This window comes from Abrus precatorius, unplaced genomic scaffold (genome assembly GCF_003935025.1).
Source record: "Abrus precatorius isolate BTA unplaced genomic scaffold, Abrus_2018 Scaffold4, whole genome shotgun sequence".
NCBI lineage: Eukaryota > Viridiplantae > Streptophyta > Magnoliopsida > Fabales > Fabaceae > Abrus > Abrus precatorius.
The window spans coordinates 17,307,290-17,379,378 of NW_020874384.1; the positions used below are offsets into that span (position 1 = coordinate 17,307,290).

Genomic DNA, 72,089 nt, shown 5'->3' on the forward strand with positions numbered 1-72,089 from the left:
TTATTTTCAAAAGATATGATGAAAAATTATAAAGATAAAAAATAGAAATAATGTTTTATTATTTTTAGTAGTAAAAAAATAATAATATATGGACAACATTCTAGAACAATTTAAATTATATATAATCACTGTATTTAAGTTTAAAAGATAGACTTCTGAATTAGCTAATTAAGTTTTTAAAAAAGAAAATGCATGTAGGCCTTGTACGTACTGAAAAGAAAAGATAGAGAAAAAAGAGAGAGAGAGAGAGAGAGAGAGAAACTGCGTTAAAGGAGATTAAACATGTATACTCAGTTGCTCGCAATTTATATCTCAGTTTTATTCTCGACAAGTTATATTTTTATTATAAGTTTTTGCTGAAATGAATTGTCGTGATTTTAAAATAGTGAAAACCTCCATTCACTTTAAAAATCTTTTTAACGAAAGAAAATTTAATTGTTTGGTTGCTAACCTTTCATCTTAGCTATTGTTTGTAGCTATACGTTTGCTTGTAAAAGGGTCTAAGAGATCAAAAAGATAGATCTTCATGTCTTAACATCAACAAATAAATCGAAAAAAAATATGCTCTTGGAGATTCGGCGGGGTCCATGATAAAAATTAATGGGAAACGTGCTAGGATTGAACCGTGTGAAAATAAACATGTTGTACTAGGTATTTATCTTAAAGCGTTATGCAAATGAGTTGCAGTGTTATTATGTGAACATAATATTATACAATTAAATATGAACACAAGAATCTCTCCAAGATTTCAGATCACTTGATGATTGCGATCGAGTAGATGCACCAACAAATAGGACAAACAATGCCTTCCTATACTAAAACCTAGGTAATAGATCCCCGTGTGTGGACAAAACTCCCAGTCATTGTTTATAATCAGATAATAGGTTCGTAGGTACTTATCATAATAATTTTTAAACGTATTACTTTGCCTTTTTCCGCGCCCTTCTGAATTCTGATATACATCATATCAAAATTCTCAAGAATTAACTCATATTGCGGTGTTTCTCTATATTTTACGATATTTTATTTTATTTTTGTTTCTGTCTCCGTTTTTTTAATTCTGCATTTTTTTATTTCTAACAATGTGACTAATTAAGAGATTGCAATGTGTTTGATATTCTATGGAACTACATAATCATTAAAAAATATTAAAACTAGAATGATCTCACCAAAGGATTAAAAATATATTTATACTTGCATGAGTTTGCATATTTGATTTCACTTCGTGGATGATTTTAGTAGGGCTAATTTGATTTATAAATTGGAAATTTTGTGGTAGATTCTAGCCCAGATTTGAAACTAACGAGTCAAAGGATGCTAAACGGTTAAATCCCTCTTTGGTTTCACTAATACATAATAGAGAACAAAAATGTAGCGGAAAGAAAAGCACTTAACGAACATAAAAGCTGCAACATATTCCACACCTGACCTTAGGGAGTTGAATAACTGAGACATTAACAGATAAAGAACTTTGATCTTCCCATAAATAAATTTACACATTAACATTATTACAAGCTTTGAAATAATAAATTTGGCAAAATGTTAACCCTACTAATCAAGAAGTAACACAACCCCTTCATGCTTTAGAGCTTTAGGGACAAGTCAAGGTGCTTCCTTTCTTCTTGATTAGTCTTCAAACGAGTAATTCCACTAACCAGATATCCATTGATTTCTTCATTGGCTGCTGAATTGAGCATGTTCTTTACCACATCGAATTTACCTACACCGCCTCGTGATGAAGATCTTGTTTTATGATAAGTTTCCATTGTTAGCTTCCCTATTCCAGGTTGTTGATCAATAAGGGGTCTTGACCAACCATGGTTTCCATAAGTGCTTCGAAACCCATTGAAAGAAGAATGAGGAGCAGGTTTCTGAATCATCGAGTGAGCCTGAATTCCAAGTGGTCTATCACTACAAGCACCGTGGAGAGGCAAAGAGGCCATAGTAGCATAGTGGTGAATCTGATTATGAAGAAAGGGAATCCCAGAAGGTGTTGCTGAAGCTATCATATGGGATCCTGATCTCTGACTTCTCTTCGCAATTGACCTCTCCCTCTTGTGGGCATTTTGGTGTCCCCCAAGAGCTTGTGAACTGTAGAATTTTCTCTGGCAGTAGTTGCAAGAGAACACTCGTGGCTCTACATCAGAACCAGTGGGATTTTCTGATGAAGTGTTGGGCAAATCCATGTCCAAGGAGGTGATGAGATTGAGAAGTGGATTGCACCCAAGAGCAGAATCATCGCCAGGAGCATTTAGATCCAATGAAGTATCTAGCTTTGCCTCCTTCTCTTCTACTTCTTCTTCTAAAGATTGCTGTTTCTTTTCATGTGGAACCTGCAATGGTGTGTTTGGTCTTGGAGGGGCTTCTTCAGCAGAGAGAGGAGACTCGTGGCTCAGTGTTTCCATTGCAAAGTGTTTTCCTTTTTCCCTTGTAATTGGGAGGTTAAGAAATTCTAATACGTTGATTCTTGACACCCACCTTTAAATGGAAAAAAAAGGAGTATGTTGGAGGAGACACATGCTTTATTCCTATTATTAATTTATTATCACATATAGACGGAATAAGGTTAGGCTTAAATTTTCTGAAAGGTCAAAATTAACAGTTACACCAACGGGACTGGTCTTGTGAAAGGAATTAGTTCCCATGAAATTAATGAATCACGGTTCAAATTCCTCTTATTTATTTTCTAAATTGGAGTTTCTTCTCTTCAAATATGTTGTTAGTGGGAAACCGAAAGAAGTCTAAAGCATGTTACAAGTAGTATAGTTCTAGGAGGACACTGGATTTTTAATTTATATTTTATACAGTACTTTTGACTTTAATTAAAAATTCAGTACTCACCCATGTGGGTGGCTGTAGAGAATGAGACTCGTGCAATTGTATGTTTGTATTGTACTTTTTCCATAGTGGCCTACCTAAGCTTTTAGTTTGCCTTAGCATACTATTGGGTAATTAAGATTTTATATCTGCATGAGGTGGATGGTTTCGAATCTTTCCTTTATCAACATCATGCTAAGTGAGCTCTCTAGTCTCTGTCATTTGTTAACGCAGAGACATATATTGTGGAATAAGTGCTAGTGTTGGAGAGAAGCACTAAGAGTTGGCCTTTGGGAGCAGCAAGGAGCAGAAGAAGAAGATTATTAAGTGATGCTATCACGCGTGGCTTCAAAGTGAAATGAATAATGTGATATACGACACAAAGCCAAACATTGTTATGGAGACCAAAGTCATCACCAAACAAACTTCCCTTTGTACTTGAAAGTCCATCAGTCAGGGCACGGTGTCCCCATTTGTTGTTAGACTGTCCCTTAATTGCGTCTCTGATTTGAAGATTTTTCCATTTTTTTTTTCTTCACTTTGTTCTTTTGTGCTTCGTCTGCATTTCAAGTTTTTATATAGCTTAACACCCCGGCCCACTTTGGGTTTAAACGGAAATTTGGCCAAAGAACACAACCAAGTGACATTTAAATACATAAATTTAATGCAAATATTATAATTAAAAAGACATTTAAATACAAATTTAAATGTATAATAATAAATGTAAAATAGGAAACGAGTGGGCATATTTCCCTCTCATTCTACTCAGCCACTCGTTTATACTCCTCATAATATGATTTATATGGTCTTTCCAAGTTCCTAGGTCTTTCAGTGAAGTTGATTCTGTAATAAATTCCATTCTTTTTATCTAACACGAACGTTAACAATGATAGTGTGAAAATTACTGCAAAAGCATGTCTTATAGGAATTTTAAAAATAGGATAAATTATACTTAATTTACTTCTTTACAGTTTCTCAACTTTATAACCTGTATTTTTAATCGCCAAACTTTCGCAAATTTTGGATTAAATTGAAAAATGGTATAATTCTAGTTAATTAAAATCATATTAATGACCCTAAAATTATAATTAAATCAAATATAAATAAAGAATAATGAGAATTAATGATAAAATTGTATAAGGAGGAATAATAAAAAAAATAGATATATGTTAAGAAAGTGTTACAAGTAGTAAAACATAAGTATAATTTGTCCTAAAAGTATTATACATTAGAATTATCTATCTCTATTAATTATAAAGTACTATTTATCTAACGAAATTAAATTACGAATAGAAAATATTGTAAGTGTATATTAACTATTATCACTTATATTGCACTAATAGTGCAATGTCCTGATGGTGTGTGTAAACACACGCACATCAATTTTAAAATTTTGTTCTTAACAAGATTATTTATTTCTGTGATGTATTACATTGTAAATATATTATATTTATACTAATAATTTGATTTTTTATTGAAATAAGATTATATTAATACAAACAAATCAAACGTCTAATTAATAATTAATATATCACAGTTTTAGCAAAATAAACTCACAAAGTAAACTCTTCTAAGATTTATAAAATAAGGATTAATTTCACACATTCCCTGTTCTCGTTTACTTTCCAACTTGCTACCTTTTGACTCTTATTGGAAAAAAATAATTTGAAACTGGGGTTAAGGGAAGAAAAATCCTATGGGCAACGGCAGAAGGGACAAATGGCCGACAATTATAAGGGGAAGCTGACGTGGAGCCTTTTTATAACTAGTAAATATATTTGTGTTTTATAGGTTTATTTTATTTTTATTAAATTAATTTATTTTAAAATATAAAATATATAATTTTAATATTAAATTGAAATATATAATAAAATTTAGTAAAATAAAATAAAAAATATCAACTTTAAAAATAAATATATTTATATGGACAAGTAAATCTTAACAGATAATATGATTGTAAAATATAAAAAAAAAAAGTGAATTAACATTTAGTAATTATTTATTAATATAATAATAGATTTAATAATATGTTGTATTTTAAAAAAGCTTAATAAATAAATAAATAAATTTTAAATATATATATATATATATTATCATACATATTATTATTTATTTTAAAATATAATAAAATAAATAAATTTTAAAAGATAAATAAATAAATATTAACCTACTTACAAATTTTCTAAATTTCTTTAAATTAATAAAATAATAATAATAATATTAACAAATATTTTATTTTATAAATTTTTTTATTACTGTTATAATTTTATTAAAAATTATGATAATAAAAATTTCAGTATAAATACATAAAAAAATATTTTAATGTATGTAAATTAAAATATATTATTTTTTATAATGTTACATAAACAAATTTATTTACAAAAATTATCATACATATTAGAATAGTATTGTGAAATTAAAATATATATATAATTTAGTATTTTCTAAAATTAATTATATCAAATTAGAATGTTTGATAGACTAAAAAATAATTTATAATATAATTAAGAAATTAATTTTAAATAGCATACAATATCTTATTTTTAAAATGTAAGATTAAAATTTATATTATTTTATAATATCATAAATCATTCATCATTATAAAATTTTAAAAATAAATAGTTATAACAATAAATTATTAAATATAACAATTTTTTAATCTAAATTATAAAATATAAATAAAAGACTTTATAGTTTTTTTACATATGTATTTGTTTATATTTGTTGAACTAAATATATATTATAAATTATTTATTTATAATTATAATTTAAAATTACTAATAAAATTTTATTATATAATTTTTAAAAGATAATATCATATTTTTTTAAAAATAACTCATCAGACTAATATGTACAAACAAAATTGTATTTATTAAACTAATATATGAAGTTTTAAAAATTTTATTTCAATATTAATATATATATATATATGTTAATATCTAAAAATAAAAGTATATTAAAATATTTATATATAAAAAAATTATTATACAAAATTATTATAAATAAAACTTAATAATAATGCAATATATATTCTGAATTTAGAAGTTTACTTGTTGATAAAAATAAAAAAAACATATAGAATTGAGTTTTTTTAAAATATTAAATTATTTTATATTGTTTGATAACACAACAGAATTAATATTGATTAACATTATAAATAAATTAATTTTATTTAGTAACTAATTAAGTATAATAAAAATATGTTGTTTGAGTCATAAAATAAAATAATAATTTATCAATTTTTTATATATTTATTTTTAATTTTAAAAATAACTAATATGGTTTATTTATTATTTATCATTGTAAATAAGAATTAATAAAAATAAATGAAATTATGTAATTTAATGATATAATAATATTTTAAAAAATTTATTAAAAAACAAATATTAATTTAAATAAAATTTAAAATAAAAATAAAAATGCTAGATGAAAAGAAATATGTAGATTAAATTAAATATAAGTAAAAAAAGTATATTATTATTAGATCTGTAATTATTTTAAAATATATAAATATAACTTTAATATAAACACGTTAAAATATTATATTGTCATTAAAAAATTAGATGTGTTCTAACAATTCTGATGCTGATTTAATGCATTTGAGATTTGATAATTGCTTTTAGATATAATTTTGGTGTGATATCCTTATATCTATCTCTGTAGTCTGATATTTGATAGGTCACCTAGTTTTACCAAAAAAAAAAGTCAATATTTAGTGAACTTGATTTAAATATTTTTTTAAAATTAAAAATATATAATTTTAAAAATATAATATAATAAATAATTATATTAATAAAAAAATTATATTGAATTAATATTTTTACGAATAATATTTGTATTTTAATTTATATCCTAATAACTAATTATAAATACATAAAATGACTAAATTTTTCTATTAAAAAACATGATTCTTTGCGTTTGTAACTGAATACTCTTAGAAAAATTTTCAAAAACATTTGAACCTGTGTTTCAATAGAAAAATTTTGAATAATTATATAGTGAGAATATGGAATTTCGATAAATAAATATAATTTGAAACGTTAATATAAAGAATATTTTTTTAAAAATTTTTATAATATAAAGATTGTAAACCTTTCGGTAGTTATCAAGATTTAAACTTCGTACTCATAAAATTTTAAAAGTACTTAAAGAAAAATATTTGTTAACTTTTGAAACAAATGATATATAAAAATTGAATCTAAAATCTGAACTTAATTTAGAGTTAAAACGTTATATTTTCTTTAATATTCATTCATTATAATATAAAATTATTAAATATACAAATTGAACGATTACCTAAAGATAAATAACAAATTATATTCATTTTCATATTTATGATATTTAATAATGTTTAATTTATTTTTATTATTATAATTAATTAGTTTTAATTACAATATAAAATTGCAACAAAATCATTTAGTATAAATATTGTTAATTTTTTAATTTAAAAAATTAAATTTGTCATCGTAATTATTATAATATAAAATATAAATAAAATATTGTCTATATTAATAGGTTATACATAATTATGATAAGTCAATTCCTATTAAATTAGTTTTCTAAAAAATTAAAATGATAAAAATAGAGAAAAAAGAGTAGTTAAAAAATTTTCAATTAAGATTTAAATAGAAACTAAAAGAGAAAAATAATTTTATTTAATATAAAAATTAATCTTTATATTAATTAGAATTACAGATGTTAATATAATATAAAATTTATGAGTCACATATAGAATTTAGACAAATTTTATGTTAAGAACAAAGTCAATACATAATATATATATATATATATATATATATATATATATATATAATAAAATAAAAGAGATAGATATATAATAAGATAACAAAATTATTTTATAAAAAACATAAATATTTGGTGATATTTTACTTTTTAAATTTTACACAATATTAAAAGTATTTATACAATATTGTAATAAAAATAGTTTAATCTTTTAAATTCTCCATTGCTGCCTTTTGTTCATCATTTTTTATTTCATCTTCCTCAAGTTGTGACCTAATAAAAAATATCAAATATGAATTATTGTATGATCAAAGAAATTTGAGCAATACATTACAAATTTATAATTTATACATTAATTTCCTCCTTCTTTTACCTTACCTTGAACATTTATTTTTTATTCAATAAAACTTGTGTGCATAACTACTCCAATCACATTTATTCATAAAATAAATAAATTTAAGAAATTAATAAATTAAATACAAATTATATAACAATTTTAGTAACGTTTTACAACAAAATACTTATTAAGACGTTATTTTTAGAGTGACTTTTCAAATCTTCAAAGTTCACAAACTCAAATATATGGTAAGAAATTATGTTATCATCATTTAATTCTTTAATAATAGTTAGTGGCATATCTATCTTTGTTTTTTGTCACTCAAAAATTTGTTATGAAGTATATTTTTCCTTCCTTTAAACCTGGAAGAAATATATGTACTATGGAAGTATGTATATAATTGCTCCGTAGAAAATATCAAATAAATTAGTTAAAAATAAATAAATTAAGTTAGTTAATTATTATACAATAACATATAAAAGACAACATAATTATAATTTATTAAAAATAATAAATTTTTAATAAAAAATATAAATACTAATAACTTTTCATCAATTAGTACCTTATTAGTACTAATTAACTCCTTTTTGTGATATTTATTTAGTGTATCTCATAATTGTAATTCATTTATGTTTATTGAAATTTATTATTCTTCTACAAAAGCAAAGAAAACAAAAGAGTAAATAATTACTTGTGATATATTAAAGAAAATAATAATAGATTTTATACAAATTAATCAGTTAAAAATAAAATTCAATACATGATATTATTTAAAAATAATACAGCTATATGCTTACTCAAAAAATTAAATTGAAATATATTATACAATTTAATAAAACAAAATAAAAAATATCAACCTCAAAAATACATATACTTACATGGACAGGTAATTCTTCACAGCTGACATGATTGCAAAAAAAAAAAAGACAATAAAAATAACAGTGAATCACTAAAATAAACTCCAACTCAAAGATCTGGGAGAGAGACACCTTATACCTCATATATTATACCTCCTATAAAAAATGAGTTTTCGCTTGTATCAAAAGTGCTTAAGAGAAACTTTCTATTCAATTTTAACTGAAACTTTGACTGGTTCACAGAAAGGTAACCATAAAAGGACGTTGTTGACTTATTCGTTTTTTTATCAATTGTATGCATTTGATAGGATTTTTTTTATGCTTGATACACAGATTAATCATTCAATAGATAAAGATAAACTTTCTCTTCTATACTTGTTGACTCTTTAAAGTCTGATTTGCAAGCTGTTCGAAAAGAGATGCTAAAAAGAAAGGATGAGCAAGTTTTTAAAAATTATATAAACATGACTTATATAAGTAGAGATGAAGCTTAGAGATATATTAAAAGTTAAAAATAAAAAATTAATTTAATAAAAATTATCTTTTCACCTGTATTACAGCTTACTTGTCTTTTCATTGAAAATTTAATTTAATAATATATATAATATAAAACAATAATTAATATTTAAATATTAAATAGAACTAAAAACAAAGATATATTTTTATTTTTAATTAAAAAATAACTCGAGAACTTCACCAAATTTTTTTAAAAATATTTTTGTACAATTTAATTAATATTTTTTATATTTTTATTAAATATTATTTATAGCAGTTTTATTAAACATCATTCATAACGTTTCAAATTTTAATGTATAGAATAATAAGTAGGTAGAGTCACATATATAAAAATGACTTTATACGTTTCAAAATTTACTCTATAGAATAATAAGCAAGTATAATCAATTTTACGCAACATTCCAAATTTTAATGTATAGAATAATAAGTAGGTGGAGTCACATATATAGAAATGACTTTATATATTTTAAAATTTAATATAATAAATAAGTGCAGTCAATTTTACACACACACAGATATATATATATATATATATGGGGCATAATCTTTTTACACCAATGTAAGTCTAAAAGCTCTTACATCCAATCTGAGCCTTTCATTTAACTTAAATTTAACGGATTATAATTTATTATTTTAATGACCGTTAGATTTAAGTTAAATGAAAGGTTCAGATTGAGTGTAAGAACTTTTAGATTTATTCTAGTATAAGAAATTCCTCCGGTATATATATATCCTTTGGCTTTTGCATATATAATTAATACTAATCATTTTTACCACAATCACAAGTCATTTTTGACAACTGATTATCAATGTGCTAACCCCACCTGAAAGGATCATGAGTGAGTTTGGGAATATAAAGTAATTATTCTTATTGGATAAACAATTTCTATGATTCCATTTTAGTAAATCGTTAGGTGTCTAATAAATGCATAGAACCAAATCTCTTTTAGAGATTTCGCTGTCTGTTGTCCAAACTATTATTCCACATCCAAAAGGCTCCCAAAAAAGAGTGCCACAATGTTCCAATCCATCTCCCTCGTCCTAAGGAAAAATATCTTTAGGATCATATCAAAGTACTCGAAAGATGATAACTTTAATGCTGCTTTCTTTCCTCTTCCCTTCTTAGTCTCCCTCACACTCAAATCAAATAATCGATGGCGTTTAAAGTGTTTTCTCTCTCGACACAAACACACGCAGATGATGACAAAATGTCACGACAAATCAAACATGGCGTGGCCTTGATGGTCACGTACTCGAGTTATAGTAAACCCTAATATCGTGTTCACAATTTTCCTCTCTTTCTCTTGATATGGGAAAATTTTCCAATTCATCTCGATTACTTCTTTTATATAAAAATCATATATGCATGATTTTTTTCTTAATTTCTTTATTTTAATTTAAAGAATGCTATTAAATTAAAAAAATGTAACTGAAAGAGAGTATATATTACAAAAGTATATATAAAAAATTTACTCTTCAATATAGGACTTTTTTTCTTACCTAATTTGTTCTCTCACTGTTTTTTTGTTACATCGTCTCATTCCAGTACCCGTTCACACGTACGTAGATGTATTTTAAAGCTCATTGATAAACACAACACAACTAATCTAACATGCGGACAAAATGCAACCAGAAATACAAGGACTGGACCAAAAGTGCACTCAACCGGTTCCAAATTTGTTATCCCTTATTTTTCTTCTTTTGATTAATAACAACAATAATAATTTAGGGAAAGACAAATCATTTTTTCTTTAATCTATATATTATTATTCAATCGAAAAAAAAATAATGGATAATAGAAACATAATAAAATTATCGAGGAAATGATAATCTAGATAATGTTTAGCGCATGAATGGAACAAATTTTTCAGAAGTTAACAAAAAAAAAAGGATTTTTCAATCTCATTTTATATTTGGTTTTTTTAAAACATACCAAATATATAATAGAACGCATAATGTTTGTCGGCATATGACAAATCATATATTATGTTTCATTCCGTTCTAGCTTGCCTATTGAAAATGTCATCTTAAAATTTATTAGTGAGATATGTCAAATCTTCATCATGGACCTTTTTTTTAATGTTTATTTAGTTATTAAATTTTCAATCAATAATTATAAATGTTTACTTTTTCTTTTATAGCAAGAGAATTGATTGCTTTAGATAAAAACAAATTTTTATATATATAGACAAAAAATTTTCACATTAGTATGTTAAAAATTTATTATACTAAATTTGAATCTTTTATTTAAGTTACATTTAATAGATTATATTTTATTATTTTATTAATCGTTAAATATAAATTAAATGAAAAAATCAGATTAAATATAAAAAATTTTATATTTACTTTAATGTGAAAAAAATCTTCATATATATAAATATACTTTTCAAATGAGTGTAGTCATAATTTGTTTCTATTATTGTCCTTAATCAGATCAACGTATAAATTATGGTGACATAATGCGCTATTCAAAAATAACCTTTGCTTTTTCATTCTAGCATTTTATTTTATAATATTTAAGTATTTATTTGCAAATATATATTTATGTGAAATATTTACTAATTTTTTCATTAAAGAATAACACTAGTTCATATTATCTAAATATTAATTGAGGTTTCAGTTTTATGGTCTAATTTTTTTTTATTTCATATCATATTTATTCCATTAACATGACAATGTTACATCTCACTTTTAATTTGGCAGAATCTTGTTGAAATTTATGTTACCTTACCAAAAATTGGGTTATCCATCAAAAGGCAGGTATTTATGTACTTCTTTCTTCTATTCTGTATCTCCCTTCTTCATCGTCCTCTACTTGTGATTCTAAAACGCGGGGCAACCTTTCTTTCGGGTGCAAAGCAAATTCTTTCTAAAAGTTTGTGGCACTGCTACAATGAACTCAACTGCTAATTGCTAAAGCGATTTAGTTTAATAGTATATTTAAATTGACATTAAATTTATTTTTACATTCTAAACTATAATTTTTACATTAAAATATTATTTAATATTTATTAAAAAACACAGTAAAGTACTTGTGAGCTTTTTTCCTTTCAATTTTTTTTCATGTTTTATTTTAATTTTGTTGAAATGAAATTTACGCACGTATAAGGAATATAAAACTAAGCGCATAGATGCGCTCGACCGCTCGTATGATTCTCTACTTTCTTGTTGGGCCCAGATTCTACAAAAACTGGTTTACCTCTTTTCACTACTAAGATTGGGCTTCTGGATATAAAGCATGGGCTTAAACAGTTTTTGCTTCAAGAATTTAGCTGCTTCCAAATGCCAAACAGGTTTAAATAGATAGGGACCTTTTAACGTTATTTGAGGTTCGAATTGTTTTTACGTTGTTTTGATGCAACATACCACAATTAATACATGGAAATGATTAATTTTTTTAGTTTTTATAAATTATTTTATCTAAGAAATTGGAATGAAATTAATATAAACTTGTAATATTTAATATTTTTTTATGAATATTCCTCCAAGTTTTATCTTATTTTTGTGTGTTTATATATAATTTTAGATAATTTAATGCTATCTTTATGTTTCACATTTTTTTATTATGTAACTTTTCTGTTAATATAAAGATTAAGTTTTGATTAAAAATGCTGTAGAAGTGATAATAAGATAACTTATGTATCACCTTCTAAGTAAATTAAAAATAAAAATTTAAAAAATGAATCATACAATCTAATTTAAAATATTTTAATTGAATTAAATTGAATTTGAAGTTTTATTTAAATTAATCCAAATTGAACTATATTATGTTTTTATGATTGAATCAAATGATGTTTAACTAAAAAAATTATATAAATCAAATTACAAATACCTCTATTAATTAAAGTTTAAAATTTTTATAATAAGCGATTAAATGCTTTAAATTTTTTTTATAAGTTATAGCAATGCTGTTCGTAGGACAGTAATTAGGAAATTAATAAAATGAAAAATTAGTATAAATTAAAAATAATGATATATTAATAATATTTCAATTTTTTAATATTGCAATCAATATTTAAGAGTATTCTTTATTTAAGTAATTTATATTTATGATTCTTTTTAGCTTCTAAATCTGAACCGTTTATTATTAAGAATGCTGTATTAATCATCTAATATGATTTGACGGAGCACTCGTGGTCGTGGGGAAAAGATTCCCCAATTTAACATAACCTCCGCTTTTGAACAAAGCATTGCTAACTGAGATCTACAATGCATCTTCGTTTATAATTTTCTTTCACACACTAGCAATAATTAATTTTGATTTTTTAATTAAGTAATTTATATTTAAGGAAGTGAAAATGAAATACTATAAATTATAGTATCATTTATCTAAAGTCAAAAATAAAACATTAAAATAAACTTTCAACAAAGTTATAAAGTTTTATGTTAACACTTTTTAAAGTTTATAAAAAAATAATATATTAACTTTAACCAAATTAATATAAATAATTAAAAAAATTTCCTCATCTTTAAATTAGAGTCTCAAAAATTTTACAATTATTTATATTTTATGTTCAAGTGTTTTATTAAGTAAAAAATATAATGATAAAAAATAATATAAATTTAATATCATGTATTCATTTTTATTTATATTATAAATATAAAGTGTGAATAAATAGCTATAAATACTATAATATTTATACTTGTATGCGTTCTAATACAATTTTATAAATATTAATTTATTGCATATTTAAACTCATTGAACGAGTAATTATTTTATTTATAGTAATTTTTCAGGTATTCATCAAGTAAAATATAACTTTGTCATGCTTGTATTTCGAGAATGCATTTTTATTTCAAAGTGGTCAAAATTGCTTATAATTTCAACTCACTGTTGCGGATAATATTATTGACTTTATAAATAATTAAACTATATAATCGTGATGTTTATTTAAAGGAAGAACGAAAGACAAGACAATTTAACCCTAAAGCCGTAGAAAGGAAAACACCTATTGGTGGACTAAAAATTACGAAACTTCGCTTTTAAATATTTAGGATTAAAGTAATTTAAATAAACAAATAAAGCATTACAAGGGATGATATGGTTTCATGATCCAAGGTTACTTCATTCATTTGTTTCTTCTACATGTATTGTGCCACACAGCAGACAGCATTAACAAACCTCACGCCCCCATAGACATATGTTATTTTATTTATCTGTCTAAGGATTTATATAAATTAAAAATATATACGATAGTTTTGTTATAATTGTTTAATAAACTTTTAAATTTATTTTTATCAGTGAATTTTTCTCTTTGATATTTGGATTAATTAACTAGTCATGAATACTTTATTTATTTTACTTGAAATCTTTACATGAACAAAAGGTAATTAGGATAAACTCTTCCATTTATCTCTAGGTATGAGGAATTCATGACTCATCAAATCCCAAAATAAAATAAAAATAACTCAAAAAACTTGACATGGCCAAGAGGAAGTCATGTGCTCTTCAAAAAGCAAGGAATCCCAAGATTTTGTGCCAAGAATGAATCTTAAAGATATGATTATTATATAAGCTAGAGGTTGTCATGCAATATTAAAACCCATTTGAATATTAGTGGACAGCCAATTATGCTTCTTTGGATAATCATAAATTAATTCATAGGGGTCATGTTTGGATGCATATAATGCGTGAAGATCATTCAGGGAGCCAGCCAAAAGGAAGTAACTTTCTCTTAATCTTTTTTATCAGTATTTGTTGTCGTGGATTCCTCAACATGTTTTGCTGGCTAGTTCCGAAATCTACATATGTTGTAATGTCTATAACTTAATATATTTTGGGGTATATACAAATTTTATACACTGTCTTGTTATAATGAATTTGCCTTTGCCATAAATATAGCTCCCCACATCCAACGCTGCTACCTGATCTAAGTCTATAGTTCGCTCCTTATTCTATTAACCTATCTAAGTATGATTTTGATAAAGACGTGCGAGAGACTGTACCTCTGGCTTAAGGCATATTAAGGGTTTGTAGCGGCAATTGTGATTAATGCTTTATATATATATATATATAGAGAGAGAGAGACACACACACACACGCACACACACACAAACACACACAAGATACATGTATAGTACACAATGGACTTTCGTATGGCCAAAATTGATATGGTTACTTGCTAAGATTGTCCTTATCTTCATTTATCTGATATGCTACCTCTAATGTTACTTCTTGTGTGTCTATTGGTGGAAGGATTAAAGAATATAGATAATGGTTTTGTAATATATAGTTGGATTAAACCCCTCCAATCAAGGCCAGCAGCATGATTGCAACCCCTTCATGATCCTAAATATAAAAGGAAACATCAACATCCTCTCTAATTATGTTACTTTTGCAATTGTATCTGTAACCATATACCAATTTTTGTTTGTGCACTCCAAAGGGCAAATACAACAATCAAGTGGGCATTCAACTAATACAAATAACTTTGTTTGCATTAGGCTATCATTATTGATAAGTCATTCTCTCTCTTTCTCCACCAACCATCAACTCCTTCCCCTCTCTTTATGAGTGATTGTCTACGTGTCTCATAGTCATAGTTCTGTCCATGTTTTACGATGTAGGCGCACAAAAATTTAGTGTTTTGCACGTGAATATATTATTAAACTATAAACACAAAATCCTTTTGTAACCCAATCGTGAAAATGTTTTAAATGTTTTATTGTTAACTAGTGACTTATAAATATAGTAGTTAAAATTAATAAATATTATTTTTTTACTAAAGATTATCATGAAATTATATGGGATGTGTTAATTTTTAAAAAAGTAACGTGTCTTTTAAAAATATTTAAAATTTTATTTTGATAGAATGAGATTACTGCTGATTTTGGATCATGCGGAACACATTTTCCACTCAAATATAAATTATTGAATCTTACATCTCTTTTCTACTTGATGGGATGGGGAACACCCGATCCCCTTGTTTGGATTCTATTATAAATATTTTAAGTTTTGAAATAAAAACATTACAAAGAAGCCCAGTAGTTGAGGAATACTATATCTCATTTTACTTGCTGGGAGAATACTATCTCCTTTTACTTAAAAATAACATGTCCTTAACTTAGTTATATATTTTTTTAAATTTATATTTATGTGAATAAAAACTTGAATCTGTATTCTATACTCTTTGAATACGATATCTATATTCAAATTTACTACCTGCATTTATGTTAAATAATATATATTTTGTTTGTGACAAACCTTCTTTCTAACCAACTGATAAAATGAAACTATTATGCTAATACTCAAGTAACTATAACGAAAACAAATTAAAAAAAACCAATTAAAAGTATATCTTACTTCATTAAAAAAATATATTCAAATATATTTTAAATCTTAATTATAAAACATATCAAATAAGACTTAACTCAAATAGTCAAATTCAAGTCCATTAGAATAAATAATTTTTTTTACAGCAAATATTATAATGTTTTAATATTGAAAAAAAAAACCATGAAATATTTTACCTGAACCATATTACAAAAGCATAATTATATTATATTTTTATTGTTAATTAAATTATCTATCTTGGAGTGTGTTCAGAACGTCAAATAAGCGGGCTCTCAGTTTGATAGGTTTAAAAACTTGTTTGACCAAAATCGAGTCAATCGTTAAAAGAACTTAATTTTCATTTATATCCTCACTGTCTTATTAGAATTCCCCTGCTACTAATACATTTTATATCATCATTATCTACATAATATTTTTCTCACTTAACATTTAATATCATTATATATTTTTTTAGATATCAATGACATGATATTTTTAATTTATTAACTTATTTTTTTTATAAATATTTTGCGTTACATTCATAAATTATATTTTTATTTAGTGATAATAATTAACATTAAATTTTAAATTTATCCTTCAAATTATATTTATACTCACATATTCAGTGCACATCAATTATAATTTAACTATAAATTATCTACAAATACCTTTTGAATTTGACAACTTTATTTGCCTTCTAATAAAGTACTATCCCTTTTTCTAAAACTTTTTGTACCAACAAAATTTTGTAAGTAAATTAAATTTACAAAAATTTACATAATCTAAGTACTGGTCAATATTTCTTTATCATGATATATTTTAATGTTTGATATATTATTTAAAACATAAATAATAAATGTTGTTGAAATACATATTTATAAATATTTAAATTTTGTATGCATAATTTTCATGATAATATTATCATAATGATTGAATTGATAAATAAAATATTTTGAATAGAAATTTACTAAATATTATTTTAAAATTTTTGACACTTAATATAATTTAATTTTAATTCAAAAGTGTATTAATAATTATTGAAGACTAGTCAAGATTTAAAATTAGTTTAATTTGTTAGTAAGTTATGTTCGACTTAGACTTGAGTCTACTTTTAGCTCTAAACCAATGTAGGGAATTTTTTTATATCTATAATTTCATATAAATTGTTCAAGTTTCTCAATGCTAACTAAATTTTAATGTCTACCGATGTAAGGATGCAGCCAATTGATTGAGCTAATACTTGTAAATTATTTTTAATAGTTTATTAATAACAACTCATCCCTTTTTTTAAAAAAAAAGTATAATGAAATTTGACCCTTTAAAATAAAATAAAAAATAAGCATAAATCAAGTGATTGTTTAGCTGTCTTAATTAAATTAATACTGAATAAACAAATTCGAAATAAATTTACATTTAATTTTATGATTTTATAATGATATATTATTAAAAATGGTCAATGGTTTATATATAAATAATTCAAAGATTATGTCAAATTAATAATATTGAAAATACATTTATGCGGAAAAGCCAAAAAGTCTGGATCAATTAAAGTCAGTTTCTATCCGAGCACCGACCATGAATTGAGAAAATATTCTAAGTGGATTCGGTTCTCTTTAAGCGCGTGACAACGACGCGTAATTTTTTCTCACAAATCTTGAGATTTGCTCGACTGTAAGGTGGTGATTAAGATTGAGTAATGCGTGGTTAATGTTTTTTTCTCATAAACTGTCAATAGTTATACTTTTTTAATATTATGATTTTTTAAAAGTAACTCTTTATTCAAGAAAATTTATGTAAATCTTATAAAAAAATGAAATAACATAATTTAACAAATTCAACCCAAACTGACATAAAAAATAAAAGATAATTGCATCATCATTGCACTTGCAAGTATAGTGTTTAATATGTATGGTTAAACAAGTTTGGAAGATGAATAGGAAGACATAATAATGGGTCTTTGTTTGAATACATTATATAAATATACAGTCACAGATTCCATCACTTTCTCGTTCTACTGTTGCACGCTGACACACAGATAGGCACAAAAAGACACCAACTTTTTTCGCTTCTTCTTTGCATTTATTGTTTTCAATTATTCATTCACTCACTAAAATTCCACTCTAAAATATATTTATTGATTCCTCGCCAAAGAAAAAATCTTTTCTTTTTTGTTTTCTACCACTGTCTCCCTCCTCTGTTTCATAGCTTCTGGGTTTCCACAGAACAGAGACTTTCTCAATAGTTCCTTTGTATGCAGAGAAAGAAATGACCGTAGAGCATAGAATGGAGGATTCCAGTGACCAGTTTCCCATTGGAATGCGTGTTCTTGCCGTCGACGATGACCCCACTTGCCTCTTGGTTTTGAAAACTCTCCTTCGAAGATGTCAATATCATGGTCTGCTTCTTTTGCTCTGAATCTTCCTTATTTGTTATTCTCGATTTGGGGTTTTTATTTGTACTTTGTTCATTTTTATTTTGAGGTTCTGTGTCAAAAAAATGTTTTTTCGGTTGTTCTTCGATGTTTTCTAACAAGGGGAGCTTCTATTAGTGAAATTTTTTGTTTGTAGGATCTTTCAGTTCAGGTTTTCGGTCAACCCCACTCCAATATGTTGTCGAGTTTTCATTTTTCTTCATAGTTTTTAGTTTTATGTTGTTTCTGAAATGTTGGTTGAATTGTTCTACTTCTTGTGGTAGTTTCTGTAATAGGTTACAAAAGTCTGAAGCTTACCCTTCGTCTTTTCTTGTTTATTTATTCTCTTGGTTTTGCTTCTTTTTTGTCTGTTATTGCTTGTTTTTCGATGTGGGATCTAACTATTTCTTCAGGATTTGTGATTTTCTTAGATGAGCATTCTGCATTTGTTTTTGTGTTCTGGATGTGTATGCAATGTGCTAGTTTGCTCTTTCAGAATGATAATTCTCTTAGCTATGGCCGAGAGTGCAGTAATCACGACTAGTCAAGCAAGAACAGCGTTGGCGCTGTTGAGAGAAAACAAGGACAAGTTTGACCTTGTAATCAGTGACGTGCACATGCCAGACATGGATGGATTTAAGCTTCTTGAGCTTGTTGGACTTGAGATGGATCTTCCTGTCATAAGTAAGTGCGGATCTTATATGGCTATATGTAATCTTCAGCAGTTCAACCTTACTATTTCTACATTTGGATTCCTGTTACTGATTATTGATATAATTATTAGTCAAGTTAAATAGTTAAGATATTTAGGTATCAAATAATGAGTTTTTTTTTTATATTCTAGTTTAAATATTCATGCTTGTTATGTTGACATCATTGTAGTCATAGTCCTACCAAAGGATTTGTTTAACTTTCATAATTGATTTTTGATAAACTTGAAACTGTGATCCGGAAATAAATCTATTTAGGAATTTTTTTTTTTTTTTAAATCTTTGTGTATTACTGCTTCAATGATTGTTTGGTGAACCTTTGGTGTTATAAAACGTTTTATTTCAGTGTTGTCTGCAAATGGTGATACGAAGCTAGTGATGAAGGGGATTTCTCATGGAGCCTGCGATTATCTGCTGAAACCAGTGAGAATGGAGGAGTTAAAGAATATTTGGCAGCATGTGATTAGGAGAAAGAAGTTTGATTCAAAGGAGAAAAACAAAACCAGCAACCTTGACAAACCTTCTGATAGTGGCAATGGACTAGGGTCAGCAGGAGCAGGAAATTCAGATCAAAATGGAAAGATGACTAAAAAAAGGAAGGATCAGGATGAAGATGAAGATGAGGAGCAGGAGAATGGTCATGACAATGAGGACCCATCTACCCAGAAGAAGGCACGGGTAGTTTGGTCTGTGGAGCTGCACCGCAAGTTTGTTGCTGCTGTTAATCAGCTAGGCATTGACAGTATGTTCTTCACTCTTCTACAACATAAAACAATTGTTATATTTTTTTATCAGTGTCTTCATGAGTTTATTCAAATCGTTTTGCTGGCAGAGGCTGTACCTAAAAAAATTCTTGATTTGATGAATGTTGAAAAGCTTACGAGGGAGAACGTGGCAAGCCATCTCCAGGCATTTTTCTAGTTCTCTTTGCTCTAATTTAGTATAACATAGACCTTTTCTTTCGTTGACAGAATTTTTCTGCTTTATGAAATGGATGCAGAAATATAGGCTATATTTGAAAAGAATTAGCTGCGTGGCCAACCAACAGGCTAATATGGTGGCGGCCTTAGGGGGTGCAGATTCATCATATTTGAGAATGGGTTCTGTGAGTGGAGTTGGACATTTACAAACATTGAGTGGTTCTGGACAGTTCCATAACAATACTTTCCGATCCCTTCCACCTGGTGGGATAATTAGTAGATTGAACACTCCTGCTGGTTTGAATGTCCATGGATTTCCATCTTCTGGAGTGATTCAGTTGGGTCAATCACAAAATTTGAACAACTCCACCAATGATCATCTTAAGTTCCGGTCAGCCATAGTTTCTGTTAATCAGAATGGTGTTCAGGGAATGCCAGTGTCTGTAGGGCTTGATCAAATGCAAAACAATAAGGGTGTTATGTCTGTTCAAAACCTGACTGCTGTTTTTGATGCCAAAACAACTTTTCCCATCTCAAATAAACTCCCTGATCCACGGCCAAAAATAACCGCCTCTGGCCCTCACACTCCGCATCTCGGTATCTCAAACAATGCTTTGACATTAGAACCACACCCTCAAGGCACACAAGGGGGTATGAGATATGAAAATTCTTCTTCAGTAGCACCTCAACATTCAGAATTTTCTTTGGCTTTGCTGGATCAAGGTAGGTATACTGATAATTGGTCAAATGCGGTGCAGCCATCTGTGATCCAGACAAATACTTACCCTCCAAGTGAAAGTTTTAGACAGACAGATATACCTCCAACAGACAACACGGCTTCTTTGCCCTTGCAAGGGGGGAATCCAAGTGTTCCATCCATCACTTCAATGTCTAGGCAACCCCATGATTCAATGGCAGATATGCACTCTGAAGGAGTGAATTTTACTAATAGACCTGCACATATAAGCAGTAATATGCCATTTCAAGGGTGGGATGACCATAATCAGGGTGCTACTTACCATTCAAATATCATATGTGGATCAATAAACACACTGACTCCAGTTAATGGTGCTGCTGTTCCAGCAGGTCAAACTCCAACAATCTCAACCTTACAGAGAAACTTGGACTTCAATTTTTGTGATCCCTTACAAATGAAGCACGATGAGTTTGTGGAGTCAACTGAAGAGACCTCATTGAAACAACATCGGGGAAATATCATCAACCATCAAAAGTCTCAACAAAATTGCTTCTCTAATACTCTTGGTTCACTGGAAGACTTGGTCAGTTCAATGATGAAGCAGGTAATAACATTTGTGCAATATAATTATGGTTTTCCCACAAATGTGTCTGTATGACTTCCTTTTCACATGTTGACTACACCAAGTTCTCACATGCTTAGGGGTGGTTTGATTTAAGAAAATATTTTTCTATTTTCATTTCCTATTTTTTTAATTACAAAACTGTCATCTTGTTTTGTTTTTTTTTGTTTTCTATTTTCAACCAAGTATTGCTTTATCCTTAGACGCATGGTCTAGCATTTTATGTGTGTTAATCGATCCTTTGTGCGTTTTATCTTGCACCTGCCCTAAATTTTCCTTCCACACACATTATTCAGTGCCATGTTCATGCCATGCAGGAGCAAGATAGGATGAAATTATTGAATGGAGACCTCATTTGCGATAATTACTCTGGTGGGGTATCTATGTGATAACAGGTTCATGCCATCCTCGTTGATGAATTTTGTAGAATGACAAGTCTCACTTCGTTGTGTTTATTGTTTAAGCAGTTTTGTCTTCTTGTAGTTATATAGGGTTTAGCTTCTCTAGATTTCTTCCATTAAGGGCTTTTCTTGTTTTATACAAATGCATTGTTGTCCACGGGTTCACCCATGCATTATGGAGTTATTAATCGCGTCGTTTAATTTACGTAGATATGTTGGCCAGCAAATTTATTAGGGATCCATAAATAAGATTATAATGACTATGATGACAATAAACACTTATTCCCCCATTTATGCTTGGAAGTACTTTGTCCCACTAAAATGTATGCATTTAATGTAACTCGTTGTTGTAGCAATAAATGCAATCTTGTGTGGCATGCAACATCACATACTTTTATATATACATACATGTGTTTGGATTCTGAATTATTAATTTTAATTATAACCACTTACTTCAAGGGTATTCAAGGGTATACATGCAACATCACGCACTATTCATTGCAAGATCAAGGGTATTCAATTCGTACGCTACGTTTAATAAAGGTCACGATACAGAATAACATAAGCAACAAAGTGGATAATGAGTTAAAGCCAAAAGGATCCATTAACTACACAGACAACACCTGAAAATACCAGTAGTAAGCACCTGCAGTGGATCCTCTACTAATAAAACTAATTTATTATCACATGGATCAATGAACCACATATCAGAGATTTAACTGACATGTTCTGTTTTTTATAACTAACCGGTGAAACTCTACTTGCATTGAGTAAGGATGTGGGACATAAGGTATAAACCAATGATAAGTCATCTCTTGGCTCTACAGTTACTTTTACTGTCTCGTGAAGAAATTTATCTGGTTTCATTCGAATGTGTGTATCTTTACGAAGACATTGAAAGAAACTAGAAGGCGTCAAAGTCCCCTTTCAAAAAACTAAATCCCTCGTCTTTATTTTCTTTTGAATTAAACCAGTCATCCATACAAGGTAAATAATTTGAATAGAAAAGGAGAAAGAATTACCCTTTTAAGATTAATGGAGTGTACATCGATGTTACTGAAGAGATAAAGCAGTTCCTAAAGAAAGAGATACAAGCACTGACATAAATCAATGATTTGTCGGTAAGTAACCAAATAAAGAAAAGGTCAGTGGGTTAGTGTTACAGAGTCTCAAATAAAAAGCCAAGCTGAGATTTTTACTTTTTAACTGCGGTGCCAATTCTTCACAACGTACACTGTTTTAGGGTTTCAGCAACAAAGGGTTGCTAGCAAAATCAAACAGACCCGAGGGAAGAAAAATGGTGGTTTGCGTGATTACATTAGTCAGCATTCATGGATAAAAATATGACTAGTCAAATGATGGAGCAGAAATAAGTTTAGCATTGAGGTTTGAGGAAAACATCAGTGGTCGATGTGAAATGGAAAATAAATTTATATTTAAAATATAAAGCAATAATAAGAGCACAACCAATTTGAGAAAGAAATTAGATATTTTAACTGTTCTACACACAACTAATTGGTTAGTTGTTACTTAAAGACTTGCACACAATAATATTAGTTACCTTTCCTCCTTTATGATGCAAAGTGTGTAGGATAAAAGTTATGTTGATCTCTTAAAAGAGTTGCACAATGAAGAGTAGCATATATTTAATATAGTATCTACAGTGCAAATAAGGAAATATTTTAGAGCTTCATGTCAATTTCTAAATTACAAGTCTATATTTATATAAATTACAAACAGTACTACATAAATTACAATTGTGAGCTCTTTGCCACACATATACTCTAGTTGGAAAGGCAAAGGCTCCCCGCTCTGAGTGCTTACGCTTCCAAGTCTCTAAGGAGTCACAATTAAAACCCACAAAGCTCCAGGAGGAGTGAGACAATAGCATTGATGTGGGAAACCAAAACCCTGTTAATGGCTTCAAACAGACAATAGGAACCACAGTTGAGCTCTTCATCTCTTTCCCTAATGGATCTTGGCTTGGTCCACCTCATAGAAAAGGAATCAAAGGATATATAGGACCAGATGGGTGGATACGCCACTGTATCTTGTACCTAATAGAGCCACTAGAAAACTTCGTATAGCGTTCTTCCAACTGCTGTGAGTTCATCCGAGTTGCCCAATAGAGCCAAATTGTCTTGGGTTGGATTTCTTTACATCTGCTAACCATAAAAGGAGATGAGATCTCGGTGCACATTTTCAATTGTGCAGCTTATTGCGACTAAACCATTAAATTATTTTCTCACACGACTACGCTAGGATATTTTTCAGTTTTGAGGAAGACGAGTGTCGTCAATTACAGAAAAATTGAACATTCGACTGTCCAGAATAATACATCAAATATATCTGCAGAACCTGCACGCAAATCCTTGATTGTGTAAATTATATATTCTACTTCTCACCATGGCAATACCGTCCAAAATGTGCAATCCTTTGGTTCCGCTTCCCTTTCTATTCTATTAATCTTCTTTCAAACTGAAATACCTTGACCAGAAAAAATATGTCAACGGATAATTATAATAATTAGTTTCATTAACGAGAAATCAAGGGTAACGTATCGTGTAGTATACAATTGACTTCAATTCAATTCCTTAGAAAAGAGAAATCAGGGCAACAACTCACGAAAATTAACAATTTCTAATCGAGTTAGTTGCACGGGATTTAATAACTCAGAATATGCTAGATAGTGCCTTTTAGTTTTTAATCTACTTGACTTCTAATGAGTTAAAAAATGTTGATTGAGACTATTATGTTACAAGGTACAACAAATTTCTGTCTACTTAGATATTGCGTTTAATCATCCAATACAATGACCCCAGCATCAGATTTCTCTGGGTTTTCATTCAACGGAGCATCATTCTTAGTTTCATCCATTTCTGTATTACTTTCCTCTTTCTCCGGAAGACTCGGTGTTTCATTAATTTCTTTTACCAAGCTTGAGCTGCTTTCGTTTTTAAGTTCAGATTCTATTATCATATCTTTACTCTGGTTGTCCGTTGAATCATCACGTTTGCTGTCATCTTGAGGGATTGGCAGCGACTTGGAGCCCACAACTTCACCGTGTGATATAACCTCTGATTTGTTATCTGAATTTGATATTGGCATTTCTGAAATAGGTTGTTCTTGTGCGGGTGTTAGAATTCTGTTGATTTCTTCACAAATGGTTTCTAGCGGAGGGAAATTCTTAACCCCATTGATCTCTGCTGGTTCTCTTGTCAAAGAAGTTTGAACTAAATCCATGGGGTTTTCCTCCACTACCTTGCACATCTGCTTATAAAGAGGAAAGATTGTTAATACAGATACTCAGCAGAATACTACTTTCCACCACCTGATATAATTGAATGAAATGACCAAGTGACCCCTTATCAAGAGCAGGTCATGAGAATACAACAGCACTTTTACCTCATTGTAAAGTCGAACTAATTCCAGTCGATTTGGATCATTATCACAAGCAACCAAAATTTCTTCAGAAGCTGCAGAAAATGGCAGCACTACAAGTAAGTCTTCTAGTCTTTTATTTCCCTATTTTCAGTTGGGTATGCTGATAGTTACCGTAGAATGTGGGATAACATCAGCAAAGAAAAAAACAATGAAATGGGAAAAACTACAAGACACAGACCACATTAATAAAATATCTGGAGAGATTCTTGCATACTTGCTTTAACATTAATCTGACAGCACAGATTCTATTTCTGAGCAATGTCATTTAATTGTCCAGGTGAAATATTATAGGATCATGCAAGATTTCCTCCATTTCTGATGCAAACTAGGCAACTGCTGTTGTCTGATTTAGACACAGTACCTAGTGAACAAGAATAGAATCATACCTATTGTTTCAACTTGCGGCAGATGATCAATCATTTGGGTGTCTGTGTCCCCTAATTTATAACTAGGAATATTTGTAGCCTTGAGTTCACTTTTCAGTTCTTCATTTGTTACTTCATTTGCTTTAGGATCACCCTAAAAACAAAGTTCATGAGGAAGAAATGTCAGCCCACAAGCAAGCCTTTTACAAATCACACATTCTGTACTTTTGTATGATGTACCATCGGTAAAATCTATACAAAATGAAAGTACATCTATAGCTTTAACTAAGGCTGTGAATGCAGAATACTTATTGATGGCAATAATCGAAAACCAAACTGAACATGAAGTTCTACAACAGGTATGGGAGTGAAAAATGATACATATGGGAGTGGAAAAGCACAAAAAAGATACTTCTGGGAGTAAGTATAGATGGAAACCTAATATGCTTTAGGAAATATCCAACTATTAAGAGGCTCATGAACATCAACCAAAGACAATAGTACCTAATTGTGGCCTTCCATTGTATGCCATAAAAACAAATTAGTACTTGGACATAGACAATGACCACTACAGGTCACCACTCCGATGTACAGACAGTAGTGCATGCCCAACTTTCCATAAGACGGAGCAGTAAAGCCAAGACAATAAGTTATCAGCTACCTGAAGTTGGGTACATACAGAAAGATCATTCTCCCCTACTCTTCCATTTCCCAATAAATTCTTTCTTCATCTTCCATAACCACCAAAAAAAGATAATAGAACATAAAAACCATAACAGCCATGTTTATTTAGCTTTCACCTCTCAACCTCATTATAAAGCTAAATCCTAGCACTCTCAAAGTAGTAGCAGTTCTTTTGATTGGCAGTACCTAACAAGGAAACTTCTGATAAAAAATAATGCATCTATGATCAATTTTCAACTATTGTTCTATTCCTGAATCTTATGCATTCCTAAGAGAAGGAAATTATTTATAAGATTTTAAGCACCATGACACTTACAAAATATTCTTTCTGATACTCTGCATTAAGCCCTTTTTCCAAGAGAAGAACCCTCTTTTTTATAAACTCAACCTGTCTTCTCTGCATGTCTCTAAAATGATATAATATGGAGGAGTCCTGATATAACTGTGCTTGGTTCCTAGCATCACCAGAACCTTGTGCACCATCCGCAGTTATGTCACCCCCACCATTTTCCCTAGATTGATTGCTGGGTACTTCCGCATTTGTCAAATTTGCTCCATTTTGTGCCTGAGAGCCAACTTGTCCTTGCACTGGTAAATTTATAAAGGGAAGATTCAACTCCTGGCATATGACCTCCTGAATCTTCAGATCCTTATCATCAACAATAGCTTGCCACCTTCCATACCCATGCCTTATATAGAAAGATTTATGTTAGAAAATAATATATCAACAAATAGACTCGACAAAAGATTTGACAACCAAAAACCCAAAATTACATTAGAATATACCAAAGGAGAATGAAAACTAACTTGCAAAAACACAGTAGACAAGTACCATAGACTCTATGGTATTTAATTCTACATTTTTTGTTGGTAATTAAGAGTGTGTCTATTGTCAATTGTCACTCTTATTTAGGTGATTTTGTCTAGAATACCATTTTTTTTCTCTCTTGTAACCATATTAACAGCAGGGATGTTTTACAAAAATCACTTACATAGGAGTGGCAATAAACACTCCCAGTAATTACACATGCAAATATTTGATGGCTAATATCATGCAGTTAGAAGATATTATTTGTCACACTGTTCAAGAAAACAAAAGCTGTATTGAAATACATACTTCAAAACAGCACGCAGTAAAACTAAATCATGCTCCTCCTTCCATATCTTTGCACCCTTCAAACCTGGATAGCGTAATAAGATGTCATCCGAAAACAATGTTGTTTGAGAATGTTGTGATGCAAACTTCACCTGTCATTCCACATCCCAGGAGGAGGAAAATACATTTTCAGCTAGACAACATTTAACTTTGAAAAACACATTCAACGTCCTTCCCCAAAAATAAATAAATAAATGGAAACAAAAAACCTGAACCCAAAAGGAAAAGTAATATGCAAGTTAAACTTAAATCCAATCTCAAAGTGCATGTTTTGGAAAATAAAAAATAAAAAATCCAGCAACTACTCACTTATTTATCAAAAACACTCACAAAGCTGCCAGGAATAAGACTATTTCTTTAAAATAGGCTAAACTAACACACCCTAAGTCTTTGACACAATAAGACATCAACAAACAGAAAGTTCCACATAATTATAGAAACCAAGTTTTTCTTTAAATGAATGCTTCAGACCATCTTTAAATAGGTGGCACCTCATGGTCCATTGATAGCATAAACTACTTATATACTCTGAGGACAAATTAAAATCATAAATACAGAAGCATGAAGTTCCATTTTCATCATATATTTCCCAAAACACTGCAAAGAAGGGTATTGGAGCATTTAATACCCGGGCATGCATCAAGATGCTATCACAAATTTTTAGAATAATAGTTGAACTCAAGAACAGCTTCACATGACATGATGATGATAATCTTGGTAAAATAATATCTAGTGTGAGAACAACTAACCACACAAGCAGTTAATTGAGATTAAGTGGCTACTCATTAACAATTCATTGCACATCGAAGACAGAACAATTGAGTGAATAATTCTCTGAACTGGAAATATTTTTACCAAGAGTTCCTATCTTAAACTTTTACCATACCCCTTATATTGACCAATGGAGCAGAATCATATAAAATGCTTATAATGATCAGTTAAAATATGCAAACGTAATTCATAACTTACCTTGTCCCTTATCAAGAGCAGAACTGCAATCCTAACAAGTACATCTTGGATTCGGAGTCCTTCTTTGGGAACACCATCTACAGGAAAATTATATACAAAAAAGTAAGATTCGGAAACAAAAGATGCAGGGAAAAGGAGGGAAATTAGAGAAGTTCTAATGGCAATTAAGATCTATCACCTGTGAATGTAGAGGAATCAGTTATATCTTCAGCAATATGAGACAGGAAAAGGGTTCCATAACTGTAAACAAAATATATATACAAGTCAAATTCACTCACAAAGAATGACTTGAGTTATGACAAAATCATAAGATGGGTAATAAAATTATTAAACAATGTTAAAAAACTATATCATCATCATTCAGTATGGTAATGCTTAGCATAATCCAAAACAGGTTTTTATTGCAATTTTTATGTTTATTTGGGCCTTTTTTACCTTAAGTTTACTAATAAATTTTCAATTAGGTATATATCCACAAGTACATGCATGTGCTTACACATCAAATAACAAATATAAGCCCATGCTTAACATATGTGTGCATGCCATATACAGATAAATTGCCAGACAGAAAGCACATGTAACATTAAGAGAGAAGTACTTGAGGAGTACATCATGCAGGATGTGTCCAAAGGCAAAATAGCAGTTTCATTGCAGCTTTAACCAACTTTACATATTTTTGTAGGGCCAACAAGAAGTTCCAACAAAACCAAAGCAAAGGAAAGACAAAACAATGCAACAACCTCACATGCAGTGCCCCACATGAAGAGAGTAGTTATTAATATACAATATAAAATTATGTATAAATGTTTGCACATAAACCCAAAATTATATTTAAAATAAAAACTCAGAAATATATCAAACATCCTAAATAGAGTAACAGATTAAAGAAAAAACATATTAATACTCTTTGATTTCTTCATAAGTCTTCTGCTTCATCCGGGAAGTAAACTCCTTCCAATCAAAATCACCAACTCCAAACCTGTAATACACACAAGAGTGAGATGAACCACAGAAATTGACATGTAAAACCCTTTTCTCAACTTAATATATAAAAACATGAAGAGAAAGTAACCTCATCAAAATTTGCACAAATGCAGCCCTCTGATTTTGATTAAAACCAAGCACTCTGAATGCTTTTCCTTCCCCTTCCATCAGAGGAAGTGGCTCTGTGCTATCTGCTGCTAATAAAAGTAAATGAATATTAGCCTCACCCTCATATCAAGCCAGATAATCTAGGTCCATCATATCATTTAAAAACTCAAAACATTAATTAAATATTGGCACATACCACGTGCTTTCTTTTTATAAGGCCTTCTAATAGTAGCAGTTCCAGTAGAATTTGAATCACCATCTGTAAGATCTGCTTCATAATTGTCATCTTCCCCGTCAGAGCTTACATCTTCCAGACCAGCAAGGTCATCCTCCTCAACAGAAACCATCTGCAAAGTCAAGTAATAAATACTACATCACGACAAATTAAAAGAAGATACAGAAAAGGTAACTTGACAAAATTAACCACAGAGGTTGCAACCCGCCCCCCCCCCCCACCGGGCCAAGACAAACAAACAGACTTCCACAGATCATTCGCTTAGCATACATCATATATTGAAAGGAAAAAGAGGAACAAACTCCTCAAGACGTACTAAGGTAGAAAGTAACATTAGAGAGCAAACCGAGTATGAATTGACACAGTTGATTGTAATCTCAAACTCATAAATGACAAGAACTGATAATCTTTCTATTGCAAATTAATACACAAAAATGGAAAAAATTCAAGAATCACATACCAGCTTGCGGTTTCGCTTCCCTTTGCCTAAGGCATTAAACTCCTCAACTTTATGCTCTTGATACCTGTCTTTTAACAACTCCTCCCAGTAATGCGTTCTTTCTGAACTGTTCAGAGTCTCCATTGCTCTTTTTTGTGCTGCCTCTTCTTCTGCTGCAGCCTGAACCTCATCAACATACTCAAAATTTGCAACCTAGATCATAGAATGCATTCAGTCAATTAAAAGCACAGAACCCAAATGGAAACCGTCAAATGAATGGTAGCAAATAAATTATGCACAGTTATTTGTTGTAATAAAGGTAAAATTGATGTGGGGGAAGAGTGCTCCATCAACAACTACAAGCACATTTTTCACAAATTTTTCCCATATTGTGAAGAAAGAAGTAGCACTTTCAACAACCTTCATTTTAATAAACTATTAGGAATGACAGTACATCTGAATTTAGCAACTAATTGTTTCAAAAAATCCACCATAAAAGTTATACAAATGAGTTCATTTTTGCCGCTGCATGTTGTTAATACTAATTATTTAAATTGTTAATATTCAATCATTTTCAATTCAGCATGTTTAAAGAGCTCTAGGCTAAGACAAAAATTCATGTCACAAATATAATTACAAAGGAAGAAAAGTGAAAAAAACTATCACTTGCATTCAAAATTTAGCCAACCATCGTTTCATAAAATCCACCATAAAAATCATAAAGATGAGTTCATTTTTGCAGTTACACATTGTTCATACCAATAATTTAAATTTTCAATATTCAACAAATTTCAGTTTAGCATGTTTAAGGAGCTCTACGCTAAGAGAAATTGCATTTCACAAATATAATTAGGAAAGAGAAAGGGAAAAATGCAAAACTTTTTTGCTTGAAATTTTTCTTAAAAAAATATTTCAATGAATAGAAGAGCATGATGAAATATGTAGCTACAGAATAATAAATGTACTTCAGGATGAGATCAAAGAGACAATCCACTAGAGGCCCACATAATGGTTACATCAATGGTAGCAAATTCCAAAACCAAGCCTAGATATAGGTACAGTAAAGCTAAATACTCATGACCAGTGGATTGCCAGAGCAATACTTTCAAAACCAAAAAAAATCCATAAAGTAGATGCGGCCAAAACATTTTTTTGTGCACAGACAGACCAATCTAGTTGTACTTCTCACATCCAATTTTCTTTTGATTGATTTATACGGGGTATCTAAGTCCATATAGATCTGTTACTATAAAATGATAAATGACGGGTAGAAATTAGTCATCTGTCAATTCACCATAAACCACGGTGGATAAATCAAAGTTGAATATGCATTAAGAGCACAAAAATTAATATGCAAGTATGAACAGTCAACCTTAAAGGCCTTCAAAAATCCATCTTCTTCTTCATCATCCAAAGTAGCCTCTTCATCTCCAACTTGATCACGATCTAGCAATCTATTAAGAAGAAACATACAAGAAATAAAATTCTTAAGCATATTGCTATCATATTTAAGGAGAAGTATGCTTGATTACCTGTCAATAGCAGCAGCATCATAATGGATTTGACGGGATTTGCCTGCTTCATCATTCTCATCTGCAAATAACTCTTTTGAACCATACCTTATGATGTCATCCAACTCTTCCTGAGCACAATGAAGCCAAAAACTACATCAAATCTTTTATATTTCTATGTTCAATGGACAGATCAAATGTTCAATCTGTTGTTAAATAATTAAAATTCCTAATCGACATTAGACTTCACTATTTTAGACAATCTCAAACTCTAGAACAAAAATAGCATATCCCAGACTCAATTAATATACTCAAAATAAATATGGGTTAGCAGCTTGTACATATCAATAACTTTATATATGGGAAAAGGGTAAGAACAAATACCCCCAAGGACACATTGGACCATGTAGGAAGCTCATGTGTTCATTGTTATTTATGGTAGTTTCCCATTTGAAATATATGATTGTTCAATTCTAAAAGCAGCTTTTTTACTGAGGAGTTTAGGGCATTCATACAGGTACAATGCCTCTGCCTATTTTCTGGAGTTCCCTATTAGTTAAACTAGGGAATTTACTTTGTCTGGTAAGTATAGAGAATTGAGTGCTTTAATTTGTTAATGCACCTTTATCACTTCTTTTATCATCTTTTTAAGGAGTATATACCTTACCCTCATTTTCACTTTCATGTGTTTCCTTTCTCTTTTTCTTAATAATATTTCCTTCTTTTAGTGAAAAAAAATGCATTAAGGAGCATCTACTTTCAGTAAGAAATAAAATCAATTTATGTGTATATTCTATTACAACTATGTACAAATATACCAACAAGTTAGTCATATTCTGACACGAAGGTAAAATAAACAGTGCTACCAACAATGACTACGAATGAGTATATATGAATTGGAAAAGGAAGACATTTGATACTCCTGCACCCATGCTTTACTACTAGTCAATGATATCCATTTACCATCAGGTTTCTGCAATCCAGTCATATCAATAGTTTCATAAAACAAAAGCAAAAGCAGACAAGATGATAGCACCTAACCAATCATAATTAATGCAGCCTTAACAATGAGACTGCAACTGTTATCAGCTTTTACAACACAATCATTTTCCATAAGTAATTATTTACCTGGTTGATATTTTGAGCCTTTAGCCTCCCTACAACTAGGTGTTCCAACACCATTTTCTTCTTAGTCATCTGCATCATCCTTTCTTCAATAGTTCCTCGTGTTATAAGCCTATAAATTAACACCTACAATGCCAGAATCATTATAACATTTAAAGTCAACAATAATAATCAACTACGTACCAGTGAAAAACCTCAAACCTTGTTAGTTTGTCCAAGTCGATGAGCTCTAGCCATAGCTTGTAAATCAGCATGAGGATTCCAATCACTATAGAATAACATCTTGATCAGTAAGTTAAAAGAAAAATTGGATTGAATTATACAACAAACCGGCAAGATTCTATCTCTATATATTAAATGTGGAGTACTCATTTTTAAATGATAATGTTTTTAAAAGTTGTTAGCTTTTTCATTATGCCACATAACTTTCCATACATTGAGTAGCTGCTTTTTTATTTAATTATAATTTGAATTTTAAAATCTTCATAATTTTATTTTAAATTTTAAAATTCTCAATTCTTTAATTGACCTATTAAATATACTAAAATATTTTTTATTAATAATGAAAATGTTTACTCTTTAAAATTTATAAATTTTAAAATAATCATACAATATACCCTTAATTTTTATACAAAAAAAAATTTAATTTAATAATATCGTGCAGTGCACGGGAAACTCACTAGTAAAAGCTTAATCTTTCAGCATCACATGGATTGTAAGCATGAAAGAAAGGACTGTAATGAGGATCCCCATTATTTAACTTCAAAACAGCAAAGAGGTTAACAAGATTACTTCCCACATTACTGTAAAGATCCATTATACGGAAATAAGCAAAAGAAAACATGTTGTGCAAAGCAACGTATGTGCTTTAACTGTTCCAGATTTATTCAAATAAGGTGAAAATTGTTTCAGACCATAAAAAGTGATTATATATGGAAGTATTTTATAGCATTTCTTTAGAAGCTATTCTTTTAGCTTCAGAAAAAGGCACAAACAGTTATTTTTTAGTTTTTTAAACTTATATACTCAATAAATTTTTTAAAACATGTCATCAAATTTAAGGCAGCACTTAAAAGAAACACACACACAAACAAACAGGCCTTAGCTAGAACCAGCAAAGCAAGAATCTCGAATTTCCTTTTAATGTAATTCACACCATCCTTATCCAATCATAGAACATTGTTAAACATGTACAAAAAATTTGTGCAAGAGAACTTTGTGTTCCCTTAAAATTATTCTTCTTTTCCAGACCTCATTTAGAAGTATCGCCAGAAACTCATTTGGTCACTAAAAAATATTCAATAAAAAAGTTCATGCAAGACAAACTGATCAGGAAGTTGCTGTAATACCATCTAACTTTTTCAGATCATAGATGAATGCCCCATGCTTACAACCCAGCCAACCAGAAAAAGCTCAATCTTGTCATATACTTAAGTAGGCTATTGCCAGACTAACATTAAAAAGTAGAATTTAAGATAATCTAGTAACAACTCACACAGATAATACACAAAAGTAAACAACAAAGAAACAGCCAAAAAGAAACAAGACAGACTAGTAATAAAGAAGATAAAGAGAAATTCACCAAACCACTCATTTACAATGGAACTAAGACAGTGAATGGCCAGGATACAATAAACTGCTATCTTGTGCCTATTTCTATTGGCTTTCCCAGAGGAAAATGCAAATGCATTGAAGATAGCAGTTGTAATTGTGGAAGCTGAAGATATATTTTAACTCAAAAAAGAAAATCCTTTAGACATTAAAACTTGTTTCATGGCTAATTGTTAATATTTATTTTCATACTTATTATTCTAGAAGAAGGAGAAAGGCAATCACAGGAATTAAAAGGTTCACCTATCATATATAATAACTGTGTCAGCAGTTGCAAGGTTTATCCCCAATCCCCCAGCTCTAGTAGAAAGCAGAAAGCAAAATCTTGAAGAATTTTTGGCATTAAAACGATCTATGCGAACTTGTCTTTCAGCTCCACCAACCTTGCCATCTATCCTCTCATACTGCCAATTCTATTTTTTCAAAAGGAAAAAAAAAAAACGAATATCATAGTGAAGCAATCAACTTCAAAAAGCAATAGGTTACTATTACTATAACACAATAACCTCATACCTTGTAAGAACAGTAATCCTCAAGCAAGTCCAGCATGTGCTGAAATTGGGAATATATGAGGACTCTATGTCCTTGCTCTTTAAGCTTCACCATCATCTTGTCCAGCAATTGCAACTTTCCCGATGATTCCAGCAACTGTCTGTCAAATAAAAATGAAAAGGAAAAATAGAGTAAATCCATTCATGTATAGTACAAGTACAAATTAGATCACAATATAATATAACCCAACATAATAGAAAAATAATTCATTTTTGTTACAATTAACAAAACCTAACAATTTTAAATAAGGTAAAAAAAGAAACATTCAGCACCATATAAGCACAGAACCCAGTATTTCTAACAGACAACCATAATTTCACTCTCAAAATAGTGACACAAGAACTTACTTGTATGATTCTTTTGGATCATCAATATCTGGTTCAACTCCTTCTAACATGTAAGGATGACAACAGAGCTTACGCAGTTCCATAACAACATTGATAAGAGAAATCTGATTCAAAAACATACAAAACACAATGATACCATAACTGTTAAGATGTTTTGACTTTTACTTATGAAGCTAAGATTAATATTAAATCAAAGAGGTCAGTTCACTAAAGCATCAATCTTGCCTGTGCACCACCACGACGAGTTAATATCTGATAATTACGGGTTAAAATCGCCTTATAATATTCTTTCTGTTTGCTGCTCAATTCAATACGTAGAATAAGTTCCTTTTTAGGTGGTAGCTCCTTCATGACATCTTTCTTCACTCCTGCAGGAGTATTAAAATTGTGAATCCACAACTCAGCAATACACTTTTCTATAAACAAATTATCAACTATTTAGTTTACTATCAGAATGACAAAACCATTAATAACCAAGGCTCTGAGAGCCCTCTTGCAATTTCCATTAACACAAAACTTAAAACCACAAAATCAAATTATCAGAATTAGAGTAACCCTGTGAACTTCAATTTAGAGGCCTAGCATTAAAACAAACAATATTAATATCCTTCAGCGATTAAAAAATAATTTCTTGCCATAAGAAAGTCAAGAGATTTATGGACCATTTCAACATATCAATCACTTTTCTTTTGGTTGAGATATAGAAGCCTATATGCATAACAAGATCAAAAACTTCTAAACACCATTTCACTGCAGAATGATTGCAGAGTATACAGAATGAGAAAGGAGGATCAACATCTTCAAAATTGATCCAAGTCTTGCACAAAGGAATAGCACATCAAAAACAGCCAAACATCCAATCATTTGCTTAATATTGACTGAGAAGCCTGATGCAATGCTCTTTCAGTGAATATTAAAAATTCTGATATTTTCTTCAAAAACAATTCTTTCTTGATACCCAAAGATCTGGCAAGTTTGACAAATTTCATTGAAGTATCAGAAAATTTGATTTTTATGACTTGGAAAACCAAGTTCATCAGAGTTTGAGCAAGAAATATATATATATATAGGCAACACAAAATTAGCATAACAAAAAACTTCAACTAATAGCCTCAACACCATATTATAGATCTTGAGGTTGAACTATAATCTAGACAAGCAAAAAAGGAAGTGAAATCGTGACACATTTTCAAGATTAAGACGCTTACTTCGCAGGAGATGTGGGGCCAACATCTTATGAAGCCTTGAGATCTGTTCCTCTTGATTGATATCCTTAAACTCTTCCTGGAACTCCTCTAAACTTCCAAACTACCAATATTCAAAAAGATAGACCATGAGATACTCTTGACCTTCATGAGCAAATTTAATAATCTAAAATCATGTTTTATCTTATAGCACATTTCTCATACAAACCTTCCCAGCATCAAGGAAGTGCATAAGCATAAAAAGTTCATCCAAGTTGTTCTGAAATGCATCAGACAAGCTGTCATTAGTACATTTCAACTTCCAACAGATGAATTCAATATAAGCAACCTCGCTTTAAACAACAATATGTGCATTAAAAGGTATACAGCGTACCAGATAAGTTTCCATTCGTAAATTTCAATAGGAAATTTAACAAATCCAACCATTGATTCTAGATAAGAGTTGATAATCCAGAATCAAAACAAGAAATTAATTATTCAAAAATTCAAATTTGTGTAACTATGTCACTGTAAACACCCAGAAATACAAAATAGCTCATAGTAAAGACTCACACAAAGCATAGGCATAATCAATATTCATGTGATTCCATAATCTGACTTGAGATAGTCTTTCTAGTTTCAACAACTGGTAATTATACAGACAGTTTGAGGTTTTATTGGCAGTGGAATTGACCTTTCAGTTAACTGAATTCTGTCCTTGTTGTTTAATAAATAAAGGCGTCTCAATGTGCATCTTACAATGGCAAAATTAATCAAGATTGGGAGCTCCACCTCCACATAAATTTGCCTTTTGCCAATTTCATTCATATATTAATAATATTCAAGGTTATCCAATCAAGATTTAAATTGAGTCAGAAGATCCATTTTCTGAATCATGAATCGTCATATTATGAATCATAAGATACATGATCAATAATTGAAAAAAACATGATATATTTTCACATTCACATAAAAAAAAGCATTTAAAACATACAGATATTGGCATTACAAAGTTAAAAAATTCATGTCTATACTGAAACATAAACTAACATGTAAATTTCAAAGTAAACAAAGAGTGGATGGTGTGGGAAGAGACAGTGCTGTGGGCAGATAATGGACAAAGGGGAACCAACTCTGGCAAGAAGCACTGTGGGAGGAGACAGAAAGCACTGGGTAGAGGCAGATAATGGAGTGCTTCCAAACATGAAGAATGGTTGACCGACTATATGATTTTATTCCAAAATATTCTGACTCGGGATAATGGGGAGGCAAAAATATTATGTCACTTTCCCTCCCAGCATATAAAAAATGGGGTGGGGGGCAGAGCTGTGGAGGGGGGGAAAACCCTAAAAACAAGTTTTTCAGAACTGATCACAGACAACACACCCAGTTTTGCACATGACCTGGATGTGACAATTTCCAAGTTAAGGCAACAAAAATATTATGATAAGCATTGATGGTACAATGAAGGTGTTGGAATTATGTAATTAGAGTAATATCGTAAATAGGAAAATTAGTATCTTTATAATTATAGTAACTTCTTATTTTGTATCAACAATTCCTATTATAAATATATGTTTCGGTGTGTAGTCAAAATACATGGATTCATCCTATGTTTCTTGTTCTCTTTTCTCAACAAAAGGTAACAAAGCTTCACGCTGGATATATTAAAAAAAACTAAATATATTTTAAGGAAATATATGAGCAATTCAAAATCCAGCAATCCACTAACAATTGTATGATCCAGGTTCAGAAAATGGAACTTGTGGCATTAGTCTATAGCCACAACTAATTTTTCAGACAGAATCCAGCCAGCATGCCCAAAAAACAAACCAAAAATATGACTCAATTAACCAATAGAAGAAAGTTAGGGCATAGTCCCACAATAAATCACTATGATAAAATTTAAAATGAACCTGAAGAGGAGTTCCAGTCAAGAGAACACGATGTCTGCTAGAATACTGCTTCAATGAAGAAAATAATTTTGAATCTTTATTTTTGAGACGGTGACCTTCATCAACTATCTACATACACATAAAGATGTCAGGCTATCAGCATTTGAAGAAACCAGAAATGAGAATAGCAGTAATAGAAGCAACTGGCACACTAATATATCTTGTTCTAGTAATATAATGGTAAGAAGAATCATACCATGCACTCCCATTTTATAGGTTTCAATGATGCTGTGTCAAAGTTGATCATTTCATATGAAGTCAAAAGGACATCAAACTTGATCCTTTCTTGCTTGCTTTCACTAATTATCTGACCAGATTTCTTTTTCTTGATCTTCTTCTGTTTCTTCGGAAAGTAAAATTCATACTCTCTTATGACACTGCGAGCTTGGGCAGATCCAACATACATAAGCTACAAAAGCAAACATAGAATTAAAAATGTAATTACCTCAATGACATTACTAAGAAATCCCTGTATACATACCACATTCATTTGAGGTGCCCATGTTGCAAATTCACGTTCCCAGTTTCGCAATGTTGAAAGTGGAGCAACCACTAGATGGGGGTAGACGCCCTCTTCAAAAAGGGATGCTAAGAAAGCAATGCTTTGAATGGTTTTTCCTGCAGGTGAAAAGCTCAGCCATTTTGGTGCAATAATATACTTCTCAAGTAACTTCAAATTGGCAGAGGGAGGAGAGACAAACAGTAAAAGGACAGACAGGCCCAACAGGGCTTGGTACAGCTCAAAACGAATTGCTTATAGGTACACTATAAACCCTTGTTGGGGCTTGTAGCATGCCGTTACCTATCAGCCCTTGTTGGGGCTTGTAGCATGCCCTTGCTTTGGGGATGGAGTAGCCTTCCATCCGCCTAAACTTTTTAATAACCCAAAAATAAGGGAGTGCATAAATAGACAGACAAAAAGAGAGATAAACAGACAGCCTACCCAGTCCCATTTCATCAGCAAGTATAACATGAGTTTGCTTGGACCAAGAGAATCGTAGGAAGTTCAAGCCTTCAAGCTGATATGGGTGAAGTGTACCTTCATTAATGTAAAAGTAAAATCAGGCAAACTAGATCATCCCCATCTAAAAAATTATACATCAAACATAACATTTCCAGAAGAATAAATGAGCTAAAGCAACATACCACCTGAAAGAAACTCAGGGCTATGTTCATATTGTTGAAATTCTTTCTGATGTTTCCTCAATTCAGCATCATCCTTAACACTGCTTTTTTGTTTACTAGAAGAAAATTTGCTGGATCTAGACCGAAATCTATTGAATCTTTCTATTTCTGGCTGAAATGCAGAAATATCCGACTCAAACTCCCAATAGCATTCATCATAAGGAAGCTCTTTCCACTTCACAAGATATTCTCGCTCATCATCACCACCCCTGTTCCATTTAAACAACATATTCAAATTCAACAAAAACGTATATTTGTTGCCAATTTTAGAGGAAAAAATAGGATAAAAAGATTATGCAAACTTTCTAAGCCATTATGTTGCACATTGCACTGTCATCATTCTCACGATTACATTACAAAAAAATTGACAATAGCAAGGTTTTTCTCTGGTTGGGGAGAAAAATAAAAGAAAAAAGTATCAATGAAGAAGACAAGGAAAAATAGTAAAAGACAACAAAAAATTTGAGGATATTCTCCATCATGTATACTAGAATAATTTCTCTCAGCCAATATACTATTTCCTATTACTTGACTAGGATAAAATCCAGTATGATTTATCATCATATAAGAGGGCTAAACTAGAAGAAAACTAAGAGCTAAAATGAAGATTCAAAACTCCATCTACATGAAAATATCAACCCAAAAAACTGCAAAATGATCTATGCATAATTCACACACATGCACTTACACACACCTAAAGTCAAGAATGAAAGTTTGCACCTGACCTAACATAGCCTGCCAACATAACCAAAATTGCTGTTAAATATTCTATCATTCAAACTACCTGCAAGCAAGTATTCGATCAACCGTAGTCCATTCAGGTCGAATAGCAACAAAGTCTTCATCAGAAGTATTGACAGATGCCATTTTTTGATGGAAGTTGTTCACTTTGGTCTTAAGACGAGGATGAGTTTTGAATGCTTTCAAAAACTCTTTCTCTGGCACCCTAAAGAAAAGAAGCACATGCAACAGGTAAATAGAAAAGAGTACATGTAAGATAATAATAATACTGAAAGCAAAAAATTGGGTGTGAATACATATATAGATAGAGTAAAAGTGAGGAATTGAAAGTAACACAGAATAAGCATGCAAAAAGTTTACTTGACAACACAGAAAGGTAGAACATAGTAAAGGATGAGTTCCAACAAATTTACCATGTGCAATGTAAATATGATAGTCCCTTCCACTTAACAAGATATTGTTTGACAAAAATTTGCTTTGACCCTAATTTTGTGGCATCATTGTCAGCGGCTACAGTGGGACGCATCTCACAATCTAATATCTTATCAATATCATTAAGTGGGCTAACCTGAAAAAATATGTATACATACAAAAATATATATAAGTACTGGCTACCACTAAAAAACAGAAAATCATTATAATATTGCCAGTACAAAATATAAACACTTACACATTCAGGGCACCTCCAATTGCCTGGAAGGGGACCTTTAAGTGGTGGAACTAAACATCTAGGATGGTAAGCATATGTGCAAGTTTCACAGCTCAGAAGATTTTCACTTTCTCCACAAGTTTGACATGAATCTTCTTTCTATTGAGAAGAATTGAAAAATTAAAGCAAAAAAGAGGGGAAAGTGAGAACAAACATTTATCATTGTAAAGCAATAACACCAAATCTGCAAAGAAGCTAACTATACCAAGCAATGTCAAATATTCAACATTTACGGTTAGAAGTTAGCTTCAACTATTATTATTAATGAGAATAATAATATTCATAATGTGTTTGTAACATAACATTTTTTACATTTGGATAAAGAACAAATTTTGTTAGACAATAGAAAGAGAGAGGAGTATAATGAGTCAGAGAAACTAAAAGAATGAAAAAATCAGAAAAACAAGAAAACACATCAAGTAGCAAGGTTTGCCAATCTCTTTTAGCATCCAATAAGGAAATTTCTTAATTCTTAAATAGCCATTATCAGATCATTACAAAGAAGCTAAGAGACTACTCCAAATTTCTCATAACGGTTTAAATCTATTTTTATGCTATAGCCAATGTAGTGAAAGGCACAACTAAGGCACTGAGGCAAGAATCTAGAAGGGATCAGCACCCTTTGATGGTTGAGGTGCTGCTCCTACATTGAGGTAATGCCTCTAACGCCATACTCACACCTATAACTGTAAGTAATCATAAAGCCCAGCCATCTAACTTGCTAGTGTGATGTTAAAGGTGGCAAATGAGTCAGAATTATAGACGATAACAATAACAAGGGTCTTTCTAACAGAAATTTCCAGTTTATTGATACATTAACTTAACCATACATTTGCCTAGTAACAACAACAACTAATTGTTGGTCTTTGGAACTCTTAGCAGCAAGCTACTTTGAAAAATGTAAATTAAACATCTTAATCTTTTGTTTTTACAATGAGGTATGAATGTTGACTTGACCACCTGAGTACTTAATTCATATTGCAATTAATGGTCAAATAGTTGACTATCTTATTGTTTTCATTTTTTTCTACTACTACTGTCTTCCTTCAAAGAGGCATGCGCTTATTTCTGCCACTAACTCAAGGCATTAAAGCTCCCTAGCAGCTTAACCGTGCTCTTTCCTTTACTATGTTGGCCATATTGAATCTCTTGTATCAGTGAGTATACTTTCATACCAAATTAGACAGTATTAAAATGAAAAGTTTAAGGAGAAAATTTATGCCTCCACACTTGTCACCAATCAATAATAGGTCAGAGATGTTTACATTCTTAAAATTTATCAAGGAGATCTCAAATAGGAATGCAAATTCCAATACATGGGAACAACACAGACAATTATATGAGTTTCTGTTGTTAGTTGTTATGGCAAGTATACTGAGGAGTGCACTGAACATTATACAAAAATAAGTATAACAAGGTCAAAAGAAAATCATAAAAGCAAAAAGGAAGTAATATACCGCATCACTTCTCACTATCCTCTCTAATTTTTCCTGTGTTGTCCCAGATTTTCTTGGCAAAAAATCAGCATCATCATCTGACTCATCAATATTATAAATTGGCTTGCGATCTGATCTTACACGAAGCCTCTCCACCAAGCTACTCATTTTCTGCTAAAACAATAGAAATCCTGAAGCACAGAAGAGGAACAAACAATGATGTGTTGATTCTATCGTCCAAACCTTCTATTAAGTGACAATTTTCAAAAATGGACCAATCATCCAGGCCCCAGGGGAAGAGGGGTGGAAGAATACTTTACACACATAATGTAGCAAAGTTGTTGCTTGAGACATAAATAAACAGATTAAATGCATATGTTCACAAATGCCTTAGGCATACAGTAAGTAGATTGAAATGAGTTCAATTTGGTGGAAACCTAGGCCCTGATTTTTGTTTCCAAGTGTTGCTTGATGATGAATCAATGATGGGTACAATTATTTTGCATAACTAATACTTCAGAACTCTCTAAAGCCCATTCAAAAGAAAGTAGAAAACGTAGGATGCTTTTATCTTTTAATCGCTGAAACACCAAATTAGACACATTAATTTTCAAAGCATGTGGTTTAATATATATTAAGTAAAAAGGCATATATATATATATATATATATAACACATATTGTCATGATCAAATCACACATCAAAATTAATTAAGCGACACTTCTAACAACTTCTATAAAAAATGAATTTTACTAATTCAAACCATTGATTTTAAAATTCTTGTGAAGTAGATCAAGTTCACAAATTTTTGTGCAATTTAAATATAAATAGATACTTCATTGCTCCATTATATTTTAACAAATGATATATTTAAAATTTACATAAATTATGTAAATTTTATATATATAATTTTCATGGTAATATTATAAGAACTAGCAGCTGGATGCATAAAATGCACTTTCAATAAAAAGTTATTAGAGGTGTCATTTCCTTAAATTTGACACTTGATGTCATTTTATCCTAACCCATATATATGTATGCGTATTAGTATATGTGTGTGTATTATATAAGGGTTTCCATAATATTTCCAAATCTAATTCTGAAACTAGTTCCATCTCTTTGCAACAATTATGACTAAATTGCTGTTAACAATGTGACTGAAAGCATTGTATGAATTTGGAGGGAAACAATAGGACATGCGGGCAACGTCATTTTGGATATCAGATCAAATGAAGAAACCATACATATAATTAATTCATCACTTCTATATGTAAATGAATAACTAGTTCCAAGATACACACTGTCAATGCGAGTATACATGTGAAGAATCGCTCAATTCCTTATACAGGGAAAATGGATTTATAAATGTAAATATACATGGTTTATAAACACAGTTAACAGGACAACAATGAAATATACATACAGACATGCTTCAACTATGCAAAGTAAGTCATCATTGCAGAACAGTTAAATCAATATCAACAAATTACTTGAAAAATTGTTGGAACTGAAAATTCCATGAAACATTGTAAACACCACAGCTCAAATACAACTACGAAACTGCATAAACAATAAAACGTTATATAAAACAATGTGCGTATGATTCCTCATGCGATTCACCACTAAACCGAGGAAGCAATAAGATAAGACTGGCATGTTATTGTTAATTCTTAGCGAACAAGTATGGTATTGCTGGTAAAAACTTGCAATTAAGGAAAACAAAACTGAAACCCTAGATTGGTCGAGAATCATCCACCATTTCCAAAATGGTTACGAGAGGGATTCGTTAGCTAATCAAGCAATTTCTGAGCTATGAGTCATCGAAGTGAAGTGCGAAATGAAAATTCAGAGTGAGATGTACCGTAGAGTGCACGATTTTCCAGCGATCTGGAAAGAGGAGCTTCAGGAATTTCGCGGGAACCCAAACCTGGAGTTAAGAAAAGAAAAAAGAAAGTGAATAAATAAAAATAAAAACAGGCGGTGAGGGGAGAAACAGGGATGCTAGACTCACCAGGACAGTGACGAGATTTAACAGCCACACCGAATCTGTTTATAGGGAAATTTTTTGAATAACAACTAAACAAGCACTGAAATTTTCGGGGTGAAATTAATATGAAAAAGATATATATTAAAAAAATTGGTAGACGAAAGCATAGATGCTATTTTTTTTCCCCTAAAATAAAGAAATACGAAATTAAGTTTTATTTTTCTTGAGCCTCAGTTTTATTTTCATTTTTTTTTAAGCTACTTAGGTTTTATTTTTGTGATCCCTGGCCGTTTAAGAGTCGTGTCAACAATTTTTAAAAAATTGGTGTCAACAGATTTCTAACAAAAAAATGGCTTTTTTTTTTTTCAAGTGTTATTTGTTTATTATATGTAACATAAATATATATTAAAAAAACTTTTGAAAAGGAATATTCCATTGAATCTTACTAAATAGTTTCTTTCAAACATATAACATTTTCATTATATTATTTTAATTACTAAAAAAACAACATTAAATATTTGTCGGTTGAATATTTATTTTATTGGTACAGAGGTTCGTGGTATATTAAGTATTTGTACTTTGTAACTTATATTTAAAATGTTTAATCAACATTCTAAAGTAATCCTTAACATTGTCATTTTTTTTTATTTGACCCACTCTATATTTTTTGTTTTCTCTTTTGTTATCAATTTATTAGTTACCATTGATCTTTATTCAATCAATGTATTGTTGTTCATTTCCAATCTTAAAAGCATACTTTCACATTAATTGGGTGCATTTGAAATAATCAACTCTTTTAAGACAGTGTTTTGATCCCATTTTAGGACTCTCTTGATTTTAAAATAATTAAACAATTTTAATCCTAATTTCAAAATTCTTTTCTAATTTTGTCTTTAAAATGGTGTACAATATTTTTATAAGTTAAACGCTATATGAATTAAAGATTTTGCTGACAGGCGAAAGTCTTCTTATTTACTACTTAAACTTTTCACATTCAAAATTTAACTTAAATATTTTTTTTCATGAAATAAATTGATTCTACTTTTAGATATTGTGTTTTATCTCAGTTAGAAACCCTACTAGCACGTATAACTATATTATATATGATATCTGTATAAAAATAATGAGTTCATTTACAAGTTGTGCTATATAATTAGACTTCCTGTAAGGAGATTACAGGAATATTAGTAGTTTCTACAATGATGCAATAACAGTGCAGTAAAATTATTTTGTTCAGAATACTTCTAAAAAAATTATATCCCATTTTCTGCCAGAAAAATGGTTGTTGTTTAGAGTGCTTCCAATCAAACTACTTGAAATGTCAGTTCATAGATAAAGTGTAATTAGACTTAATATTGTGCTAAATTGAGAGTTAAAGCTTACAATATGTATTTTGTGATTTTCAACCTTCCCCGCTTCCTAAAAATGCCTGTTTTATATCGCTTTTTGCTAAATCTTTTTTTTCTTTATTTTAAGAACTCAAATTTGAGAAGTCCAGATTTGAATGGAGGTTTATCGTGTGCCGTTTTTTTTTCTTGCAGCAAATCGAATTTGAGGGGCTTTTTTTTTTTCCCCTCTAAACTTTTTTCTTTTTTCACAAGAATTCAAATTTGACGGGTCCACATCAATTGCAGGGAAACCAATTGAAATCGAATCTCATTACTTGTCCCAGAGATATACCCAAAAAAAATCATTTGCCTTCCAATTAAACAATGATAATTTTAAAGATAAATTAAAAAGAAATAGGATTTATCATTTGAAAAGATCGCAGTTTTTTTTTACTGCATTTTTAGTATTCAATTAGAAAATAAGGTAGAAACAGTAAATTTGATCCAAACTTGCCCGGGTAGACTGTGAAAATGAGAAATCATCATAAGAGTGGCCATGTTTCAAAAAGCATGCACGCGCACCGCAAAGAATACCTCATGAGTGAAATTATCAAGCACTGAGGCTTCTCAGAAAGCCAGTTTATGAATCGCATGCAATGCTTCAACCAACCAGAATTCAGAACATAATTAATGCCTGTTTGAAAATACATTATCTTAGATCCATGTATATCAAAAATAAATCCAAGCTTGCTATAAATAGGTAAAACTAATTTTGGATTGCTGTGAAAGTACTTGTATAGGGCACCCTAACACTAACACCTATTCAACCAAACATGGAGTACATGACTTCCCATTCGAACTCATTTTGGATTTGTCTTGGTAAATAAGTGGCGTGGTTGAATTGCCGAGCAAGATCAGAAGAAAAAAATAGCAGCAAACTAAAGGAATCATCATAAATTATTATTGGAATTTGAAGCACTAAACTGAAGTGATTTACAAAGAACTCAAGCTAACAAAACCAGCTAAGGTTTGAGTTACAGTTCAAGCAAGGATGAAATGTTACAAGTAAACAACAACCATTTTTCTGGCAGAAGTGTACACAAGTAAAAGACTCACACTTAGAAGTACTCTACAACCAATTATATTTTTTTTTTCTTCTTCTTTCAATTAGTCTGTCCACTCTCAACACCTAAACCATACAAGACACCAGCATATTTCTCTGTAGAGCCATTGAAGAATGTATCCCTCAACTTTCTAAATGTACAAGACGTGAGTAAACTATCAGACCCAGCTTGATGGCACACGCCAACCCTCTCCACTTCCAACAATTCCGCAAGCTTGTTCAACCCACCATGGAGACTGTTACAGAACTTCATCAAATGCTTGATATCATACACCATCGGGAAATACATCTTGATCAAATCAAAGAACCCAGTCTGTGTGTCCGGCAAGCTTCGACATGTCAACAGCTTAAGGAGGTAACCAAAATCATAACCGCTGTGGAAGGTCACCCAATGCACACTGTCGTTTAACACAATCCCAGACGACATGAGAAGCTCCCCGAAACGGCTCACGTCAATTCCTTTCTCGTTGTTCTTCTTGAAATCGATCCCGCATTGACGCAATAGCTCGATGGAGTCGCTGGCGAAGATGTCTTCGCTGATGTTGAACTCGCGGAAGTTGAATTGCCAAATGCAGAAATTATCAGTGCCGCAAGTAGGGAGGTTCCCGTGCTCGTCTGAGAAGGTGAGACCTAATTGAATCAGCTTCAACATGTCAACGTTATCCTTCAAGGTTTGATAGTTATAGTCGTTGATGTTCTTGAAGTTCCCCACGGGGCGAAGAACCACCCCCGGGAACTCCGTATCCATAGCCACGTAGTTATATTCGTCGACAATTTCACGGATCAACGCGAACTCCTCTTCGAGATTGTCGTTCCAAACCTCCCTAATTTGAACCGAATCGCCTTTCGGTAAAATCGACATTTTCGATGAACAAACCCAAGCAATAGAATTAAAATCGCAATCAAACCCCCCAGATCTGCGAGAAAAAGACGCTAAAACTGTTCAGATCTCAAAACCTAACAAATCCGCAACGTACATCGTTGATTTTACAAAGAAAGATAAACAAATCTAAAATCGGATAGAGTCGCAAAACCTGAAGAGGAGTTGAGCAAGTAGAGCTTGAAATCACAGGTGTACGGTGGAGATTTAACTAGATCTGAAACAAACACAAGCGTAGAAGATGCGTTGAAGACAGAAGACTAATTTGAAGATATTAAAAGTGAAGTAGGGTTGAAGTAGAAACCCTAGAAATGGAAGTAGATAAGAGTAGGGAATCTAACCTTGCAGTGGCGAAAATGAAGCATAAGTTGCACCGATCTCGGAGGAAGGGTCGGAGATTTTAAGTTTGGGGAGAGAGATTCGGAAGTCAACGAAGGAGGATTGGGGAGCGAAGAAGGGGAATAGACGGAGCTGAGGGCGAGGGTTGAGACCTGGATTTGTACTGGGTATGGAACGTGGGGTCGTTTTGGTTAGCAACAACCCCACGGGAGATGTCGTTTACAACTGGGCTATGGCAAATTCGGGATGCGACAATGTGATATCAGTCGTTAACATCTGTCCATAGCCAAATCACCGACCTTCTTTATTTTATTAATTATTGTTAATATTATCATTGTTTTGGACTCATGGAGTTCTGGATTCGTATGATTTGCAATTTTATAGTTTATTTATTTCAATCATTTATTGCTAAAATATGTTCAGTTTTTATTTTAAATGTATTTATACAATAATTCTCAATTAATACTTAATGCGACAATGGGTATTACTTTATAATTTAAATCAAGCAAGAAAGTATTTCACACAATATATAATAAATTTTATTTAAAATTTAAAGCTGGGAAAAAATTTGAAATAGACAATCCAAATGTAATTTTCCACGTTTAGATTTGAGTGAACCTTTTTAAGTAAAATTATCAACACCAATCTAAGATTTTGTTTAATTACAAACGTAAATTTTTAACTTTTGTTTGTCGTATTAAATTAATTATAATGTATTTATATTGTAAAAAAATATATTACCATTGTAAATAATTATATCGGTGATGTTTATTATTTTTTATAATGACGATATTTTTTAAAAATATATATATATGAATTGTATATTCTAATTATTTGGTAATACAAAACGGTACATAAAAAAATGCTCGTTTTACATAGGCGACTAGTTAATTCTACAAAAATGTATAATTTTACTGATTAATAAATTCACTTAATTTAAAAATTAGATATTTGTTTTGTATTAAAGTTTGGTTGTCAACTTTTGAAACAAATATTATAGTTGTTACATTCAATTAAATAAAACTTAAGCTAAACCAAAATACGTTTGAATTAGCTCTAAATTAATGAAAGATGATTGGTATCAACGTGTAAACAACTTTTTATTTCAAATGCAATTGGCGTAAAAAAAAAATTATACGAAGAAAAGGTTAAGATGTCGTGATTTGACAACAGGTAGTTGGTAACCTTACTGTCCTTACATTGTAATTTTATTATAAAAGGTTCGCACAATAAAGTGCGGCTTAATCAACTTGCTAGTCTATAACTGTTTGATTATTCAAATGTTTAACTATTTAATTTTGTAAGGATATTTTTTACATCAACTTAAAACTTTATTTGTCGATATGATAAATATTATTAATATGTCTTAATTTTTCTTTATCATTAATTTTTTCTTTGTCTTTTTTTATTTCTGTTCGTATTTTAAAAAATTATCCAAATAATTGTTTCCATGCTATTATATATATATATATATATATATATATATATATTACTAAAATTTTAACAGATACAAATATTAAAAAACGTTAAAACTTAAATTGCTCAATCATGTTGGACATCGTAAGATATATCAAATTAATTTAAACATACTATTTAATACACAGCATGTGTATTAAAGTTACTTGTATGTAAAACTGTAATTAGTAATTTTACAATTTTTTAGAAGGATGGAATAATAAGATAAAAAATATTGATGAGATATATCAGATTTTATTTCACACGTATATTTTTCTAAAGTTGATAAATTTTTAGATATAATAATTTTACCAGATCAATAAGATATTTCCAAATAAATATGCACACGGTCTTTAAAAAAAACAATTTTGCATTACTATGATACACAGTGTATATTATTTATTGGAGAATAGTGTATGGCTTAATCTTCGTTTATTTTTTTTACACTTTATTATCTAGTTTCTTTACATCTTACTTAAATGATATTGACCGTGTCAGCAATCATTTTTTATCAATCCCTTTATTAGTTGTGTTGTCCAATAGCCATTCTTTTTTAAATAATAGCTCTTATAAGATGAAATATTTTAACTGGTTTGGAATTTTTTATTTTATTTTTTACTACAACTTTAAACGTTTTTCTTAAGATATTTCAAATAGATTAACCGAGTCCTCTATAGAATAACATACTTTTAATTTTTAATTAAATATTATTTAATAACGAATTGGAGTTATCATTCATCAACAGCAAGAATATACACACATATATAAAGAAGTTATTAAAAAAATATAATTTTACTAATTTTAATTTTTAAGGTGTATTTAATAATAATATTTTTATTTAAAAATACATACTGAATTAAATATATAAGATATAAACGTTTAATGTTTTTTAAATAAAACATCATTTTTAATAATTTCTTAAACTAAATTGTTAACATTATTTTCCAAATTAAACGGAAAAAAAAAAGTCAAGCTTAGACGGATAAACGTGACAAGATCACTGAAGTTCTTCCAAACATACAAATGTCACTCAGTTCAGTTTTAACAAACACCGGTGCGTTTGTATTGGCTTGGCCAACTTCTATTTTCTCACGTGTTTTGTATTTAAATATCTGGTGATTTTTAACTAAATGTGATTTTCTGTTGGCAATGTTTGATTTGATTTTTAAATATACCTTAGTTTAAAATGAAAAATAATATAACTTATGCGCTATGTTGAAAATTTCACCCTAAACGTTACTACAATACATCAAAGCTCTCTTCTTCTTTTTTTAATATAAACCACTTCGTCTAAACTCGTATTTATTTGACACTGATTTTTCAAATAAAAAAATATCTAAAATTAATTATAATAACTCCCACTCAAAAACATGCTATTATTAGTACATATATCATCAACAAGTGAAATTGATATAATTCTAACTTAATCACCACATTCTTATAAACAGTTAAACATCAAGGCTCTTGATAATAATGTCTATTTAACTGAGTCACTATCAACAAACAAGTCATTGCCGGGGGTCAAGTGAAGTGAACGTGAATCAATAATAATGCAATTGAATTTAACATCAACTTATACCTCAATGACTTTAATCCACATCATTATCATCTAAACATGGTCCAAAATGGCAGGCAAATTCCGAATAGTCCAATATGAACGCCAATGCCTTTTCATATAACTGCCGTCACCGTGTCATAGACAACGTTTGACAAACTTTATTAAGAGCAAAAGGGCGGTATTTTATGATTAAGAATACTCTATGGACATTTTGCGAAAAAAAAAATATATTAAACATTTAACAAAATTTAATTTTGTAAACAAATGTTAAATTAATTTAGAATAGCAAGCTCTCGTTATAAATATTTGAGTTCATTATCTTGCATTTTTATTATCACTGCTCTTTTTAATTGATATATTTAAATTTATTGTTTTTGTCTATAAAATTTCATGCAACATTTTACAATGAGTGAAATTAAATTTAAGGGCTAATCAAACATGCGCGCATTTCTTCTCAACATTTAAACTTATGTCAGGACACCAACGCCATAGTTTATTGAGCTTACTGTTCGCAAGATTTTAATTAGGTTTGGGCAAACTTTTATCAATTTAAGTTGTGTCGTAACTACAATTTTAGGTTCAAACATGAAAAACTAACGTGCTGTACACCTATCACTTACTTACGGGAGTATTGGTGCCCGGGTTCAATTCACTCGCCAGTCACGAGTGTAAACTTTTTTATCTTGCCAATGGAAAATGAAATTTTAGATATATTTTTAAAAAATAATTACTGTAAAAGTTAATAATTATTAACAATGTAATAACCTGTCATTAGATGACAATGCGATTATTTTTTATATAGTTGTATATGTTATTGTCTCCGGAACAGAAGTTCTTATAACAAATAGAATTGCTTGAATTCTATTTAAATTATAAATTTATATAATTGAAAATAGCCAAGTAAATTTCCGCAAAACTTAAAAATTAACCACTGAATTTGTTTAAATGTCTACAGCATAGACCTAAAAAACATCGAAGAATAACGGTAACAAATAATTTTGAGTTTTTTTGTTGCTGTCAAAACTTGTTAATTCCATAAAATTAGTAATATAGAGAAAATAAAATCATTTAAAGCAACAACAAACTAGAAGCAATCCTTATAACTATATTTTAGTTAAATTATTGTAAAAATATAATTATTTATTAAGTTACACGACAAATGGTAATCGTCAGCATAAATAAATATTTGTATACGAAGATCCAAAATTCCAAACACAGTAATGTATCCAAATAACAGAAGGAATCCATTCCCGCAGTAAGGTCACAATTTAAAACGATTTTTCTTTTGGATATTTTTTTTCGTTCACGAGAAAAAATAATAATAAACTATTTTAAACATATCCAAAACAGAACAGAAAAAAGAAGGAAAACTACAAAGACAGGATGGGATGCTAAGGAAAACTACAATGACACGTTTCCCTAAAAATTAAATAACTTAATTTTAATATCAATTAAAAAAAAACTAATCACAATAATTTAATATGTATTTTTCTCTCAAGAACTCTGAAAAACTAAATAGCAATACATTTAATATACTAATTTAATTAATTTAAAGACATTTTAATTTTATTTTAGGCGTAAATATTAATTGGACCAGCGTAAATATGATATACGATACTAACGATACAATGGCAATTTTTTTTTTCCGCTATTAGTATCAATCTCTTTAGTGCGTGTATATAGAATCCGCGGCGTTGAGTATAATACTCTGTTGTATTTTATTTCAAAAATTATAATACACTATCTTTGATTTTTTGTTTTACTTTTTAAACATGTTAAATGGAAGAAGATTGTCATGTTAGGGAAAAGTTAATATTTTTAAGATGTTGATTAAATTTTAAAATTATTAAAAATATTAATATGTTTTTAATAAGATTTTTTAAACGAATTTAAAGAAAAAAGTTTATTACACTAATGATTCTAAATCCTGAAATGTTTCGGTAAAGAAACACGTCCAGCGAGAGATTTAAACCAAAAATGTTTCATTAGTTTTAACTAGTGTAACAAAATACCACTCCTTAACGCATAACAACTGTTAAAAAAAAAGCGCTACCCATACATGTTTTGCCAAATATTAAAATAATATTTGTAAATACAGATTTTAAGATATATATTAAAAAATACAATATTTGATTATACTAATAAATTGGACTATAAAAGATTAAAAGTATTATAACTATATACTGTTATTATTATGATATTTCTATATATACGTTAAAAAATAAGCAAAAAAATAAAAAATCAATAACATTTTAAAATTCTGTATACAATGGATAAGTGCTTGGCACGTCTAGTCAGTATTCGTCCGGATACACTGGATAGTCCCCCGTTTTTCATGCTTAGCTGTATTGTCCGAATAATGGTATACTAATAATATTTTTGTTTTCCAATCTTCTTATTCTCTACAGCGTATATATACTGAATTAATTATTGAGAGCCCTTTTAATTATCATAGCAAAAGCATAAAACGAAAATGTAATTAGACAGTGAGGCCTTTTCTCCGCGGATAATTATACCAATTCAAATAAAAATTGCATAAAGGGTAAACACTCTCATTTAATATTTACCATATATACGGCAGGTATATTTATTGTATTTTATGATTTAAGGAAATATTTTTTAAATTTATATTATATCAAAAACATTTTCTTCTATTATGCTAACTTGCATTACATTTATAAATTTTTTGCCGTGTTAATGTTATCAATAGTTATATTAAACATATATTTAATCTTAAATAGAATATTGATACAATTAGGATTTTTTTAAAATAATATTTTTAAGTCAAGTATTGTATATAAAAGTCTCTAAGAAAAAAAATTCTTATTATATCATAGATATTTGTGAGTTAAATTTTGCTCGAACTCTTATTTTGACTACTTATTATTTTCTTAAAACATAATAAATATATAAATTTTTTAATGGATACTTAAATTTAAAGTCTTTTACTGCTTTGAATTAGAACATCGTCCCTTTATATTGTTATCTTTTAAAAATTATCAAATCATACTATTTAAAGTTTTCAGACGAGTGTCATTTTACTCGTCATTAAATAACCTCTGCAATCATTTCATAGAAATTTCTATTAGTATAACACCGGAAAGCAACCTCTAAATATAATCAAACAAAGTCATTTGTTTTAAAGTTACTTATGAATTGACATTTAAACATGAATAATATATTTAACATATTTATTACATGAATAGTTGACTTTTAATATATATTTTTTATCATAATTAGCTCACACGTACACTTATTTTCAAGACAACATCAGAACTAATCAATGATTGTTTTATAAATGAAACTGTAAACTGGTTAATTAACAACCAATTAGTTATAAGATTATTTTGATCACAAATCATCACGTATCTTTAAGAGACAAGTTTTGTATAATATTTCAATTGAATTTCAACTTCAATCCAAAGTGCCGAGAAGGCTCTGGGCTTTTCTTCAAGGTGCTTTAGCCCTTTTTTGGCTTCCCCCTAATTCACGGGGACAATTGCAAAATAGTAGAAGATTCAAAAGAATAATATGAAGTAAACATGACAAAATATTCATATTTATGCTGTCTGGAATAAGATAAAAGACGTCAACAGCATGTGCTTTCATAGCTCAGTTGGTTAGACCACCCGTTTAGTAAGCGGGAGGTCTTGAGTTCAACTCTCAATGAAAGCATTACCACATTTTGAGTCTTTTTATAGATTGATCCATGTTCGATTTGTTTAATAAAATTATATAACATATATTTAAATGTTTTTTTCGATATTTTTAATTTAACAATTTACTTCTAATAAATTATAATGTTTTAATAATTATTTTTTACTATTATTAGTATCAATTAATTTATTATACTTGCTTTGTTTTGTTTTTCAATCTATATTTTCTCAGATTATTAAAAATAAAATTGCATGAAATTAATTATATTTTAATACTTATTTTTTTAAACATGTTAACCAAACAGGTAACTTGCAAAAGCTTAAAATTTATCAAAATAGATTTCTAAAATTTAATCTTGAAGCAGACAAATTATAAAATAGTTTTTTTTATAAAATATTTAATATTTAGTTTGGACTATTCTCACAATTATAGTACAATAGATATTAAATAATTCTATATCCAGATTTATTCCGTCATCACATCATTAACTTTTCAATGTTTTGTTGAATAAATGATTATTTTATACAAATATATAATGTGGCACTTTTTAAATTTGTTCACACAAAAATTAAGAATGGGAATTCTATCTTATTTTAAGGATAAGAAATATTTTAAAAAAAAAAGCTGATAAGTGGTCCATAGGAACTTCTACTTTTTTTAGAAAAAAAAAATTTACGATAAAAATGAAAATAATTAAATTATTCATTTGATGTTTATGCTTCTATTTTAAATCTAAATTGAAATCTTCTTATATTAATAAATAATACAGTAAGATTATATTTAATCTTACTCTACATAATATTTTGAAAAAGGCATTTATAACTTTCAACGAATATAAAACAATTAATATTAGTTTTTTATAATCTAATCTTGAGTGAACAAATTAATTATTATTATTTATATTCCAATTTTGTTCAAAAAATGAAATATTCAAACTTTAAAAACTAAATTAAATATCGAGTTAAATAATTACAAAAGTTCACTAAAAAAAGAAAAAAAAAAGTGAAGGTTAGGACATTCTACCAGGTTCCTTTGCCCCTTCCCCAAGCTTCGATTCACTTGAAAACCCCACTGGCCACTGGCCACGGCCACTGTATCAATAATCTTCGCTCTCGCCGTCAATGGCCACCCGAAGAACTCCATCGTTAACCAAATCCATTTTAACCGCCGTAACTACTTCTAGAGCCTCTCTCTCTCGCTCTCGCTCCGCCAGACTCTTCTCCGCCTTCTCTCCTACTTCGGAGAATGCTATAAATTCCCTTTTTCGGTCGGAGATTATCAACGCACTCGCATCCTCCAATGTCGCTTCCGCCAAGTTCCTCTCCCAATCTTTCACTCGCAGCTTCCACGCCTCTACTCCCTCCTACCGCTCTGCTGCAAATCCTCAGGTATCGAATTTCGTTTCGAACTCTTTCGTTAATTCCAATTACGCTATCATTATATGATTATAGGCCACGAATTTGGTGCTCTTTGATAAATATTGATCAACTTATGGTTGATGAATGAGGAGATTGTATTGGAGGGTGAATTTTACTCTATAATGCTTTAATATGAAGATATATTGTGCTCTTTTGTTTTTCTTCTCTTATAAATTACTATGAGAACTGCATTATTTGATTATAATTTCTAACACCTATTTCTAAACAGCGCTTCACACACTTGCATTTTATTCCATTGGCTAATGAATAATGTGTCACACAGCAATCCTTCATAGCCTCTAACTGGAGACAGAATATTAAAGTTGATTTAGGGTTTCCGAACTTCTGGTTAAATGTGTGTGTTATTTTTGTATTTGGTTTACTGATGTGTTCTCTATATATAATCAGGTAACGCAGACAGAGTTCACTGATATGGCATGGGAGGGTGTTGTGGGTGCTGTTGATGCTGCACGAGTTAGTAAACAACAAATTGTGGAGTCAGAGCACTTAATGAAAGCCCTCTTGGAGCAAAAGGATGGCTTGGCTCGAAGGATATTTACCAAGGCAGGATTGGACAACACGTCAGTTCTACAGGCTACTGATGACTTTATAGCTCAGCAACCTAAGGTGTGTTTGCTGGTGATTATATTTTTATTGGTATTTTAGAAAATTCTGACCTGTGTTTGTATGGCAGGTTACCGGTGACACAACTGGACCTTTAATGGGTTCGCATTTTAGCTCCATCTTGGACAATGCTCGCAAGTACAAGAAAGAAATGGGTGATGAATATGTGTCTGTGGAGCACCTTTTGCTAGCATTTCATTCTGATAAGAGGTTCGGGCAACAGTTATTTAAGAATCTCCAGCTTAGTGAAAAGACTTTGAAGGATGCTGTACAAGCTGTTCGTGGAAGTCAAAGAGTGACTGATCAAAGTACAGACCTATATTTTAAGGTTTCTTATTTTTCCAGAAGGATAGGAGCACTTGAGATTGGTTCTATCTTATTATTACAATAAAGCTAAAAATTGTTAAAATTCAGAAATAAACCTTAAACCAAATTGAAATACAAGTGTAGGAATATTAAGTTTGATGGGATGACAAGGAAAAAAAATAATGATTATTCATGATTTTTACAAGCTATTGTATAAATGGAACTAACAACCTAAGTTGAGAGTTATAAATCGGTGTCATATTTGGTCTATAATGTTAGTGTTGTGTGATAAAGCTTGGTGGTTGTATTTGATCTGTAAGGTGCCAGTTGTTTCAATTAGCATGATGGCATCTATGTGAATCTGCATTCTCGAGCATATTGATTGTCATTCTGCTTGATCCATGACCAGCTTTCAGGTTATGAATCAAGACCTGATTTTTGAGCTCATAACATTTGTATATCTTTTTCTTTTTCAAATATGTCCCAATTGTTACTTAAATTTCACATGTATAAATTTAATCTCATAGTTGTTTTTGCATTGTTTCTTTACATTTGGCCTGCCCTGTTATCTTTTTTAGTTCCTTTTGTTTGTTACTCAGATTTCTGATTAACTAATTTTTTTTTTGTTTGGAAATAACTGTATATAGATCCTGAGGGGAAATATGAAGCATTGGACAAGTATGGAAATGATTTGACCGAACTTGCTAGGCGTGGCAAGCTTGATCCTGTCATAGGTCGAGATGATGAAATTCGGCGCTGTATCCAGATATTGTCAAGAAGAACAAAAAATAATCCAGTTATTATTGGTGAACCTGGTGTGGGGAAAACTGCAATTGCTGAAGGGTTTGTTTATATAAATTTATAACAATTCCATGTGTTATATGGCATAATTGTTGTTATTATTGATATTATCTTTGTAACTTATTCTTTGTACATATTTTTCCTTTTTGCATGATTTAGATTTTTCATGTCTATGTTAGTGTTGAGTTAAACTAAAGGTAGATTCTCCTATTTGCCTAGAACAAAATTTGTTCACTAGTACATTGGATTCTAGGTTTATTTATGTCTTGATTTTTGGCCTGTAAAATCATCTCATTACAGTAAGCTTTCCCAATGGGTTTAAGTTTGCATTGTTTAGTCAGAACAGAATGGTTTGAAAACCATAATTTTTTTGTTCTTTGTGCCACTTTCTTACACATGTTCATAGTTTCTGCCTTCACGGGCTTAAGGTCTCTAATCAAGGTTAAAATTCTTAAACCTGGAACAAGTACTTTAATTTGTTGATATATCCATATTTTGTTTAATTGCAATGAGCTCTAGCAATGGAATGCTCATTCATATTGTATTAATAGAATATGATTTTCGAGTGATACTTTTTTAAACAAAACTGCTTCAAGTTCTAACAATACTTTTTTATGCTGAACTATTTGTTTCCGATGTTGCATATGCAGTTTCCTATAATTAATTGTTCTAACTTTCCTTCATTGTTTTGCAGATTAGCTCAACGTATAGTGCGTGGAGATGTTCCAGAACCATTGATGAACCGAAAGGTTGAGATCCTTTTGTTTTTAATGTAATATGAGTTGAGTTACTTGTTTGACATAATATCAAGTCTTAATGCAGGCTGATTATGTAAAAGCTTCTGAAAAGAGTCTAATCAAGCTGCTAACACCTTGTAACAATGTCGTATTCTCCCAGCCCTAAATGGTTAAAACTTATTTTTCATACATTGAAATTATAAGGTCTAGTCCTTCTTTTAACTTATGAATCTCAAGACTGAGCACAAAGCCTAGATACTTCTAAAATACACCCCCCCCCTCCCAACAGAAAGAAAAAGAGATAAAGAAGGTTTTCCTGTGATTTTAAAATACAAAGCATGTTTCTTTCTTACATTCAAAATAAGACATTTAAGGTGGCAAGGAAAATATTATCTGAGAGTGCTGTCAATGTAATTATTTGTCTTGCAAAAATATTTATTTTTCCTATTTGAGACTCAGGGCATTTTCCTTGACCTTTCTCAGGCTTGTTGCTTTTTACTCTTTTAACAATTATGACATTATCAATGAACTTTGAAAATCTTATGAAATGGCCTACCTAATTGTTCCTTTTTTTCCCTTTACAAATTATCTTTGAATGTATGTAATGTTGTAATCAAGTGCAGCTTAGTGTTGTAAAGCTCTTGCTAATCTGCTATGTGCAGTGTCCAAGGGCTTCATGTTAAACTTTTGCCTAATATCTCCGAGGTAGTCTTGCCAGGAAATAATATAATACTGTAATATTTTGTTTAAATTTGTGTTGAAGTTTTGCTCTGATTCTTGATGCTTTGTAGTTGATCTCCCTTGATATGGGCTCATTGCTTGCTGGTGCCAAATATCGTGGAGACTTTGAAGAAAGGTTGAAAGCTGTCCTGAAGGAAGTTACGTCATCAAATGGGCAAATCATTTTGTTTATTGATGAAATTCATACCGTTGTAGGTGCAGGTTGGTACCTTGTTCTTGTTACTCAATCCTTTCAAGTTATAATCTCAAGATTTAGAATATTATGTATTTTTTGTTAGAGATGTTAAATAATCATTCTCATGCCTTCACCTGCTAGCTTAAGCTTTTAGAATAGTTGGTTCATGACATGGTATCATAGTGTCTATAACCTAGTGCTTTAGAATTTGATCCTTGCCAACCTTCATTTTTTCTGAAAAAAAAGAAGGTCGACTCAAGTGAGGGTGTGTATTAGAGATGTAATATGAAACCATATGCTTTTTACCTGACAACTTAAGGTATGATTGGATCTATATTGAAGATTATTAATAAATATAGAGATTAAGTGTCTTGATTCAAATAGTTTATTCATATAATTTCTTCCTCCTCAATTTCAAAAGTCTTATTTATTTACTTTATTCCTATACAATAAAATCCAAAATTCATAATTAACAATGAATACACCTCATATTATATTCTTTCTTAGAATACTCATGTTCACCTTTGTTTTATAATAAGGATATTTTTCATATATACTTTTATATTTGTATTTCACTTAAACTAAAAAATTATTTGTGCTTTAGAATAGTTTTGTTCTAGTTTTGCTATTCAACCAATTAGTTATACAATGTTTTTTTATCCTTGATTCACTAATAGGGGCTACAAGTGGGGCGATGGATGCTGGGAACTTGCTGAAGCCAATGCTTGGAAGAGGTGAACTTAGATGCATAGGAGCAACTACGCTGAATGAATATAGAAAATATATTGAAAAGGATCCTGCACTTGAACGTAGATTTCAACAGGTGTTTTGCAGTCAACCATCTGTTGAAGACACAATATCCATTCTCCGTGGGTTGCGTGAACGCTATGAGTTGCATCATGGAGTTAAAATATCAGATAGTGCACTTGTTTCAGCTGCTGTTCTTGCAGATCGATACATCACAGAGCGCTTCTTACCTGACAAAGGTAAGTTTACTAGTGCTTAAATGATAAGGGTTGTTTGCGTACAAATGATTATTTTAGGGTTTATTCACTATTTTAAAGAATTTTTTAGTCTTAACTAGAAGAACATAAATTTTCTTTTATAGGAAAAGATAAATTACCATTCTCTCTCTTTAAAGCATTCAGTTTCTTGTGGTTTTTATGTTTTAGAAGCTTGAGTAGCTGCATATTGCTTAAGCTTGAAAAGTTTCTGGTTGATTTGTTGCTTCTGCTATATAATTTAATTTTTCCCTTTTAGCTATTGATCTTGTCGATGAAGCTGCTGCAAAGCTGAAGATGGAGATCACGTCTAAGCCTACAGAATTGGATGAGATAGATAGGGCAATATTGAAATTGGAGATGGAAAAACTCTCTTTGAAAAATGACACTGACAAGGCATCTAAAGAAAGATTAAGTAAGCTCGAAAATGATTTGAGTTTACTTAAGCAGAAGCAAAAGGAATTGACAGAACAATGGGACAATGAAAAAGTTTTTATGAATAGGATAAGATCAATCAAAGAAGAGGTAAGTTTTAGTTTTTGTGTTGCCATGACCATAAAATTCCCCCCTTTACTTTCTGCATCTTACATGTTATAAGAATGTATAGATTGATAGAGTCAACCTAGAGATGGAAGCTGCAGAGCGTGATTATGATCTAAACCGTGCTGCTGAGCTTAAGTATGGAACCTTGATGTCCCTTCAGCGCCAATTAGAAGAAGCTGAAAAGAACCTAGCTGACTTTCGAAACTCTGGACAATCTTTACTTCGAGAAGAGGTCACTGACCTTGATATTACCGAGATTGTTAGCAAATGGACTGGTATACCATTATCTAACCTCCAACAAACTGAGAGAGAAAAGTTGGTCTTGCTGGAAAAGGTTCTTCATAGGAGAGTGGTTGGTCAGGATATTGCTGTAAAATCTGTGGCTGATGCAATTCGCCGTTCAAGGGCTGGATTGTCTGACCCAAATCGACCAATTGCAAGCTTCATGTTCATGGGACCAACTGGTGTTGGCAAAACTGAGCTTGCCAAGGCTTTGGCTGGCTACTTGTTTAACACAGAAAATGCTCTTGTTAGAATTGATATGAGCGAGTACATGGAGAAACATGCTGTTTCTCGCCTAGTTGGAGCCCCTCCTGGTTATGTCGGATATGAAGAAGGTGGTCAGCTAACTGAAGTGGTCCGGAGAAGACCCTACTCTGTGGTACTGTTTGATGAAATAGAGAAGGCACATCATGATGTCTTCAACATCTTGTTACAGTTGTTGGATGATGGAAGGATTACTGATTCTCAAGGAAGGACTGTTAGCTTCACAAATTGTGTTGTGATTATGACCTCAAACATTGGCTCCCATTACATACTTGAAACCCTTCGTAATACACAAGATGATAAAATTGCAGTTTATGATCAGATGAAAAGACAAGTTGTTGAGTTGGCTAGACAAACATTTCGCCCAGAGTTCATGAATCGCATTGATGAATATATTGTTTTCCAGCCTTTGGATTCCGAACAGATCAGCAGAATAGTGGAGCTCCAGGTACTCATATTGACTTTATCCTTCTAAACTGGTTTCTTTCATTTCCTTGATATCCCTGGAAAATTTCAGGTAATTTTAATTAAAAATATGTTTAGTGTTTTGGTACAGAATGACAAAAAAAGTGAAAGACTCGTAATAATATTCTCGTGTATTGTTACACGATACAAAATACTTTCACAAGTATTCCTAGTTATACTGATACTAGAGTCCTAATTCTGATTAAATAAGGAAACCAATAACTTACTAAAGAAAAGATAAAATCTTCGCGAATAAGATAAGATTCCTAATGGAATAAAATTCCTAAAATCATGTAACAAATTTATACCTAAAATAACATAAATTGTCCCAATCTATTATGCATCGTTACCTTCCACTAAATGTTTTGTAGATGTTCTAACAATATGCTTTGGAAAAGAGTGAATAAATGAGTATGTTTTTCTAACATATAAAAGTACACCAAGCAGCCTGTGTTGTACTAAAGCGTGTTAGATGTTTGAGTGACTTACTGCAGAATAGTTGGGACTGAAGATGGATGATACTGTTGTTAATTGTTATAGTGGTTGTATTTTATTTGTAATATTTAGTCTCTTTCCCATTACGTGGGATCCCTTGATGTTTTGCATGGAATTTCTAGAGTAGTTGGTATGCTTTGCTGCTAAAGCAATTTCCTGGAAACACTTATTTTAATTGATACTGACTTAAAATGTTCATTTTTCTTAACTGGATGGCAATACGAAGACCTTGGTTTCCTTTAAAAACCTAAAATTGTTTTTGATAATTATTCTTTCTCGATGAATTATTCCGAATGATGTATGTATAGGAATGAGCTTCTTTGGGTGATGTGAATGCAAATACGGTGCTGATGCATTGTTATGTATCTAACATTGACATATATATATCTATATATATATAGTATGTTTGTATTTATGCCTGCTGAGCAAATAAATGGTGTAAATTTACCATGCTTTTAATTAAACTTTTTTAATGTAATTGAAGTTTCTGTTAATTGTGGACGATTTAATCCCACTGTAGAACTGTTCGTTTGACTCAATTCTAATTGATGAATATGGAATTGATACGCATTTCCTTACCTGCTACAGATGGAACGAGTGAAAGACAGGCTCAAGCAAAAGAAAATTGATCTTCATTACACTGAAGAAGCTGTTAAACTTCTTGGTGTACTGGGTTTTGATCCAAATTTTGGGGCAAGACCAGTTAAAAGAGTAATACAACAATTGGTTGAAAATGAAATTGCTATGGCAGTTCTGAGGGGAGATTTCAAAGAAGAGGACTCAATCATTGTTGATGCTGATGTGACTCCGTCAGGCAAGGAACATCCGCCTCCAAATAGGTTGCTTATTAAGAAGCTGGACAGCCGTGTTACAGATGCCATGGTTGTCAATGACTAATTTTGCCCGCTGGACTCGAACGAAAGCTTCACTTAGAAAAAGGTGTTCTCTGTTTTTTTTACCTTAACTCCTTAAGGTGCGAACTTCGTCCTAGTGTTTATGGGTTTTCTTTTATTTATGTAGCAAACAACTGATAGATAATTTGAAATAAATTGAAATTTTAACTTATAAGTAATCTAAAAGAGGCGAGTGTCTTTTAGTTCTTATTTATTGCCTTAAATGTTTTATTTTTATTTGATTTTTCCTTGTCCTTAAATTATTTGATAGCAAAACTCTGGAAAATGCTACTAACAATTTATAAGATACTAGTTAAGGAGTAAAAAAGTATTATCAACACATCTTTTCTGTAATTTTTAATATACCCTTATACTAATAAAAAATTTTACTTATTAAATCTTAACACATTAACAAGATTCAAATTCGTCTTTAATGGTCCGTAACGGCTTAAACGTTTGCGAAAATTTTCTCCCTGCGCCCCTCCCCAGGCGCTCTGTTCATTATTGAATGTACCGAAGCGTATCTACGAATAAATATAGTTGCTAAATAGTAGGAAACTTGTACCGACGGAAATTGAATATCCAATACCCTTGATTTTCGTTAGATCCTAACCCTTTCTTTTTTGGGTAATTAATTGCTTAGTCAATTACAGTGCCATGTAACCCATGAACAAAGCAATGAAGTGCTGATTTCAAACCAGAACGTGAATCAACCAGGCGAAATTCAAGGACCATGGTGATTTTGTTTTTGTTTTTGGACTACTTTCTTACTCGCGCTGTATTGTTAATTAAGGAATGCGCTAGTGCTGTTTATATTTTGTTCTATGTTTCATGTTCTTGACAATTTTGGTCGCGTTACAACTTATGTTAACTTGGTCTTTATTTAATAAGCATAATTTTGATACATTGTCAATATAAAAAAAATATGCAATCAATTAATTTAAATTAATTTTAAATATACTTTTTAAAGTAATTGTTATAAACGTTAATTACTTTTAATTACATGATATATTTAATTTATTTGAATTAAATTCGTAAAATTTGACAAAATAAAGAACACGATATTTTGTTGGCCCAAAAGTTAGTTGGTCATGACGAAACGGAATCGGAAAGAATTACTTGTGGAGCATGAAGGGGGACAGGATTGGAATCCAAATTTATTTTGGGCCCCTAGAAGAAACTCCTACCAGTATTTTGTTCTTTTTTATACAGGTAAAGAAAATGCCAAAAGCAGTGCAAATCACATTAGTGTATGCAGGAGTTCAATAGATATTTTTTTTGGTCGTGAGGAGTTTAATAATTAAAACAACAGATATGGCAACGGAGAATATATCATTTTGGTATGGGCTTAGGATGAATGAGCTTTTGATGTTTTAGTGATTTCACCCAAATCAATTTTGCTACTCAGATCCAATATCCATGCTAATTTTTATAATAAAAATTTCATTATTAAAAACTAATGAATTCAAAAAAAATTTACAATTAACGTTTGAAGATTTTTCGCAATACTGAAATAAATTTTAAAATTTTGAAAAGTTCATTTTCTTCTTCTTTTTTTTACGTACATCTTTTATTATTATTTGAATGTGATGTAAAATGACTGCTTTGTAGCGAGAAATTACACCGTTTGAAGTCACAGATCATCGCCATTCTACGAGCCCATTTGCATTAAGAAAAACATGCTACGTGCCCAACAGACTATATTTTTACCAATTACTGGCAACGACGAAAAAGCACGTGAAAAAAGTAGGTATTTTAGTAATTGCATATATATATATATATATAATTTTAAAATTTATGTAAATTTAAAATTTTTTATTGTAATATTTTTTTTAATAAAAAAAACTATTTATTTTCATTACTTATTGTATTAGTGTTTTAAAAAATTATGTAAAATTTAATGCTGTAGTATATTAATCATTCTTTAATAATATAGTCAAGTAATTAATGTAATTATATGTATATTTAAAAAAACTGAATTTATAATGAATTTTAATATATTTTAAATTTAATATAAAAATTGTGATAATTATTTAAATGTAATTTTAAAATATGCATAATTTTAGAGTCCTGATCAATACTCCTAAGACATTGATTAAAAATCGTAAAAAAAAGTGTATTTTAATATATCTTGTAACAAAAAAAAAATCAATTTTAGATCTTTAAACATTTCCCTAAAAACATTGGTCAGTGCGTGACATGATTTAAGTTTAAAGTAATAAAATATGTTAAATAACAGTTAAAACACATTTTATATGAGGTGAATTTAGATATATAAACATGATTCCACAGACAGCCTTGGTACTTGAATGGATGAAATTGAATTCTGCATGCACTGATTAAAACATGATACGACCCCACACCAACCCTCCTTCATCCACATCACATCACTAGCTGGCGGCCAAGTGATGTGAATAATTTAATATTACTATTACTAAGCACCACACTCCCACTCCCACTCCCACTTCGCATTTCCCAATGCAAACCCTCACTTTTTCTCTCTCAATCTTTAACTCCTAACTATATCATTCTTTTTTATTTTTAATTATATATACTTTTATATTATTTTATTTTTAAATTAATCATTAAATTACAAATTTTAATTAAATAAATTGTATCTCTAAAATTATAGATTAATTAAAATTATAATATCTTATTTATATATATTAAAATTAATATAACATATACTTTTTAAAAATATATAAAAAAATTGTTTGATTACATTATTATAATTATTTAATCATATATATATATTAAATTACTTGCAGTATAAAAGTAGAAATAGCTTACAGATTAAATTTCTTCCCTATATTATTAAATATAATTCATATATGTATAATACAATTTTATTAAAACGTATACTGTTAATTAAAAAAATCTCTAATTAGGGTAAATGTTATATTTGAAAATGATCGTTTTTATAATTTAATTATCTGTTTATATATAGATAATTCGTACACCAGTTCATTGTAGCTTAATTTAAAATATTTTAACTCTTTACACTACAGAGTTTAATATTTTGTCTCTTGCTTTATCATTATATGTATTACAGAGTGTTTAAAAATTAGACTTTTATATTATTTAATTTTACTAAATATATGTTATATTTACTAACGTTGTAATTTCTTGTAGAACATACGCAGTTTAAAATACATATTTGCTGTTCATTTTTCATAAAAAAAAAATTAATATAACCTTAGAAGTAAATTATAAAAATAAAACTTCACAATGAATGAATAAAATAATACAACATAATAAAGGTGATTTAATATAATAATTTTTATATACTTTTAGATTCTTTTATTCAAGTGAATATATTAAATTAATTTACAATATCGTACTATTATAATTAATCTTTAATAGGTTTTATAGTTTAAAATCTTTAATGGTTTTTTACTTGATTAAAATGTAAGATTGTTTCAGTTTAATTAATAATTTTAAATTTTGGTCTTAAATATGTAGTTACATTATTATTTTTTTACTATTGTCTATGATAAAAAAATATTTATGGTCTAAATAAGAAAATGTAGTATTATTTTGATTTGATAATTTTTTTTTTTGTCTTTTTTCTTATTTTCTTTCATTAGAACTTAACAGAGGATAGGCATAATATAATTCACTCTTTTCTTTTTCCAATTTGTACTATGTACAGTACATACAAAACATGACAAGTTAATTAAAGAAAAGGAGTATAAGAGGGATGGAAGAAAAGTAATACAAAAAACAAATAAAAAAGATTGAAGAGCAAAGAGAGAATGGGTCTCCGATTATGTAGTTTGTTTGTCTGGAATGATTATTGGTTTCTCTATCATTCCATGAATGTGAAAATGAAACGAAGTTATCACTTTATTTAATGTTCTTTTTAGAAACACAACAAAGATGAAAATCCTTTTTCAACAACACAATCTCATTTTGGCGCTCCCTCCACTACTCACAGTCACAACTATATAAATAAATAAGCGAAGGAAACCACGAGACACAAAAACGTGGACACGACGGTGCTACTACACAGTACATAGTAGTTTTACTCAAAATTAAGAAGGAGAATCAAATCCCTAACAGATAAATAATCCTTTCTACTCTTTTTTAAGGCTATTATATTTTTTCGTCTCTGCGGTGTTCTTCTCTGCAATGTAGGTCGTCGGAGAATGGCAAAGTGTCACCGGAACGACGTTGGATCAATCGTTCTCGACCACCGTTACTCTGCCAAGAATGCAACTACCGGCGTCCACTTCCGTCTCTGGAATTCCCGCTCCGCCTCCTCGTTCCGTCGCATCATCATCGACGCCGTCAGCTGCAGCGGCACCTCTCGCTACCGTTCTCACCGCCGCAGCCACGACGCCGGCGAGTTAAACTCAACGGCGAGCTCGGCCTCGGGGAGCCAGAGAGAGAAACGGCAAGTGCGGGAGAAGTCGGAGAAACTGTCGGATCTATTGAGCACAACGGAGAGCGAAACGGAGGGGGAGGCGAAGAAGAAAGAAGATGCATTGGTGGAGCTGAAGCGTGTGGTGAAGGAGTTGCGTGAAGATGACTCAACGAAGCGGCAAATGGCTGCGGCAAAAGTGAGGTCACTGGCGAAGGAAGATTCGGAAGCGAGAGGAACACTGGCAACGCTAGGAGCAATTCCTCCACTCGTCGGAATGCTCGATTCTGAAGACGTTCATTCTCAGATCGTTTCGCTCTATGCGTTACTCAACCTGGGAATCGGCAGCGATGCGTGCGTTTCACTCTTCAATTCATCTTTATCTGCATTTTCTTTACCTTTTCGTTCAATTCACGCCGTTCTGTTTTCGATTTTGCACCACTTTCTGATTATTTTGTCTATAATTAATCGAGAAATTCGATGTTTATAATGACTATTATTATCATTATTACAGAAACAAAGCAGCAATAGTGAAAATCGGCGCTGTTCACAAGATGCTGAAGCTTATTGAATCGCTGGATGCTACAGATTCGTCGGTATCTGAAGCGATTGTCGCGAATTTCCTTGGATTGAGTGCTTTGGATTCGAACAAACCAATAATTGGATCCTCGGGTGCAATACCGTTCCTAGTTAAAACCCTAAAAAAATTAGATTATAATGATGATAATAAAAACAGCTTCCAAGTGAAGCAAGATGCCCTACGAGCATTGTACAACCTTTCACTATTTCAGACCAACGTTTCACTCGTTTTGGAAACCGATTTGGTTTCATTTCTGGTGAACGCCGTAGGGGAGATGGAGGTGAGTGAGAGAGTTCTCTCGATTCTGAGCAATTTGGTGTCGACTCCGGAAGGTAGAAAATGTATCAGTGGTGTGAGGGATGCCATTCCAATTCTAGTGGATGTGTTGAATTGGACAGACTCGCCAGAATGCCAAGAGAAGGCATCGTACATTTTGATGGTTATGGCACATAAAGCCTATGGTGATAGGCAAGCCATGATTGAGGCAGGGATTGGGTCTTCGTTGCTTGAGTTGACCCTTGTGGGTTCCACATTGGCACAGAAAAGGGCCTCAAGGATATTGGAGTGTTTGAGGGTGGACAAAGGGAAGCAGGTTTCTGCAAGTGCAACGGTTTCTGCACCTATTTGTGGTGGCTCTTCATTGGCTTTTATGATGAAGCCAGGTGGAGGAGGTAAAGGGTATTTGGTGGAGGATGAAGATGTGATGATGAGTGAGGAAAAGAGAGCAGTGAAGCAATTAGTCCAGCAGAGTTTGCAGAACAATATGTTGAAAATTGTGAAGAGGGCCAATTTGCGTCAAGATTTCGTTCCATCCCAGCATTTTGCTTCGCTCACGTCAAGTTCGACCTCAAAGAGCTTGCCATTTTGAGGAATTTGAAGAAGGGGAGTCGAGAATTGATGAACATTGATGTTAGCTTTGACATTGTAATTTCATTGAGTTTTTGATCTTGCAGCTATTTGCTAGCATTCATGTAGCAAGTAGCCAAGCCATCGCTTGTCAAAATCTTAATAGATTATTATACATGTATTTCTAGTGTAGGTCTCTCTTTAGGTTCTTTAATTTGTTTTTTTTGGGTGTCATCTAAGGACATATTCTGTTTTTTAGCGTGAGCTAATAAATTGAAAACGAGACATTTCAAGCTATTAAAGGTGGAAAATCACCATGGTACCAAACAAATTGTGTGGTACATTGTGTATTTTAGCGATAGGGTTGCTTTACACATGCTACTGCTACAATAGCATTCTTCTATTCAAGCAGTCACTTTCTAACCATAAAACACTTTTGTCTTCCAGTTGGCCCGACTATTGTTTTATTTTTCTAATTGTATTTAATGTTGCAAAGTTTGTCGGTCATTTTCGTCTACCATATACATACAGAGACTACTCGTTGCCATTTTCTATTTGGGATTCTTTTCCCTGTTCGTTTGTAAATCCAGTGAGTTCAGTTTTCATGGTGTAGCAGAGTTGAATGAAATTTTTTATGCTTCTACAGTGAGATTGTGGGCTGTTAAATCACTTAATTTTGTCAGATGAAAGATTCATTAATTACCCGGTATTTGTTTAATGCCACATGACCATGCATGTTCCCTGAATTTGTTTCCTTTTAACAGGCCACGGATAAATTGGATCTGTTTGAATGGAAAGATGACCTGCTGCATTTTCTCCGCACTACGTCCGCGTTGCATGATGGTCGTTGTGGGGTCTACAGTCACATGTAAACAATGTTATCTTCTGCTGAGTGCTTTAATTCTGTTGACTTTAGGTAAAAATATTCTAACGTCAATGTAGTTTTAGATATAAAATTTAATTAGGTTACCTTTTTCGTTAGGTTCAATTTTCATTTAATTTCTTTGAAATTTAGCCTGAGCATGAGGTTCCAAAAGCGTGCTTCTATTATTTGAGCTTACAGTGTTTTCCTAGTTTGGATGGAAAGTTGAGAATAAGCATCCCATACAATGGTGTGACCACAAATTTCCACTACTAACTTATGGCTAACAAATTCGTACAAGAAGACGCCATTAACTGCATATCAAAGTTCACTGGGTTTATTTCAAACATATGATTATAATGACCGTTTGAGTTTTCAACCCAGTTTTTCTTTACAACAATAATATAGACATGAGAGGTCAAGTTTCGATGTGCTTCGTACCCCTGCATTATTGCATGTAGTAAACCGGAGATTAACCAAAGCTTCTAGTAAATGTTTCACGGACGCCGCGTTGATGTGTACACTTAAAGATAAACACGGAAAGAAAACAGAAAGAAGTGATAGATGTGATCTTATAAGGGAGATAAAGAATGATGAAAAATATTAAATAAGTGTTAAGACTCTTAAAATGTTTAGAAATCAAATTTATTGTTTAACTTAAGCTTTTCTGTTGAACACCATGCACAATTAATACTTGACATCTCAACATTAGTGCTTGTGTATTGTTGTGTATACGTGGCACTTTGTTGGCCCAATCAGTATACAGGTATTGTACTGTGACACAGAGAATTGTCATAAAATTCTGGTGACTGAAGTTGTTTGAGTTGTGATTACTTATATAAGAGAACCAGTGTGTGTACATGGTTATATCATTCAAGACCAGTAGTAAAACAAGTACCAAGGTTGAGCCGAACCAACTACCATCAATCGAATGCTTTGCCTCGGTGCTATGTTTGCGAATTCATTCTTGTCAATGCCAACCAACGAGGTGGGGAAGCGTACTTATATCTTCATTTAAAGAAGAAATTGGTTACTTGTGTTGTCACCTGTAATCCTAGATATTTTTTTTCAATAGAGAAACCTGTAGTGGGGCCAGATTGCTGTGTGTGTGGTTTCAATTTTTTTGGGTTAATTTTGAATAATTTTCAACTGGCTTTTGTTCAGTTGAGACTATACAACTAAAATACCAGTGTCCACAATTTTATTACGAACCTTCCTCATTTGCTAGGGAAAACGTTGTTCCTTGGTCTCTAGTAACCGTACAATTAATTCCACCATAAGAAAAAAAATTAGTACACACATTCACAACCACCTCGTGATGTAT

At 30.6% G+C, this 72,089-nt stretch overlaps 6 protein-coding genes and 1 non-coding gene across 15 annotated transcripts; 4 read left to right on the top strand and 3 right to left on the bottom strand.

The window, feature by feature from the left end:
- Positions 1 to 1,583: 1,583 nt before the first annotated feature.
- On the bottom strand, positions 1,584 to 2,405 carry LOC113866226 (zinc finger protein 1-like). The gene has a single exon (XM_027501106.1). It carries the CDS (start codon positions 2,403 to 2,405, stop codon positions 1,584 to 1,586), a length of 822 nt encoding a protein of 273 aa, XP_027356907.1.
- A 16,067-nt stretch (positions 2,406 to 18,472) lies between these two features.
- Positions 18,473 to 22,724, top strand: LOC113864725 (two-component response regulator ARR12). Of its 4 annotated transcripts, none has more exons than XM_027498776.1 (6): positions 18,473 to 18,938; positions 19,485 to 19,637; positions 20,010 to 20,405; positions 20,496 to 20,572; positions 20,664 to 21,884; positions 22,220 to 22,719. In XM_027498776.1, the coding sequence occupies exons 1-6, from the start codon at positions 18,809 to 18,811 to the stop codon at positions 22,289 to 22,291; spliced, it is 2,049 nt and encodes a 682-aa protein (XP_027354577.1). In that variant the 5' UTR covers positions 18,473 to 18,808; the 3' UTR covers positions 22,292 to 22,719. The 4 variants fall into 4 exon arrangements, with proteins under 4 accessions (XP_027354577.1, XP_027354576.1, XP_027354578.1 ...); XM_027498775.1 differs by having other exon boundaries at positions 18,672 to 18,938; positions 19,467 to 19,637; XM_027498778.1 differs by having other exon boundaries at positions 18,823 to 18,938; positions 19,111 to 19,637.
- Positions 22,725 to 24,810: 2,086 nt separating this feature from the next.
- LOC113865988 (CHD3-type chromatin-remodeling factor PICKLE) lies at positions 24,811 to 45,254 on the bottom strand. Of its 5 annotated transcripts, none has more exons than XM_027500836.1 (32): positions 45,054 to 45,254; positions 44,904 to 44,969; positions 43,065 to 43,234; positions 41,569 to 41,706; positions 41,312 to 41,466; positions 40,942 to 41,103; positions 40,119 to 40,366; positions 39,916 to 40,011; positions 39,454 to 39,590; positions 39,169 to 39,381; positions 38,934 to 39,041; positions 37,247 to 37,297; positions 37,042 to 37,141; positions 36,059 to 36,201; positions 35,834 to 35,937; positions 35,448 to 35,586; positions 35,178 to 35,347; positions 33,525 to 33,591; positions 33,327 to 33,449; positions 32,220 to 32,329; positions 32,060 to 32,141; positions 30,709 to 30,900; positions 30,210 to 30,360; positions 29,994 to 30,099; positions 29,826 to 29,900; positions 29,100 to 29,161; positions 28,922 to 28,998; positions 27,914 to 28,044; positions 27,113 to 27,485; positions 26,134 to 26,266; positions 25,709 to 25,779; positions 24,811 to 25,573 (listed from the first exon to the last, which is right to left on the bottom strand). In XM_027500836.1, the coding sequence occupies exons 3-32, from the start codon at positions 43,209 to 43,211 to the stop codon at positions 25,100 to 25,102; spliced, it is 4,338 nt and encodes a 1,445-aa protein (XP_027356637.1). In that variant the 5' UTR covers positions 43,212 to 43,234; positions 44,904 to 44,969; positions 45,054 to 45,254; the 3' UTR covers positions 24,811 to 25,099. The 5 variants fall into 5 exon arrangements, with proteins under 5 accessions (XP_027356637.1, XP_027356639.1, XP_027356636.1 ...); XM_027500838.1 differs by having other exon boundaries at positions 40,122 to 40,366; positions 45,054 to 45,140; XM_027500835.1 differs by having other exon boundaries at positions 24,813 to 25,573; positions 29,994 to 30,102.
- Positions 45,255 to 47,290: 2,036 nt separating this feature from the next.
- LOC113864995 (probable CCR4-associated factor 1 homolog 7) lies at positions 47,291 to 48,933 on the bottom strand. The gene is made up of 3 exons (XM_027499288.1): positions 48,702 to 48,933; positions 48,515 to 48,577; positions 47,291 to 48,397 (listed from the first exon to the last, which is right to left on the bottom strand). The coding sequence occupies exon 3, from the start codon at positions 48,340 to 48,342 to the stop codon at positions 47,521 to 47,523; it is 822 nt and encodes a 273-aa protein (XP_027355089.1). The 5' UTR covers positions 48,343 to 48,397; positions 48,515 to 48,577; positions 48,702 to 48,933; the 3' UTR covers positions 47,291 to 47,520.
- A 6,380-nt stretch (positions 48,934 to 55,313) lies between these two features.
- TRNAT-AGU lies at positions 55,314 to 55,387 on the top strand. Its single transcript has one exon. It is a non-coding gene; the product is annotated as a tRNA-Thr (tRNA).
- A 962-nt stretch (positions 55,388 to 56,349) lies between these two features.
- LOC113864349 (chaperone protein ClpB4, mitochondrial) lies at positions 56,350 to 64,323 on the top strand. Its single transcript, XM_027497956.1, has 10 exons — positions 56,350 to 56,757; positions 57,196 to 57,414; positions 57,482 to 57,719; positions 58,365 to 58,560; positions 59,213 to 59,267; positions 60,047 to 60,197; positions 60,849 to 61,157; positions 61,432 to 61,697; positions 61,780 to 62,709; positions 63,810 to 64,323. The coding sequence occupies exons 1-10, from the start codon at positions 56,491 to 56,493 to the stop codon at positions 64,116 to 64,118; spliced, it is 2,940 nt and encodes a 979-aa protein (XP_027353757.1). The 5' UTR covers positions 56,350 to 56,490; the 3' UTR covers positions 64,119 to 64,323.
- Positions 64,324 to 68,262: 3,939 nt separating this feature from the next.
- On the top strand, positions 68,263 to 69,925 carry LOC113866349 (U-box domain-containing protein 12-like). Of its 2 annotated transcripts, XM_027501227.1 has the most exons (3): positions 68,263 to 68,831; positions 68,992 to 69,686; positions 69,720 to 69,925. In XM_027501227.1, the coding sequence occupies exons 1-3, from the start codon at positions 68,263 to 68,265 to the stop codon at positions 69,923 to 69,925; spliced, it is 1,470 nt and encodes a 489-aa protein (XP_027357028.1). The 2 variants fall into 2 exon arrangements, with proteins under 2 accessions (XP_027357028.1, XP_027357027.1); XM_027501226.1 differs by having other exon boundaries at positions 68,992 to 69,925.
- Positions 69,926 to 72,089: the final 2,164 nt, after the last annotated feature.

Coding starts and splice junctions, on each gene's coding strand:
- LOC113866226 (XM_027501106.1), bottom strand. CDS start 2,405: ATGGAAACACTGAGCCACGAGTCTCCTCTCTCTGCTGAAGAAGCCCCT.
- LOC113864725 (XM_027498777.1), top strand. CDS start 19,385: ATGAGCATTCTGCATTTGTTTTTGTGTTCTGGATGTGTATGCAATGTG. Junction 19,638..20,009: donor GATGGATCTTCCTGTCATAA/GTAAGTGCGGAT, acceptor GTTTTATTTCAG/TGTTGTCTGCAAATGGTGAT. Junction 20,573..20,663: donor ACGTGGCAAGCCATCTCCAG/GCATTTTTCTAG, acceptor AAATGGATGCAG/AAATATAGGCTATATTTGAA.
- LOC113865988 (XM_027500835.1), bottom strand. CDS start 43,211: ATGAGTAGCTTGGTGGAGAGGCTTCGTGTAAGATCAGATCGCAAGCCA. Junction 26,267..27,112: donor AGTATCAGAAAGAATATTTT/GTAAGTGTCATG, acceptor CTTTGTTTTTAG/GGTGATCCTAAAGCAAATGA. Junction 25,574..25,708: donor TAGTTCGACTTTACAATGAG/GTAAAAGTGCTG, acceptor CTTTATAAGCAG/ATGTGCAAGGTAGTGGAGGA.
- LOC113864995 (XM_027499288.1), bottom strand. CDS start 48,342: ATGTCGATTTTACCGAAAGGCGATTCGGTTCAAATTAGGGAGGTTTGG.
- LOC113864349 (XM_027497956.1), top strand. CDS start 56,491: ATGGCCACCCGAAGAACTCCATCGTTAACCAAATCCATTTTAACCGCC. Junction 56,758..57,195: donor GCTCTGCTGCAAATCCTCAG/GTATCGAATTTC, acceptor ATATATAATCAG/GTAACGCAGACAGAGTTCAC. Junction 61,698..61,779: donor TAAGATCAATCAAAGAAGAG/GTAAGTTTTAGT, acceptor AAGAATGTATAG/ATTGATAGAGTCAACCTAGA.
- LOC113866349 (XM_027501226.1), top strand. CDS start 68,263: ATGGCAAAGTGTCACCGGAACGACGTTGGATCAATCGTTCTCGACCAC. Junction 68,832..68,991: donor CTGGGAATCGGCAGCGATGC/GTGCGTTTCACT, acceptor TCATTATTACAG/AAACAAAGCAGCAATAGTGA.